Raw genomic sequence first — 72,089 nt, forward strand, 5'->3', positions numbered from 1 at the left:
AGGTTGGGTGAACGCGAGGATAAACGATCTAGTAAATAGAAAATAACTGAAAATTGTCGTTCATCATTTACCCTCTTTTCTCCCCTTTGAATCAACCGTTTTAAATTGACCCAATCAGTGTTTCACATTGGTCATAGTTGTCTTTGAAAATATTTGGAATCGTCCTTAAATGGGTCCAATCATTGTTTCAATCTAATCCGAGTTTCTTTAAAAGTGGTCCGAGTTTTCTTGGTCCGACTTGTCCCAATATCGATATTCAGTGTCTCGTTTTGACAAAACTTCCGCGTTGCTGCTATCGACAAACTGCCAATACATTCGTTTTAACCAAGAAGACGTCATTTCGAAGGCTTTTTAAGGGTAAGTTTTAAATATTTCTGTTATATCTGACTCATGTGAAGAAATGACATACTCATTTTAGGTCATTTTAAAAATATTTTTTACATTTTGACACAGCAACAGGTCGATGGACATATTTCCGGGTTTCCATATCTCTTCTTCTTCGCATTAAGACGAAATGTTCTGAACAAGTACAGAAGAAATGTTTAATTAATCATTTAACTAAGTGATTTTATGTTCTTCAAGGTAAAATTGTTTATGGAAACAAATTTGTAAGTTAAAAAGTGGATTTAAAAAGTGTAAGAGTTTTTAGACACCAGGCGGCGCTGAAGTTTGTCATGTGTTAACAAGTATTGTTTTTTTAAAAAGCTTGTATGAACCTTCATTTAGGGACGACATCAAAAGATCAATGAAGGATAAAAAACTTAATTCAAATAGTTTAGGGGTGGGGGTTAAACTTGCTGTTAGTTTTGTTTATCCTACATCGAATGTACATACATCTATATCGGGTCAATAAATTTTTCCAGAGTAAGTTAAGAGGGGGGTAGGGGGGTCATTAAAAAAACTATCTGAATTAAGTTTTTTATCCTACATTGAACTTTTGATGTCGTCCCTTACAGAGGCGGTTTTTGGGGGGGGGGGCAAGGAACCCGCCCCCCTCCTTTTTGGGAAAAAATTTGGTTGCTTATGTAGGGAATCACTGAAGCGCGACTAGAGCGGGCCTCCTCTTAGGTCAGTCAGTGGGCCCCCACTTATGAACATTTCTGGATCCGCCACTGATTTATAATGCGTATAGAATCAAAAGTGTGCATACAATATAAAATCTTTGTATTTGAAAATTAAAATAAAATTAAGAACTGATTATTAACATCAAGTTAGGTTCCTCATCCACAGGTATGAGACAATACACCTTATCGCTAATCCCGAATCTGTCCCGCTCGAACTATGAACGTCATACAACAATCTATGTATGTTACATGTTTCAAAGGAACAATATACATCATTAGTTTTGTTAAAATGTATACAAGTTCTATTGATATTGCTATTGTCTTTATGTACAGAACAAATTTATTCGTTCTTTGTGTAATCATACGTTTTTTGATTGAGTTAAGTCTGCTAATTGATATTTTATCGTATGTTTTTATATGTTGTGATGTTATGCTATTGTTTCAGAAAAAGGGAGAAGGTTTGGGCCCATTAAAACGTTTAATCCCGCTGCAAATGTTTGCACCTGTCCTAAGTCAGGAATCTGATGTACAGTAGTTGTCGTTTGTTTATGTAATATATACGTGTTTCTCGTTTCTCGTTTTGTTTATATAGATTAGACCGTTGGTTTTCCCGTTTGAATGGTTTTACACTAGTAATTTTGGGGCCCTTTATAGCTTGTTGTTCGGTGTGAGCCAAGGCTCCGTGTTGAAGGCCGTACTTTAACCTATAATGGTTTAATTTTTAAATTGTTATTTGGATGGAGAGTTGTCTCATTGGCACTCACACCACATCTTCCTATATCTATGTATACTCAACTATAGAAAGATATGCATTGATATAACAGTTCATAGTTTGCCAATCATGCATAGTACACCTATGTTATTACAGAAAAAGTACATGTATGTCTGTAATAACTAAAGGGTGGGGGGGGGGGGGGGGCAGATGAAGTGTGCCTCTGGGTGTGGAACTTTCTGGCTGTGTTGATGACCCATTGTTGGCCTTTGGCTGTTTTCTGCTCTCTGGTTTTGGTTGTTGTCTCTTTGACACATTCCTTGTTTCCATTCTCTCTTCTGTTTAATCTGTTTACATGTTTTAAATTTTAAAACTTTTTTTCAGATTTTGATTGACTGGTGGCAGAAGGGGTATGTTATATAAAGTGGCATTAAGACCTTGCAGACAGATCTAGACTTAACAATAACATGTTGAAGTTGCAATTACAGTTTGATGAAGGCCCACATGTAATCCCATATTGACGGTTGAAGAACTTGTACCAACAGATTTCACTTTGGGTATTTAATTGTATTGAAACTTAGTTATGGACTTCATTTTAACACGTTTCTTTCAAAATCATCCTTAGCCATTTTTCATTTTTTTTTATTAACAAGTTATGTTGAATTTGAGGATCTTTTCACAGATTGTTTGGAACTTTTACAATGTAATTTGTAATCAAAATTTTGAAGCGTGTATGGAAATTACAAGGAAAATAATAATGTCATACTAACTGTCCCATTAAATATATTATTCAACGTACAATCAGTGCAATAAGGAAAGATGTGAGATGAACATTATATACATATATCGATATATGTGTAAAGGTAGAGACAGGGGTGTCCTGCTTTCCATTGTATAAAGCACCCTATATTTTTAGATTTTAATCGTGTACAGTGAATCTTCAAATATATATTTGATAAGGCCCAGATACTTTTACCTTTTAATTGTGTACGGTGAATCTACAAATTTATTTTATAAATCCCCAAATATTTTTTTTCTCATCACTTGGCGTCTGTGGTCCGTTGTCGTCGTCCAATAACTTTTACCATTGTTTACAAAAATCTTCTCCTCTGAAACTACTGGGCCAAATTTAACCAACCTTGGCCACAATCATCACTAGGGTATCTAGTTTTAAAAATGTTGCCGATGACCCCGCCTGCCAACCAAGATTGCCGACATGGCTAACAATAGTACATAGGGGTAAAATGCAGTTTTTGGCTTATATCTCTGAAACTAAAGCATTTAGAGCTAATCTGACAGAGGTAAAAATGTTCATCAGGTTAAGATCTATCTGCCCTGAAATTTTCAGATGAATCAGACATCCCGCTTTTGGGTTGCTGCCCCTGAATTGGTAATTTTAAGGAAATTTTGCAGTTTTTGGTTATTATCTTGAATATTATTATAGATATAGATAAGGCCATAATAAATAATGGGTTTGTTTGCCCAAATGCTACCTGCCCAGAAAAAAGCTGCCTACTCAAATTCTTTTATTGTCCTGATTTGAAGAAGATTTTTTTTTAATCAAATGGGCATGAAGACTAATAAACATCGGATACTAAAATTTCTTCTTAAAAAAAAAAAAAATACCTACCTACCTACCCACTGTATCAACCTGTGCAAAAATGCTGTGGGTAGGGTTTGGGCAAACCAAAATATTTTTAAGTGTGGCCTAAACTGTTAACAGCAATATTTTTTTTACAAAAATCTTAATTACTGAGCCAAATAGAATTAAACTCAGCTACAATTTTAAATAGGGTATCTTGATTGAAAAATATATCCAACATGGCTAAAAATAGAGAATAGGGATTTACTTTACAAGTCTAGAGTGCGAAAACTAAAAGTATTCGGACGACGACACAGACAACGACGACGCCAACTTGATACCAATATACGACCCAAACATTTTTTTAATTCTTGCGGTCGTATAAAAACCCATACCGTATAGTCAGCTATAAAGGCCCCAACATGAAAAATATGAAACAATTCAATTGAGAAAACTTACGCCTAATTTATAACAATTTAACCAATTTACGAAAGACAATTATGACAGACAAGAACCAGTGATAGCCATTGAACTACAAGCTGCTGACTTGGGACAGACACATAAAGAATGAGGAGGGGTTACACATGTTTGTATCTCAATTTTATATTGTATACAGGAGTTGTAATTTTACGAGGAATATTTCAATTATTGTTGTAATCATGATGTCATATTTAGATTGCCCCAATACCTTTAAGTATTAATGTTGATAAAATCTGTATTTTATTCAAATTATGATTATCCTCTAACCTTGTCCTTTTATTACATTCCACCATATACAAGTAAATCAGATAAACTTTAAAACAAAATTACTCTTTTTTAAATAGATGCTGTAAAGATGATGTACAAATTTTGCTTACATTTTAATGTCATAGTTGAAATAATCAAGGGCCATAACTCCTGAACAGCATAAAAGAAAATTTGCACTATCACACTTAACTTCCATTTTGACATGAGAAACAACAAATATTAAAACTTTAAAAGGTTTGGTTAAATGTTTCACTAGTTATTACACAGAAATGTCAGAAACAGTGATTTTTCAATCAATCACAAGGACCATAGCACTTAATCCATAACATGAAAATGTAAAAGGGCTGGTAGTAAGCATTTGTCGAAATTGGGTTTGTCAGTCAGAAATGTGTTTTTCTTGTTTTTGTAAAAATACTGTTAAAAGTAAGAAGATGTGGTATGATTGCTAATGGGACGACTCATCACCAGAGAGCTTTCAACAATGAGCAAAATCTTAACCAAACAGCAATCTAAAAGTAAGCTCCAAAATGACAAATGTAAAGCACTTCAAACGAGAAAGGCCTGAGAACACACTTATTTCCTAGTGCATTTCTTTTAGACAATAAATTCAAATTAGAAAAATCGCATCTGCTGCATCTCAAAAAGTTTTTACAGTATAGTGCTACTTTTGGGACAAATACTATCAAAATTATAAACAAGTCTACCAGCTCCAACTTAATTCAATTTTTTTCATTTCAGATTTCATAAATTAAAAGAAAATTTCTTCAAACATTTTTAGAGAGGACTTATATTCAACAGCATATTGAATTGCTCAAAGGCAAAACAAAAAAATTAAGTTCATTAGAACACATTCATTCTGTGTCAGAAACCTATGCTGTGTCAACTATTTAATCACAATCCAAATTTAAAGTTGAATCCAGCTTGAATAGTGTGTTCATACTTGCCCCAACCGTTCAGGGTTCAACCTATGCGGTCGTATAAAGCTGCGCCCTGCGGAGCATTTGGTTCTCATTATTGAAGGCCTTACCGTTGCCTATAATTGCTTACATCCACTTTTTTTAAAACATAAGTGGATAGTTGTCTCATTGCACGCACTAGTAACCCGAATTTAGCTTGAACGGACAAAAACGTGTTAACGCTATTTAAATAAGATTAATTGTTATTTGATAAAGATTGACAAAAATTAAAAAATATTTTCAATTCATTTCAATTCATTTCAATTCATTTTAACGCCAGTCAAATAGATTTCTTTGCGGTGAATCAATTGAAATCAAGTTGCTGGTAATGTACGTCAAACTGTTAGGCCACGCCCCCGTTAAACTATTTCAAACAGGCATCAATTCGTTTTAAACATCGTTGAGACCCGAGCTTTGTACAGGTAAATCACTCAAGCAAGACAAACTTTATTTATTTATCGTTTTTTTTTTTCATCAAATTTTATCGAATTCAGTTAAATGTGTGTATTCTTAGTAAAGTCGCATGCTTCACAATTGTTAACAAATGAATGAACAATAGATGTGACATTTAAGAAATTTAAATAAAAACATTAAAATATTAATGCACGGTTTAAGAAATGTGAATCTGTTGAAAATAAAATAGTAAACTTGCAAACTTTCAATCCATTTGTTCTCATCGAGGTCCGCGTTCATGTTTCAATGCGATACGTAACATGAAAGTCCAATATGTTACAAATGTATAGACTCTACGATGTCCGAGTTCTGTCCGAAATAAATAATTGATAGCACTTATAAAACATAATGTTGGAATATTTGTCTTTTTTTGAAGTCGACACGTCTCCCTTTAGATGGCTTTCGGTTATTTCCGTAATTCGGTTGCTGTCTCATTGGCGTATATCTTACATCTTCTTTTTTTTCGTGCATCGCTTATTTATCATGTGCACTGATGGCTGAAAAAAATCTGATCATATACCTCGATTGCACTGCCTGTCACGTTTCTTTTGCATCAAATAGAGCGGCTTGATTTGGATTTGAATGGGTTTTACTAAACGTCTAGTGGCAAATATTGCACCCATAATACAGCCATTACGTCAGTGGCACATCTGACGAAAATTCAAACCACAGATTACAAATGGTGCTGCCTTATACTCTAATATCAGTTACCCATTCGTGAACGTAATGGACGTATGATGAATGAAGTTCCATGTTTTATCTTATATGTAAAATTTAAAAGGTTAAACCGGGTTGAATTATTACATTTACAAAAAAACACATTTTATTTTTTAAATAAATTCAACAACAATACAAGTATATTTTAAAAATTTAATTGACAGTTTATATATTGACCATTATATACATATAAAGACCGATGTCGATAACTCCATTGATCTTTTTTTATCGTTATATTTTTAGTACGAAATAAATACAGGAGTTAATCATATCATAGAAAAAATATCAAACAACGATAGTTAAGACACGATGGATAAAATCTCATGGTTTATATTTCAGTTTCGAATCAGATTTTTGAGGCACCAGTGTTACTACTCATTTTGATAAACAGTGAGACGCTTACTTGCAATTCGGAATTGACGAAATAACGTAGCGAAATGACCGTACTTATAGATTATACTTTTGTTTTCCCTCTTAATTGTATTGTCATTTTAGGGACCGTTATAGCTTGCTGTTCAATGAGGACCAAAGCTCCGTGTTGAGGCCGTACTTTTGACCTCTAATTAAATTATACCATGTGACTTGACGGAGAGTTGTTTCATTGGCACACATACCACATCTTCTTATTTATATCAAACGGGAGCAGTTTATTACATTTTCATGTAGACAAAAAAAAATATAAAAATTCAGTGAATCAAATGAATTTGTAGCATATTGTTACATTCAAAAGTATTTAATTTTGATTGATAGTATACATTATTTTAATTGCATAGGTCCACAAATAATGCCCAGTGTCAAATATTACACATCGATGACCACTTAGATTAGTTACTTTAATTAAACTCATTTCCTTGGCTGGTAGTACACGCTTGTATTTTGTCCTTTAAAGTTAGTCTGTCGGTTTATTCATGGAAGTAATATTAAATATTAATGAATCACAGTTTAGGGAGAACTCTTCGTCATTTGCAAATAGATAAACAAAAAAAAGGATGAAAATTTGCTTACGACTGAATTCAGGCCGAGAGAAATATGTTTTGTTTTATTTCAGATTACGATTGAATTCAGGCCGAGAGAAATATGTTTTGTTTTATTTCAGATTATTTAGAACATATACAAAAATATTCTTAATCTTTTACAATTTACAAATAAAATTTGATAGGGCTTTTTATGCACATGGTAGATGAAACCTGTATGATCTATTTTTTTCAGAGGTCTGTGAAATATTGAAAATAGTACATTCCGGAAAACACAATTCGCTATATAAAATGCTTGTAAAATTCCGTCACATGTGGTACGCTCATATTTAAATACCTTCCTATAAGAAAGTGAAAAAAACAGTTTTTGAAATTCACCTAAAAAGATTAAACGAATAGTTAAACTTATTTTTCAAATATCGAATACACAAATAAATCTCTAATTTATCCACGCTTGAAATTTGTTTTTACTGACAGGTGTCTGCTGGTATTCGATTGGACATCAGTATCAATGTAGGCGTAACAGCCTATCATATTTATCCAATCAGCTGTCTTGTATGCGATGACATACGGTCCACTTAGTTTAGTTTTCCTTGTAATGAATTATAAATTGATTGTAATAAAAATTAATCAATTCACTATAAAGCAAACAATGTCTAGCCCAAAAATGACTTACACGACGCTATACTATATATATATATATACATATTATACTTAATAATTATTTACAAATTAGGACAGCGTAAAAAATAAAATAATAACGTTAATAATAATTACTATTTAACGGTAGAGCTCTAGATTTAACGGGGTCTATTGTGCTATTAGTATGATAGTCCCAGCAATTTAAAAAAAAAAATGATCATAAAAAAAAACGGTTGTGCTATTGTGGGCAAGGGACTTGCCGGTACGTCTAAAACCCACCCAGGCCGCTTTGGTGCACTAAGCCCTAAGACATTTATGGAACACTACAGTGAACTTTCTAGACAAATTTGAAATTGTCAGATAAAAAATAGCCAACGCTTATATTGAAGAATAAACAAGTCATGAAAAGAAATATTACTATACATTGTACGGACATTTTGACTAATTCACTAGCTTTGATACAGCGGAAGCAAAAGCATCGAGCGTAGCCAAGATAAAAAAAAATAATAATGCTAAAATTATGTATTTTCAAATCAAAGGACAAAGCGTACGCAATGTCACCCGGAATCCGAATCTGACTGACTAGCAAATTACTACAAAATTAAACCAAAAAAAGGGACAACGTATGTGAGAATCACGAAAAAAATGGATTTAGATTAGATTTGAGGTCATTCGAATTTATTAAGACTTTTTAAAATATCTATTTCTAGGAACTTTTTTTTAGATCGAAATTAATAAAGTTCATATATAAGTATGTGGTACAGCTCACACCGATAAATATATTACGGCATATTCATATAGAATTGCAAATAAACCTTTCAATAATGAATTCTTATAAGCTGATTTTAAAGCTCATAATATAAGAGATATGGGATATAATTCAATTTGACGGCAACCAAACGACAAAAACACTATAGATAAATCAAGACCGCATGTTTAGTCTTCAACAAGAAACATGTGTCTACACGAAATGCCAACCTCTAAATCGTCATGAGTTTGTAGATACAATATTCAAAAAACAACAATATTAAAGTCTAAATAATATAAATATTCATTATTCACACATATTCTAGATTTTCTAAATCGTTTGAGACACGTATGCAAAGCCCATGTATTTTCCGTTCACATAATGTTTTGACGGTTTCCTTTTTTATTTATAACGTCCTACAAACATTGCTCAGACTAGACAGCATGCAAGACTAAAACACTTTTATAAGTCAGCGTATAGGTTTATTCCTTGAATGCCAACATCCTTTGGTCTACCGACAATTTACCTATAAATAATGTTGGCCTTCGAGAAATAGGTGCAAAAAGTTATCACAACACAAGAGCATGCTTATCAAAAATGGACATTTAGAGGTATAGGGGGGGGGGGTTGAGATCTCACAAACATGTTAAACCCCGCCGCATTTTTTCGCCTGTCCCAAGTCAGGAGCCTCTGGCCTTTTTAGTCTTGTATTATTTTAATTTTAGTTTCTTGTGTACAATTTGGAAATTAGTATGGCGTTCATTATCACTGAACTAGTATATATTTGTTTAGGAGCCAGCTGAAGGACGCCTCCGGGTGCGGGAATTTCTCGCTACATTGAAGACCTGTTGGTGACCTTTTGCTGTTGTTTTTTTATTTGGTCGGGTTGTTGTCTCTTTGACACATTCCCTATTTCCATTCTCATTTTATTTAATTCGAATGGAATTCGAATCGAATGCGAACCGAATTCGCTAATCGCGTACACACACTCTTCTTTTTTAATTCGAATTAAATGTCCGTGTGAACGAGGCATAATTAAACAGATAGTTAAAATCTAATTCATGTTTGTTACGTTGTTGAAATTTTTTTCTGATGATACTACTTGAACGAATATGGATTCTCTTAAAATGAAACTTTGAAAAGTGTTGCATCACATGTGCATATTGTGAGAAATTACAGTTTACACAAATGTGAAGCCTCTTTGGACTTTGAAGGTTTTTTCTATATTTCTATAGTTGTGTGTGCTGTAACATCCTACCATATTACTTGATTAAATTTCTTGAAACTTTGTATCACGTGTTAGAATACTATTGATGTATTATGTTCAGTTTGTTCAGGATATTTTTCTTGGTAATAATACTACACACTTTTTTGCAAGTGATTCATGAAATGATACTGGTAAGGGGTTTATCGTGTTCGCAAATCATCGGTGTTCTTATAAAACAAAGTAATGTAGTTTGATTGGAATTGAGACAAATTTCCACAAGAGACCAAATGACACAGAAATTCACAAGTATAGGCCACCGTACAGTCTTCAACTATGAGCAAAGCTCATACCACATAGTGGAACTAACTATACAAATCAGATGAAACCGGTTTAACTCATCAGATGTAAATAAATAGAAATACTACACAGAATAGACGCGGTCAGGTTCTTGTATATCCAAACAAACAAAAAACACTTGTAAAGTACATCCTCTGAGAAAACTTGCAGTTTACTGACAGCTAGTTCAAAGCCACAAACAACTAACAAAATCAATCCGCTATAGACTAAATTCTTGTTACCCTATTTTATGGTTAATTGTTTAATTAAAATATTCATATAATTCATGTATATATACTGAACAAATAAATATTTATGATAATATGGAACAAAATAAATCTCTAATATCCTCTTTTAGTTTGAAATAATTATATTTAACTAAATATAAATGTTAGATTTATATATATGTCTTATGTTAATAAAACTTGTTCATTCCCAAATTTATTTATTTTTTAATAAATAGTAACAAAAATCATTTTCTTTCTATCTTTATATTCATAATTATTTAACCCTTAAATTTTGCTACTTTTCTTATCAAAATGGGATAAAATGTTACAATTTCATCAAGTTCATTAAGTATTGTTTATAGTTTAATACTTATAAAAACAGAAATATTTTTGTTGGCATTCACGGAATAGGTAAGATATAAAATGTTGGCATTCGAGGAAGACACCAGTGTAAACATGGTGTTTTTTTTAATAAATCGATAATTTCTTTGCCCAGGGATATGAATTTGACATTAAAAGTCCCTCAAACCTTTACAATACTCGGCCGTGTCATTTCCGTTTTAGCAGATCGAGAACACGACCTTTTAGGATATGCATGAATTACCATACGTATGTCCGAGCATTTGTTATAATGTATTAACGTGTGACGTAATTTATTTTGAACTCTTTTTTGGGGCGCTTTTTTTACCAATCCACTTAACAAGAAACAATGCATGATGGGCTACAACATGTTTACAATCAAACGAAAAGAAGTGTTATTTACTGAAATACAACACATTTATTCATGCTTTGCGGTATTATCAATTTCGCTTAGATTTTTTTTTGATCCATATTTATAGCTTGTGATATGAAGTATTCTTTCAATAAAATAAAATTGAGAATGGAAATGGGGAATGTGTCAAAGAGACAACGCTCAGATTAACGAAAAATTATTTCTATGCAAAGAACAGAGTATTAAATAACCCGATATAAAGTCATTTCTGTATGATTGCTGCTTGGTGACACAGAGATTTCGGGTATTCGTCCGCAAGACAGCAACGTAACGACAGTTTTAACACAAAGCCAATTATCTTTAAGACAAACTTACTTGTGTAAAGGTAACAGTCGGTGCTAACTTTCATAAAGACAGTTAAAAAAATTAGGGATCCTTGAATTTTGTGCTCGTAAACACAGGAAAGATTAAGAGGGGTTCAAATTTATATTGGGGTCACTAAATTTTCATCGCTTTTCACAAAATTGATTTATGATATTTTACCCTTTTTTATGAAGTAAAAAATAATTTAAATCAATAATTTATTTCTCTATAGGAAACAACAACGTATAATCATCAAGCGGGACAATTTAAAGCCGATTATACGTTATGTTTTCTTCTCATTATTGAAGGCATTGCGGTTGCCTATCATTACTTACATCCATGCACTTCATTTGAAACTTTAAAAAAATTATTCACACAGAAATCACAGCTTATTAGTGTGGGTGTAAGGGCAGGGAAGTTATATAAAATACAAAACTATTGAACCGTTGTTTTTCCCGTTTGAATGGGTTTACACTAGTAATTATGGGGCCCTTTATAGCTTGTTGTTCGTTGCGAGCCAAGGCTCCGTGTTGAAGGCTGTACATAAGCCTACAATGGTTTACTTTCATTATTTGTAATTTGGATGGAAAATTGTCTCATTGGCACTCACACCACATCTTCCTATATCTATATTCTATACACCTTAAGGGCGTTAGCCTGAATGTTTGCGTCTTTCTTACGCCAAAATAATGCAGAACGACAAATTGAATTATTAAGGACAGGGATTGATTGAATGATTGATTGATTGTTTGTTGCTTAACGCCCAGTGGCAAATATTTCATGCATATTCAGGACGAGAACATTGTCAAGTTCACAATATATACACTAGGTATGTTGATACGATAGAGGCCATCTGGGATGATGGTCAGGGAAATTTGGACTGCCACTGGAAGATGAGGATACCTTGTATAGGGACAGACATTTTGCCTTGCAACAGGCCACCTACGGACCCCTTTAAAGAATTGTTGCAAGGATTCTTAACGTGCAAAGAGCAAAAAGCGTTGCAGTCTCTTTACACGAGGCATCAGATTTCACGTCCCCCTTCTGACCGGACGTGACTGCGAACTTGATACATCCCGCACAGCCAAACGGACGCCCCATTTCGGCAAGCGTTTTACTGCCGGTCGGGAGAAGACTGGCCAAGTGACCATATTTCTTACCCCATTCACCTAAAGGACAGGGGGTTTCAATACTAACGGATTCCCTGTTAAGAAAATGTAGGTGATCTTTCAGCAATTTGATAATATGCTATTGAAATGCATATCCAATTTATTTATCGACAACTTTATGTCAAAAAAGGTAAATCATTTTGACAGAAAACAAAGACACTTTTCCTTGCATAATTTAATCTTAAATATTTGAAAATTGTTATAATAAATGGGTATTTCTTTTTAACTTTTTGATCACAGCCAAATTTTGTACAGTGTGTAGAAATACCACAAAGGACTTATTAGTGCACTGAAGGACTATACAAATCATTGGTGCATTAAGAACAAAGTTTTTGCACTAAGGACATTAAAACGATGTTATTTGACCACAAACATGGATATGAGAAGATATAAGTATATAACTCATAAATATAAATTTGGGTATCAATATATATCATAATTTTGAAATTGACTTTCTTTTTTATCAGCGCATGCCATGTGACCGAAGGTTTATTGCAAAATCAATGTTCAGTCAACCTTATCCAATAAACAATTGTCATTTGATCGTTTCTAATTGATAAGTTTATGATAGTTGTAGAATAAACTTAATGATTTAGCGTAGTTTATTTTCAACTTGATGAAAGAATAATTTTATTTTATGTCCTTCTTAACAACACAGGAGTTTACATTTGTACATACTTTCATAAAAGATTGATAGACATTAAGATGGGAAAATGTGGCATTCGTGGGGATCTTAAAAACCCGATTACATCATTATTATATTGTGTGGGAACGGAACTGTACGGTTTCTACATTTTCGACATTCGAAAATATAACAAGTTGCAACATGGAAAGTTTTCCAATAGTGAAACAAATGATACAATATAACGTTTCTTCTAGACATTCAAAACATTCTATATGTATATATGAACCAATCAAATAATAAACGACGTATGCATACAAACGTTTTTCGTCGAATGGAGGAGCTTTTAATATATCGATCAGAACTGTCACATAACAGCGATAAAAATGTCAAGAATCATTGAAATACACATCGTTGAGTCCAGAAATTTTAAAAGTACTATTTTAGATGTATGGTCTTACCTGTATGAAAGTTTGAAAGCCATTGCATCAGTAGAGATTCACAAATTATAATGTTTTCAATATCGGATAAATTAATAGACTGTACAATCGCTCACGAGTTTACTGTACTATCACTTGGGCCTTTCCTGTACAATCGCTTGTCCAACTTATCAAAGCTTATTTTCAATAATGATGTGATATGATTTGCAATTATACAACTATCCATCAAATTAATTGGATGTACACATGTAAGCTATATTAGGCGACCATACCTTATAATCGGGTATATATATATATAAAAGGTCCCAACATAAAACAAATTTTGAACAATTAAATTCGAAAACTAACGGCATTATCTAGAAAAAACAACAATTTACAAAAACAAAAATAAAATAATATGCCAGACATGAACCAACGGCAACCACTGAACTACAAGCCACTTACTTGGGATTGACCCTGGATTTAAATTAGATCCGATCTCGCGTTTTTTGTCTTTTTTTCAAAATACATGTTTTAAATTGTGACTATCTTTAGTTCCGAATCTTTCTATCATTATAATTAATTTAGTTTGAATGAAAATAAAGAACTTGGAATTAATACACTGTTAAGGAGAAACTACATTTTCGGGTTATATTCACCTTAGTTCGTTTATTCAAGTTTGACATCTAACATCTTAATCCGTAATCCACATTTACCTGACAACCTTGTTTATTGTATTTTATCAATCGAATATCCTCACTCACGAGACTGAGACAAATATGTTATTTGTAACAGTATTTATCAAAACTAAATGATTGAAAATATCTTTGTAGAATATGAATATGCCTAATAAGCGAATAATTATAATACATAGATTTCAACATTGGAGAGATTACTGATAAGATGTCCAAAATATATTTTTTTTTTATGTACATGTATATTGCGATTAGTGCTTTATAGTATATCAATGATATTGAATGCCCGCTGACACTGCTGGTTTGAATTTTCTGACGCAAGTATAAATTTAAGAAAAGTTCATAGTTTCTGAATATTTTTAGATTCAATATTGTATTATTATTAACATTTTAAAGTCTCACCACTTACAAACATAAAATGAGAATCACAGAACTAAACAAAACATATAAACATTTGTATTGTATGCATCAATCTTTAAAAGATAACTGAGAGCCGTATAAGACACAATATATACATATATAATGCGGGAAAAGTTCTGTAATGTAGGAAAAGGGGGAAGAATCGCTGCACTGTCGGGTTGTCTCCCCTTTTCCTCGAAAACGTTAATAAACTTAAATGTCGGGGGACTATTCTCGCTTATATCGTATTCTCGGATAAGGAATCTAAATTAGCCTCAGACAATATCTTCGCTCTGTAATCTGGGGAATACTAGCTCGCTCATATTCAGGTCTATGTTATACCTTCTGCTGTCGTGTCCCTCATCTCGGACACTTTCTCCTTTCGAGGCCTGGCGCTGGTGAATAAAATACAATGATGTTTCAATTATTTATTCCAAACAGCTATCTACATTTAAGTGTGATATGTGATCAGTGATCTGTGATCTAAATAGTAAACTTTGTTTTAACTTATTTCTGTTAATGAAAATCTTTTATAAATTTAAGTTAAGTTTTAAATACGAAACTAAGTTATTAAATCAGAAGCTAAATTCTTACTTTTAAAATACAATTTGAAATGGTTTATACTTTAATAATTTACATACCTGGTGAATAAAATACAATGATGTTTCAATTATTTATTCCAAACAGCTATCTACATTTAAGTGTGATATGTGATGTTGGGAAGTTGCGGTCTTCCCTTTTTAACCCCAACATCACGTGCTGATTGGAATTATTTTATTCACCTATGAAATTTAAGCGTCAATTTTGAATTTTATAAAGTTACTTTTTATTGGTCAACTATTCTCTTTTTATGTTATAGATTTATATGATTAATATATATTTTATTTAGTTACATAAAAGCAATTAAAGGATTGTCAAAATCTTAACTTACTTTACAGAATTATTAAGTGGACAATAGAGACACTTTAAGGGTTATTTTCCTACGGCAAATTACAAACATTTTTATTCTTTTAAAAGATGACAGTTTATTTAATTTATTTCTCAACGTCAGATTAATAGCTTTGATCAAAAGAACTCTAGAAATGAGATTAACTATATTATTAAAAAAAAGACGAAACTATTTATAACTTAATCTTACGTCACATACTTTGCCTTGGGGCTTTAGCAATACGATTTAATTCAATTTTATTTATTTATTAGTTTATTTGTCTAAGTTTACTTTATTTTATTTTCCTTTTCCAACATACAATTTTCCATCATTATACATATACATTTTTTTTTACTCATTTACATTCAAAATTTAGAGTGTCCGTATACTAAATGAAATGAAACATCTTTTTTTCTTTAAGAACAAGTGAAATAAAATGCCGTTTCTTTTCAATTAAATATTGTTGATGTTTTTTGGCACCTATTGCAGCAACATTGTCGTTATTGAATAAGTATAAAAAAATCGCTATTTGACATTTATAAGATATAAATGTAAAGCTTAATGTATCATGATATGTCTATAATGATATGGGCATTTTAAAGGACAAGAATATAAAAGAGAAGATGAGGTATGATTAAAATACGAGTACAATAGTTAACTGTATAATTTGTGTATGTATTTGATCCTATGAGCTCGAAAAAGAGTAGGCTAATGCCGCTACAAGGCAGCACTCGCACCCTTAAAGTGGAAAGGGATTAATATAAGTTGCAAAACTTGTTTCCCAATCCACTATAAATAAATATGTTTAAACTAAAGATCAAGTGCATTTGAGCCAATTAATACCATGTTATACATCTAACTATTTTATTTTCAACAGATTCACAAGTTTTGCATTTTTAAACCGCGTGTGCATATATATTTTATTCATTCGTTTGTTTAAATTGTGGAGAATGTGACTTTACTAAGACTACCCATTTAAAGTTTGAAACACAAAACGATAGATACACCGAGGTCGTTTTGCTTGAGTGATTTACCTGTAAAAAGCCCGGGTCTCATACATGTTTAAAATTAATTAATGCATGTTTGAAATAGCTTAACAGGGGCGTAGCCTATTAGTTTGACGCAACTAACCACCAACTTGATTTCAATTGATTTACCGCAGAGAAATCTATTTAACGGGCGTTAAAATGAATTAATATGAATTGAAATGAATTAAATATAATTTTTAAATTTTGTCAATCTTTATCAAATAATGATCAATCTCATTTAAATAGCGTTAACACGTTTTTGTCCGTTCAAGCTAATTTCGGGTTACTAGTGTTGGTAATCATACTGTATCTCCTTATTGTTATAAAAATACAATGATTTCTCTTTCTTTTACAGGATATAATGGCAAGTTGGGATGAGGTAAGTTTTTCTTCTTAAAAGTCAGTGGTCATGTGACCTATGTTGTTTATTAAATTTACAGAAAGGTACAGGCGTCCAGTATACTTAGGGGGAGAACAGGAGAAATCAAAATGACTACAGTGAAAAGAATTTCAATATACAAAATTCCAGGACACAAACAAAGAGACACAAGATATCAAAGGACATTCACAACTCTTTTAAGTCGAAGAGAAACTGACGACGCCATGGCAAAAAATTAAGAGGCAATGCCAGAGAAAACCAGGCAGAACTTGGAAATTTTGTTCAACAGCCTTTTTGAGATAAATGTGTTTTTGTAATGTATCCACCTTGTTTTGTTGGGAAATGACATTTTAAAAAGTCATATTGGGTTATTATGTATAAAAAAATTAATTTGATTTTTCAGTAAATTTGACTGCTTATATAGGGAAATAAGGGTATTAATTTCCCAACAAAAACAGCCTACAATATAACAATTGATATATATTCTAAAAGATGACCATGAATACAACAGGAAATGATAATAACATCTTTGGTATCTGTTGATATGTAAATGTTCTAATGCAGTAAACTGTCAGGAAACAGCAGTTTATTTTCGTCTTTTTGGTGTTTAGACATACCAAAAGTGATGCTCTTCAATTTAAAAACCGATAAAGGTTGTAACCAGCTGGTAATATTTTGACAGAAAAATGAACTTCTGTTGTATATTTGTATACATAATTGAACATTTTGATAAGATTTAAGAAAAGTACATAACTTTGTGGTGTTGGGAAACTTATTTCCCTCACCAGGAGATTGTTGCATACATGTACGGGTGATCACTTCCAGACAGAGGTAGTTACAATACGTATCTGTACGGGAATGAGGATTATTTATAAGACTGAAATTATTGTATTATTTGCTGGAAATGTGGAATATGAGGAATTTAAAGCCATTCGTGAGTAGTTTTTGATGATTCAGCTGGAGAAATGCTGGAAATTATACAGTTTTCTCCCACCTCAAAACAGTACATGATATATCATGGACACCAAAAGCAAACTATAAAGATCTAAATGCCATAATTTTGTGCATCTTGAAAACTGGAAAGGCGGATCACTTTGAAGCAGATGATAGTGATAGTGTTTAAAAGAATTCTTTGTGACAGTTATACCAGTTGGAACAGGTAATAGTTTAAATTATGAAAGTTTAAAATTACTTCTCAGATAAATCATGTGGCCCGTTCAATAATTTTAATACATCCCCCCTTTCCCTCATATTTTTAGTTCATTTTATACATTAACCTGTCCATTTAAAAATAGAATTAATCATACAAAAAAGTCTTTTAACTTTGAATGTTTTAATGTAGTAAGATGCTAACAGCTCATTATATATTTTCCACTGGTTCTTAAGATAAGAAAATAACTAATTTGATTTTAAATACAATTTTCCAAATTCAATTCAAAGAATAATTGATCACCTTATAATCTTTTATTTCTTTAAACAGATAAAAGATACATCAGATGACAGACTTACATATAGAGGAGCCTATAATTAGGGAAATGGATCAACTTGATTTTGAAGCTAACCTACTGCATTAATATGAAAATTCATAAGTGAGTACCAGTATCTCTTAAACATTTGTTAAAGTACATTTTTTACATGTTTATCTATATTTTGATAAAGTACCATATGAGATAACGTATGTGAAATCTTAAATCCTGTAAATAAACTAGACATTACATCAGTACATAATGTAAATCAGAATAAGAAAGCATAACAAATGAATTGTTAAACATTTTAATATGACCAGTGTCAGCTTAATTTAAGAACAAATTAAAACACAGATGACACACACATAAAAATTAATGAGACCAAGTGTGTATTTTCCAGATATGCAAGAAGGGTTTTAATCTCTCACTACAAATGTATTTGAAGTCTTGAATGTGAAATCTTCTAAAAAATTATACTAAACTTCAAATATGTGTACTTGAATATATGTATATAATATTACAATTCATCTTATTTAATATAATTAATTTAAAACATTTTCAAGCAAAAATCTGATGTATAAATGTATAGCTTGACTATTCCTTCATTTGTTTTCAGGTGACTGAGCTTAAAGAAAATCACACATGAAACTGTAATGAGTTTGGGAGACTCATACAACAGAACATTTAAATACCTATTAATTTTTTTATGTATATGTTTGACTTTTGGTAATATTTTGGAAGTTACTTTAGTAATTGAGAGACTCAATGTTGAAAATGACAATTTTGATAGAGGACAATTTTAAGAATATCAACTTAGTTGTTTATGAATCTTTATTTTTTAAAATATTACTAGGTGTCTGACAGAATTTTTTAAAAATTTCTGAAACTATTTAGATATTTATCATGTTTCATGTGTTTATATAGGCAAATATTTATACATGTCATTTATGTTATGCAAGGGTTTATATGAATTTCTAAAAAGATGTATATATATGTGTTGATAAAATAAGTTCCAAATTATTACAGAGTAACAGAAAATGGGATCAATTTCTATTAAAACAAATCTGTTGAAAGGGAATGAAAAGTCAAAAATTGTATTTTTTTAAATAATTGTGTTAACATTTTTGTGCTATTTAGAAATATGTACACAAAAAAAATAAACTTTAATATAAGTATCAATGTAGTATGCCCTTGTTATTTTTTGTTTTGTGCAGTACATGCATTTGAATCTTGATCAAAATTTATGGATTGAATTACTAAACAGAATAAACTAATTGTTATGTTAACACTGTTGCTAAGTATATGTCACATTTAATGAGGCCAAGTTATCCGTCTTATTAACAAAGGAGGTTTGATATGATTGCCAATTTCAAGGCTGCATGTACCTATCACAGTTCTCTTTAGGCCATAATCATTGTGATGTATGGGAATAATTCTCTGTTGTCATATTCTGACTTTTATACAAACCAAGTGATGAAGATAAAGGGTGCTTCTATTTCCAAAGGTTTTGAAGAAACTGCTATGGAACACAATAAAAATCAGAAGATGTAGTATAACAGTGGCGGATCCAGAAATTTTCATAAGAGGGGGCACACTGACTGACCTAAGGGGGCCCCTCCAGTCACGCTTCAGTGATTCCCTAAATCCCCCCCCAAAAAAATAAAAAAAATAATTATAAATGGAAAAGATCCATGGTCATGATGGTCATGCCAGTTGGGAGTTCAGAATATATAAGGTTGAGAAATGAGGATCTAATCATTTATTATTCGACCGCAAACAATTTTTGGGAATGTATAATGGTATGATGTCGTCATTGTTGTTGTCTGAAGACACATTGGTTTCCGGACAATACCTTCAGTTTAAATTAATGGATATCTATGAAATTTTGTTATAAGGTTCAATTCCCCTAAAGGAAGGTTTGGATAAATTTGGGGATGATGGTCCTTGGAACACAACAGATTGTCTTGAGGAGCTGCACACATGTGCCAACTATCAAAAGATTTTGTCAAAGGGCAAACAGATAATGCTCCCGACACAAAATTATAAACAAAAGTCATCTTTTAACTTTGAGGTCAAAGGTCAAAGTACAGCAAAAAATTGTATTATAGGTATCTGTGGCATTGACTTATGATCTAGATGCCAATTCAGGGAGAATTTTCTTGCATCTTCCACCTAAGTACTTTCATGGTGAAAATTTGTACAAAAAAGGCCTACAGGAAATGAATAGTGTACATTGTATGCTTGCTATGGCAACCAAAGGAACAAAGTGGCGACAAGACTACAACTTTTTTTCTTTATTTTTTTTCATCAAAAACTCACTAAAACATGATAAATACAATAAAGATGCAAAAGTGTATGGTATTTTGCAACTTAATCCATGTAATACCATTTTGGTTTGCCAAAGCATAATTTTCTTAATATTACAATTTTCCTTATTTTTTGCATTTTTTTACTGATTGTTTTAAAAAGAGTAAAAAAGATACCAAAAATTGTACTTTCATTATTTTTATGCCCCACCTACGATAGTGCCTCCGTTCGTCTGTCCGTCCGTCTGTCCTGCTTCAGGTTAAAGTTTTTGGTCAAGGTAGTTTTTGATGAAGATGAAGTCCAATCAACTTGAAACTTAGTAACATGTGCCCTATGATAAGTTTTTTCTAATTTAAAAGCCAAATTAGAGTTTTGACCCCAACTTTACGGTTCACTGAACATAGAAAATGATAGTGCAAATTTCAGGTTAAATTTTTTGGTCAAGTTAGTTATTGATAAAGTAGAAGTTTAATCAACTTGAAACTTAGTGTACATGTTCCCTTTGATAACATCATTATAATTTTAATGCCGAATTAGAGAATTTATTCCAATTTCACGGTCCACTAAACATAGAAAATGATAGTGCGAGTGGGGCATCCGTGTACTGTGGACACATTATTGTTTTAAACCAACATAGTACTAGACTTCCATATCAGTAGTAAGTCATAAATGTTGTTTTCCTCTGGTGATGGATAATTGAAAACGGTTAGAAACTGGCTTTTCTTAAATTTTCTCAATTTTTCTTATTTTAGCATTTTTTTACCTAATTTTATTTTTTAAATCAAAAAGATACCAAAAATTTCATTTTCATCATTTTTCACACCAAAAATAGTACTAGACTTGCATATAGGTAGTTTAATCATTAGTGTTGTTTTCCTCTGGTGATGGATAATTGAAAACGGTCAGAAAACGGCTTTTCTCAAATTTTCTCAATTTTCCCTATTTTAGCATTTTTTTACCTTATTTCTTGAAAAAAATCAAAAAGATACCAAAATTTTATTCTCATTATTTTTTACACCAACATAGTACAAGACTTCCATACAGGTAGTTAAGTCATTAAGGCTGTTTTTCTCCCATGATTGATCATTGAAAACGGTTAGAAACTGGCATTTCTTAATTTTCCCTATTTTAGCATTTTTTTACCTCATTTTTTGAAAAAAATCAAAAAGATACCAAAAATTTTATTTCCATTATTTTTTACACCAACATAGTTCTAAACTTCCATATAGGTAGTTTAGTCATAAGGGCTGTTTTTCTCCAATGATGGTTCATTGAAAACGGTTAGAAACTGGCATTTCTCAATTTTCTCAATTTTCCTTATTTTAGCATTTTTTTACCTTATTTTTCGAAAAAAATCAAAAAGATACCAAAAATTTTATTTTCATTATTTTTTACACCAACATAGTACTAGACTTCCATATAGGTAGTTTTGTCCTAAGTATTGTTTTTCTCTGATGACGGATAATTGAAAACAGTAAGAAACTGGTTTTTTCCCCATACATTTCAATGGAAAATAGCGGTTTGAGCCCTTATATTGAATTTCATTAAAAAAAATGTCAAATTCACAAAAAATTGAAAAAAAAATTATATATTCCCAGTCAGTATGTTATACTGAAAGGGAAAAATATAAGTTTGACCAAATTAATTTTTTTTAGTTGAACAGTCCTGCCTGGTTTTCTCTGGCATTGCCTCTTAAAAACAATCAACATACAAACAACATTCCACAAAACATTACATAGAAAATTAAAGACCCTACAATATATATACTAACCCCAACAAAAACTGAGGCTCATCTCCAAACTGATGCATTAAACAATGTCTAAAGATTTTTCTAAAAAAAACACTCTGAAATTATAGACAATTTCATTCCCTCTTTATAGTCATTGTATTTAATATAAGCTATTGAAACTGTAAACATGTAGCTTATTAAATTCAATTATTACATTTATAATACATTTGTATATTTTAGAGGAAAATGTAAAAACTTTGTTTTGCTTACAGAAACTTCTGAAAGCTGCAAAGGAGGGAAATATAAAAGAGGTAGAATCATGTGTAAAGAACAGAGCTAATTTGGAATGTAGAACCAATGATGTGGTAAGTGAAGTAAAATGTGTTTATTATATACTTGATATATAGTACACACAATATGAATCAGTCAAACATTGCTCTTGTTAGTGTTCAGTGATTCAATGTTAATTTCTGGTTATTGCAAATAGTCTTCAAAATATTCATGATATTAAGAAACATTATTACACATCCCGAATGTATATAGAACTCTTGTATTCCACAAAAACAGTGCAAAACATAAGTTCATAACACCAATATATATAACTCCTGTATTCAACACAAACAGTGAGAAACATCAGTACACATCACCAATGTATACAACTCCTGTATTCAACATAAACAGTAAGAAACATCAGTACACACCACCAATGTATACAACTCCTGTATTCAACACCTATACCCAAGAAAAACAGCAGAAAAACACATTAAGTACATGAAGTAGAAGAAGAATGCCATGGCCAGACGAAAAGACAAACAACAGCCCCAAACAAACTTGAAATACTTCATTACACTGATGAATACCACTCCAGTTTGTTTGTCAAAGGGTTGCTGTCTAATACTTCGTAACTGTATACAACTGAAATATTGTGATTTACTTCATTACACTGATGAATACCACTCCAGTTTGTTTGTCAAAGGGTTGCTGTCTGATACTTCATAACTGTATACAACTGAAATATTGTGATTTATTTCATTACACTGATGAATACCACTCCAGTTTGTTTGTCAAAGGGTTGCTGTCTGATACTTCGTAACTGTATACAACTGAAATATTGTGATTTACTTCATTACACTGATGAATACCACTCCAGTTTGTATGTCAAAGGGTTGCTGTCTGATACTTCGTAACTGTATACAACTGAAATATTGTGATTTACTTCATTACACTGATGAATACCACTCCAGTTTGTTTGTCAAAGGGTTGCTGTCTGATACTTCATAACTGTATACAACTGAAATATTGTGATTTACTTCATTACACTGATGAATACCACTCCAGTTTGTATGTCAAAGGGTTGCTGTCTGATACTTCCTAACTGTATACAACTGCAATATTGTGATTTACTTCATTACACTGATGAATACCACTCCAGTGTGTTTGTCAAAAGGTTGCCGTCTGATACTTCGTAACTATACAACTGAAATATTGTGATTTATTCATTACACATGTTACACTGATGAATACCACTCTAGTTTGTAAGTCAAAGGGTTGCTGTCTGATACTTCTTAACTGTATACAACTGAAATATTGCGATTGACTTCATTACACTGATGAATACCACTCCAGTTTGTATGTCAAATGGTTGCTGTCTGATACTTCTTAACTGTATACAACTGAAATATTGTGATTGACTTCATTACACTGATGAATACAACTCCAGTTTGTTTGTCAAAGGGTTGCTGTCTGATACTTCCTAAGTGTATACAACTGAAGTATTTTGATTTACTTCATTACACTGATGAATACAGATGGGTGCGGTCCTAACCTTGACAAAAGTTAACTTAGAGTTAACTTGTTGACTGCTTTCTAAGTTAACTTGAGAATTTTTAAGCAGTCAAGCAAGTTAACTTAGTCGTCGGTGGACCAGACCTACGGTCTGCTTTTTTAGGACTGCTGCAGACCTATCGACAAGTCTGCTTCAGACCAGACCTGTGGACAAGTCTGCTTTTGACCAGTCCTGAGAACAGGTCTGCCCCAGACCAGACCTGTGGACAAGTCTGCTTTTGACCAGTCCTGATATTTATTTATTTTTTTGATATACATGTATTCTTATATAAATAAAAAATGGCTATACGATCACACAGAGTTTTTTTTTATTAGAAGGCGGATAGAAAGGTTATCCAACGCATCGGAACAATATTCTTATATCACGGGATATCGGCAACATTGTCTACGTTACTTCGTTCCCCGTTGTTTACCTGTCCCTTCCTAAATTTTACTTATGCATAAATTTATACTTGCATGGATATTTCATTATTCAACTTGTTTGCATTGGATTTACTATTCTATTTCCCGCAGAATATTCTAACAGAAATTGTACAGTGTCCGTAAGCATACGGTGTGGTAAAACTATCAACAATCTCGTCAAATTCGTCAGATTTATTGAGAGATTTGTCATTGCCGATATTTATACAGTTATATGGGACGTCCTAAAATTATACTCAATGCGCATTTGAATGAAATAGTTGCCACTTGACGTTTAACTATAAACAAAATCAATCAACCGACATAATAGATTCCAAGAAGAGAACCTCGTATACTTTTTTTATTAAATCATTGTAAATAGTACGAATGAATTCAGACATGTCAGTGTTGGTACGGATTCGTTGGTACTTTGATAATGTGGCATAATAGTTTTGTTTTACACGTACACCATCGTGAACTCCTATATATGATGTGACTGTTATTATGAATAAAGAGATGAAATTCTGACATTCTCAATTTTTTCAGAATATTTTTTGCATTAATAGTTTTCCAATATTATTGTTTACTTGTACATTTACGGTCCTACTAAAATGTGAACAGGAGCGCCAGGAGAAGACTTTAAGGCGCTCGGTACAATGGTATGCGGGAATATAGATTTGCACATATGATCAGTTTTGGTCAAATAGTTTTGTTTTCAAAGTCAGCATGAGGTATTAAAACTACTGAAATTTTGTTACGTATCAATATTTTGAATAAAAGGAGGACATGATGGCACCCTTAATTTAGGCGAACAAAAATTGTTGTTATTACATTGCAATATTGCTGTCCATTGTCATGATTGTATTATACATTGATTCCTGACATACAAATAATGCGGATTAATACTATGCCGGTACGTCATGGTGTATATAGATTTACAAATTAAAGTGCACAAATGGTCAGTTTTGGTAATGCGGTCAAATAATTTTGTTATACATGTCAGCCAGAGGTATCAAAACTACTTAAATTTTGTTACGTATCAATATTTTGAATAAAATGAGGACATGCTGGTATCCTAAATTTATGCGAACAAAAATTTGTTGTTATTATATTGCAATATTGCTGTCCATTGTCATGATTGTATCATACATTAAATCCTGACATAAAAAGAATGACTGATTTACTGTCTGGGTATATAGATTTTCAAATTAAAGTGCATATATGATCAGATTTGGTGGATGCGGTCAATTAATTTTGTTGTACAAGTCAACTGGAGGCATCAAAACTACTGAAATTTTGTTACGTATCAGTATTTTAAGTAAAATGAGGACATGCTGGCACCCTTAATTTAGGCGAACAAAAATTTGTTGTTATTATATTGCAATATTACTGTCCATTGTCATGATTGTATTATACATTGAATCCTGACATAAAAATATGGCTGATTTACTATGCAGGTATATAGATTTACAAATTAAAGTGCATATATGGTCAGTTTTGGTGGATGCGGTCAAATAATTTTGTTGTACAAGTCAACTGGAGGTATCAAAACTACTGAAATTTTGTTATGTATCAGTATTTTAAGTAAAATGAGGACATGCTGGTATCCTAAATTTATGCGAACAAAACTTTGTTGTTATTATATTGCAATATTGCTGTCCATTGTCATGATTGTATCATACATTAAATCCTGACATAAAAATATGGCTGATTTACTATGCAGGTATATAGATTTACAAATTAAAGTGCATATATGGTCAGTTTTGGTGGATGCGGTCAAATAATTTTGTTGTACAAGTCAACTGGAGGTATCAAAACTACTGAAATTTTGTTACGTATCAGTATTTTAAGTAAAATGAGGACATGCTGGTATCCTAAATTTATGCTAACAAAAATTTGTTGTTATTATAATGCAATATTGCTGTCCATTGTCATGATTGTATTATACATTGAATCCTGACATAAAAAATATGGCTGATTTACTATGCGGGTATATAGATTTACAAATTAAAGTGCACATATGGTCAGTTTTGGTGGATGCGGTCAAATGATTTTGTTGTACAAGTCAACTGGAGGTATCAAAACTACTGAAATTGTGTTACGTATCAATATTTTGAATAAAATGAGGACATGCTGGTATCCTAAATTTATGCGAACAAAAATTTGTTGTTATTATATTGCAATATTGCTGTCCATTGTCATGATTGTATTATACATTGAATCCTGAAATAAAAAATATGGCTGATTTACTATGCGGGTATATAGATTTACAAATTAAAGTGCACATATGGTCAGTTTTGGTGGATGCGGTCAAATAATTTTGTTGTACAAATCAACTGGAGGTATCAAAACTACTGAAATTTTGTTACGTATCAATATTTTGAATAAAATGAGGACATGCTGGTATCCTAACTTTATGCAAACAAAAAATTGTTGTTATTATATTGCAATATTACTGTCCATTGTCATGATTGTATTATACATTGAATCCTGACATAAAAATATGGCTGATTTACTATGCAGGTATATAGATTTACAAATTAAAGTGCATATATGGTCAGTTTTGGTGGATGCGGTCAAATAATTTTGTTGTACAAGTCAACTGGAGGTATCAAAACTACTGAAATTTTGTTACGTATCAATATTTTGAATAAAATGAGGACATGCTGGTATCCTAAATTTATGCGAACAAAAAATTGTTGTTATTATATTGCAATATTGTTGTTCATTGTCATGATTGTATTATACATTGATTCTGGCATAAAAAATATGGCTGATTAACTATGCGGGTATATAGATTTACAAATTAAAGTGCCCATATGGTCAGTTTTGGTGGATGTGGTCAAATAATTTTGTTGTACAAGTCAGCTGGAGGTATCAAAACTACTGAAATTTTCTTACGTATCAATATTTTGAATAAAATGAGGACATGCTGGTATCCTAAATTTATGCGAACAAAAATTTGTTGTTATTATATTGCAATATTACTGTCCATTGTCATGATTATATTATACATTGAATCCTGACATAAAAATATGGCTGATTTACTATGCAGGTATATAGATTTACTAATTAAAGTGCATATATGGTCAGTTTTGGTGGATGCGGTCAAATAATTTTGTTGTACAAGTCAACTGGAGGCATCAAAACTACTGATATTTTGTTACGTGTCAGTATTTTAAGTAAAAAAGAGGACGTGCCGGCACCCTTAATTTAGGCGAACAAAAATTTGTTGTTATTATATTGCAATATTGCTGTCCATTGTCATGATTGTATTATACATTGAATCCTGACATTAAAAATATGGCTGATTTACTATGCAGGTATATAGATTTACAAATTAAAGTGCACATATGGTCAGTTTTGGTGGATGTGGTCAAATAATTTTGTTGTACAAGTCAGCTGGAGGTATCAAAACTACTGAAATTTTCTTACGTATCAATATTTTGAATAAAATGAGGACATGCTGGTATCCTAAATTTATGCGAACAAAAATTTGTTGTTATTATATTGCAATATTACTGTCCATTGTCATGATTATATTATACATTGAATCCTGACATAAAAATATGGCTGATTTACTATGCAGGTATATAGATTTACAAATTAAAGTGCATATATGGTCAGTTTTGGTGGATGCGGTCAAATAATTTTGTTGTACAAGTCAACTGGAGGCATCAAAACTACTGATATTTTGTTACGTGTCAGTATTTTAAGTAAAAAAGAGGACATGCCGGCACCCTTAATTTAGGCGAACAAAAATTTGTTGTTATTATATTGCAATATTGCTGTCCATTGTCATGATTGTATTATACATTGAATCCTGACATTAAAAATAAGGCTGATTTACTTTGCTGGTATATAGATTTACAATTTAAAGTTCACATATGGTAAGTTTTGGTAATGCTGTCAAATAATTTTGTTGTGCACGTCAGCTGGAGGTATCAAAACTACTGAAATTTTGTTCCGTATCAATATTTTGAATAAAATGAGGACATGCTGGTATCCTAAATTTATGCGAACAAAACTTTTTTGTTATTATATTGCAATTTTGCTGTCCATTGTCATGATTGTATTATACATTGAATCCTGACATAAAAAAATATGGCTGATTTACTATGCAGGTATATAGATTTACAAATTAAAGTGCATATATGGTCAGTTTTGGTGGATGCGGTCAAATAATTTTGTTGTACAGGTCAACTTGATTCATCAAAACTACTGAAATTTTGTTACATATCAGTATTTTGAGTAAGAAGAGGACATGCTGGCACCCTTAATTTAGGCGAGCAAAAATTTGTAGTCATTATTTAAATGAATTAAACTATTGCTGATTGTGGCTGCATAGTTCAAGGATGTATAACTAACAAGGACGTATACACCTAACATCAAATACACTTCTTTTCAAAAATATACATAATATGATTGATTTTGATCTCGGAATATATATATATTCAGTGCCTGTCATCATTGTAACCGAGATCGTTTTTATAATAGATAGATTGTCAGATCACAGATAAATCTGTGTTACGTTCTGTGCGTACTTATTTTCAAATATTTGTATTTAATCCTGTTCATAAAACGGAAGTATTAATTTTCAAATTACTTTATTTTCGATGTTTATACAACGAAAAAAAGATATTATTTTTTTTTTAAATCAACGAAGAGCGGTCCTGGTTACAAGTTAACTTAGTGTAGAGCAGACCAGTCAAAAGTTAACTTGGGAACAGGTCTGGTTTTGATCGGATTTGTCCAAGCAGAAGTTAACTTTGTGGCAGGACCGGTTTCCAAGTTAACTTATGTTAACTTTATGACAGGACTGGTTCCGAAGTTAACTTATGTTAACTTATGACAGGACTGGTTCGAAGTTAACTTATATCAATAGCGGACCTGTTTCCAAGTTAACTTTTTGGCAGACATAAAAACAGTCCTAGGACCATGTCCGCTTTTCAAGTTAACTAGATTTTGGTCCTAGGACTGGTCAGAGCAGTCCTATATTCGGTCACAGGTTAACTTTTACCAGTCCAAATGACTGGTTATCAAGTTAACTTGCTGTACAGGTTAGGAGCGCACCCATCTGTACCACTCCAGTTTGTATGTCAAAGGGTTGCTGTCTGAAACTTCTTAACTTTATACAACTGAAATATTGTGATTGACTTCATAACACTGATGAATACCAATCAAGTTTGTATGTCAAAGGGTTGCTGTCTGATTCTTCTTAACTGTATACAACTGAAATATTTCGATTTACTTCATTACACTGATGAATACCACTCCAGTTTGTATGTCAAAGGGTTGCTGTCTAATACTTCTTAACTGTATACAACTGAAATATTGTGATTTACTTCATTACACTGATGAATACCACTTCAGTTTGTTTGTCAAAGGGTTGCTGTCTGATACTTCGTAACTGTATACAACTGAAACATTGTGATTTATTTATTACACATGTTACACTGATGAATACCACTCTAGTTTGTATGTCAAAGGGTTGCCGTCTGATACTTCTTAACTGCATACAACTGAAATATTGTGATTTATTTTATTATACTTTATGAACCTTAACATACACTTTCATGGTATTCTATAAAAAAAATCCTTTGGTTTTACATAAATCTTGCATCATCATGACACAAGACATGCCACATGATCATACAACATTCATTTACCACTCCTGTACTGAACATGACATGTGACACCTGATCATACAACATTCATTCACCACTCCTGTTCTGAACATGACATGTGACACCTGATCATATAACATTCATTCACCACTCCTGTACTGAACATGACATGCGACACCTGATCATACAACATTCATTACCACTCATGTACTGAACATGACATGTGACACCTGATCATACAACATTCATTAACCACTCCTGTACTAAACATGACATGTGACACCTGATCATACAACATTCATCCACCACTCCTGTACTGAACATGACATGTGACACCTGATCATACAATACGCATTAACCACTCCTGTTCTGAACATGACATGTGACACCTGATCATACAACATTCATCCACCACTCCTGTACTGAACATGACATGTGACACCTGATCATACAACATTCATCCACCACTCCTCTACTGAACATGACATGTGACACCACTTCATACAACATTCATTAACCACTCCTATACTGAACATGACATGTGACACCTGATCATACAACATTCATTACCACTCCTATACTGAACATGACATGTGACACCTGATCATACAACATTCATCCACCACTCCTGTACTGAACATGACCTGTGACACCTGATCATACAACATTCATCTACCACTCCTGTACTGAACAGGACATGTGACACCTGTTCATACAACATTCATCTACCACTCCTGTACTGAACATGACATGTGACACCTCATCATACAACATTCATTAACCACTCCTGTACTGAACATGACATTTGACACCTGATCATACAACATTCATCCACCACTCCTGTACTGAACATGACATGTGACACCTGATCATACAATATTCACTAACCACTCCTGTACTTAACATGACATGTGACACCTGATCATACAACATTCATCCACTACTCCTGTACTGAACATGACATGTGACACCTGATCATACAACATTCATCCACCACTCCTCTACTGAACATGACATATGACACCACATCATACAACATTCATTAACCACTCCTGTACTGAACATGACATGTGACACCCGATCATACAACATTCATCCACCAATCCTGTACTGAACATGACATGTGACACCTGATTATACAACATTCATTCACCACTCCTGTTCTGAACATGACATGTGACACCTGATCATAAAACATTCATTCACCACTCCTGTACTGAACATGACATGCGACACCCGATCACACAACATTCATTACTACTCCTGTACTGAACATGACATGTGACACCTGATCATACAACATTCATTCACCACTCTTTTACTGAACATGACATGTGACACCCGATCATACAACATTCATTCACAACTCTTGTACTGAACATGACATGTGACACCTGATCATACAACATTCATTTACAACTCCTGTACTGAACATGACATGTGACACCTGATTATACAACATTCATTCACCACTCTTGTATTGAACATGACACGTGACACCTGATCATACAACATTCATTCACCACTCCTGTACTGAACATGACATGTGACACCTGATCATACAAAATTCATCCACCACTCCTGTACTGAACATGAAATGTGACACCTGATCATACAACATTCATCAATTCCTCTACTGAACATGACTAGCGACACCTAATCATACAACATTCATTTACCACTCCTTTACTGAACATGACATGTGACACCTGATCATACAACGTTCATCCACCACTCCTGTAATGAACATGACATGTGACACCAGATCATACAACATTCATCCACCACTCCTTTACTGAACATGACATGTGACACCTGATCATATAACATTCATTCACCACTCCTGTTCTGAACATGACATACGACACCTGATCATACAACATTCGTTACCAATCCTGTACTGAACATGACATGTGACACCTGCTCATACAACATTCATCCACTCCTTTACTGAACATGACATGCGACACCTAATCATACAACATTCATTTACCACTCCTGTAATGAACATGACATGTGACACCTGATCATACAATATTCATTTACCACTCCTCTACTGAACATGACATGTAACACCACATCATATAACATTCATTCACCACTCCTGTACTGAACATGACATGTGACACCTGCTCATACAACATTCATCCACTCCTTCACTGAACATGACATGCGACTCCTAATCATACAACATTCATCCACCAATCCTGTACTGAACCGGACATGTAACACCTGATCATACAACATTCATCCACCACTCCTGTACTGAACATGACATGTGAGACCTGATCATACAACATTCATTCACCACTTTTGTTTTGAACATGACATGTGACGCCTGATCATATAACATTCATTCACCACTCCTGTACTGAACATGACATGTGACACCCGATCATACAACATTCATCCACCACTCCTGTACTGAACATGACATGTGACACCCGATCATACAACATTCATCCACCACTCCTCTTCTGAACATGACATGTGACACCTGATCATACATCATTCATCCACCACTCCTGTACTGAACATGACATGCGACACCTGATCATACAACATTCGTTACCACTGCTGTACTGAACATAACATGTGCCTCCCGATCATACAACATTCATCCACCACTCCTTTAATGAACATGACATGTCACACCTGATCATACAACATTCATTAACCACTCCTGTACTGAACATAACATGTGACAACTGATCATACAACATTCATTAACCACTCCTGTCCTGAACATGACATGTGACACGTGATCATACAACATTCATCCACCACTCCTGTAATGAACATGACATGTGACACCTGATCATACAACATTCATCCACCATTCCTGTACTGAACATGACATGTGACACCCGATCATACAACATTCATCCACCACTCCTGTAATGAACATGACATGTGACACCTGATCATACAATATTCATTTAACACTCCTCTACTGAACATGACATGTAACACCACATCATACAACATTCATTTACCACTCCTGTACTGAACATGACATGCGACACCTGACCATACAACATTCATCCACCACTCTTCTTCTGAACATGACATGTGACACCTGATCATACATCATTCATCCACCACTCCTGTAATGAACATGACATGTGACACCTGATCATACAATATTCATTTACCACTCCTCTACTGAACATGACATGTAACACCACATCATACAACATTCATCCACCACTCCTGTAATGAACATAACATGTAACACCTGATCATACAACATTCATTAACCACTCCTGTACTGAACATGACATGTGACACCTGATCATACAACATTCATCCACCACTCCTGTACTGAACATGACATGTGACACCCGATCATACAACATTCATCCACCACTCCTGTAATGAACATGACATGTGACACCTGATCATACAATATTTATTTACCATTCCTCTACTGGACATGACATGTAACACCACATCATACAACATTCATTCACCACTCCTGTACTGAACATGACATGCGATACCTGATCATACAACATTCGTTACCACTGCTGTACTGAACATAACATGTGCCACCCGATCATACAACATTCATCCACCACTCCTTTAATGAACATGACATGTCACACCTGATCATACAACATTCATTAACCACTCCTGTACTGAACATAACATGTAACACCTGATCATACAACATTCATCCACCACTCCTGTAATGAACATGACATGTGACACCTGATCATACAATATTCATTTACCATTCCTCTACTGGACATGACATGTAACACCACATCATACAACATTCATTCACCACTCCTGTACTGAACATGAAATGCGATACCTGATCATACAACATTCGTTACCACTGCTGTACTGAACATAACGTGTGCCACCCGATCATACAACATTCATCCACCACTCCTTTAATGAACATGACATGTGACACCTGATCATACAACATTCATCCACCACTCCTGTACTGAACATGACATGTGACACCCGATCATACAACATTCATCCACCACTCCTGTAATGAACATGACATGTGACACCCGATCATACAACATTCATCCACCACTCATGTTCTGAACATGACATGTGACACCTGATCATACTACATTTATTTACCACTTCTGCACTTAACATGACATGTGACACCTGATCATATAACATTCATTCACCACTCCTGTACTGAACATGAAATACGACACCTACTCATACAACATACGTTACCACTCCTGTACTGAACATGACATGTGACACCTGATCATACAACATTCATCCACCACTCCTCTACTGAACATGACATGTGACACCCCATCATACAACATTCATTGACCACTCCTGTACTGAACATTACATAACACACCTGATCATACAACATTCATCCACTCCTCTACTGAACATGACATGCGACACCTGATCATACAACATTCATTCACCACTCCTGTACTGAACATGACAAGTGACACCTGATCATACAACATTCATTCACCACTCTTGTACTGAACATGACATGTGACACCTGATCATACAACATTCATCCATCACACCTGTAATGAACATAACATGTGACACCTTATCATACAACATTGATTCACCACTCTTGTACTGAAAATGACATATGACACCTGATCATACAACATTCATTCACCACTATTGTACTGAACATGACATGTGACACCTGATCATACAACATTCATTCACCACTCCTGTACTGAACATGACATGTGACACCAGATCATACAACATTCATCCACCACTCCTGTACTGAACATGACATGTGACACCTGATCATACAACATTCATCCACCACACCTATACTGAACATGACATGTCACACCTGATTATACAACATTCATTCACCATTCTTGTACTGAACATGGCATGTGACACCTGATCATATAATATTCATTCACCACTCTTGTACTGAATATGATATGTGACACCTGATCATACAACATTCATTTACCTCTTTATGTACTGAACATGACATCCGACACCTGATCATACAACATTCAACCACCACTCCTGTAATGAACATGACATGTGACACCTGATCATACAATATGCATTTACCACTCCTCTACTGAACATGACATGTAACACCACATCATACAACATTCATCAACCACTCCTGTAATGAACATAACATGTAACACCTGATCATACAACATTCATTAACCACTCCTGTACTGAACATGACATGTGACACCTGATCATACAACATTCATCCACCACTCCTGTACTGAACATGACATGTGACACCCGATCATACAACATTCATCCATCACTCCTGTACTGAACATCACATGCGACACCTGATCATACAACATTCGTTACCACTGCTGTACTGAACATAACATGTGCCACCCGATCATACAACATTCATCCACCACTCCTGTAATGAACATGACATGTCACACCTGATCATACAACATTCATCCACCACTCCTGTACTGAACATGACATGTGACACCCGATCATACAACATTCATCCATCACTCCTGTACTGAACATCACATGCGACACCTGATCATACAACATTCGTTACCACTGCTGTACTGAACATAACATGTGCCACCCGATCATACAACATTCATCCACCACTCCTGTAATGAACATGACATGTCACACCTGATCATACAACATTCATCCACCACTCCTGTACTGAACATGACATGTGACACCCGATCATACAACATTCATCCACCACTCCTGTAATGAACATGACATGTGACACCTGATCATACAATATTCATTTAACACTTCTCTACTGAACATGACATGTAACACCACATCATACAACATTCATTTACCACTCCTGTACTGAACATGACATGCGACACCTGACCATACAACATTCATCCACCACTCCTCTTCTGAACATGACATGTGACACCTGATCATACATCATTCATCCACCACTCCTGTAATGAACATGACATGTGACACCTGAATATACAATATTCATTGTCCACTCCTCTACTGAACATGACATGTAACACCACATCATACAACATTCATTAACCACTCCTGTACTGAACATGACATGTGACACCTGATCATACAATATTCATTAACCACTCCTGTACTGAATATGACATGTGACACCTGATCATACAACATTCATCCACCACTCCTCTTCTGAACATGACATGTGACACCACATCATACAACATTCATTAACCACTCCTGTACTGAACATGACATGTGACACCTGATCATACAATATTCATTAACCACTCCTGTACTGAGTATGACATGTGACACCTGATCATACAACATTCATTCACCACTCCTGTACTGAACATGGCATGTGACACCTCATCATACAACATTCATTAACCACTCCTGTACTGAACATGACATGTGACACCTGATCATACAACATTCATCTATCACTCCTGTTCTGAACATGACATGTGACACCTGATCATACTACATTTATTTACCACTTCTGCACTTAACATGACATGTGACACCTGATCATACAACATTCATCCACCACTCCTCTACTGAACATGACATGTGACACCCCATCATACAACATTCATTGACCACTCCTGTACTGAACATGACATGTGACACCTGATCATACAACATTCATCCACTCCTCTACTGAACATGACATGCGACACCTGATCATACAACATTCATTCACCACTCCTGTACTGAACATGACAAGTGACACCTGATCATACAACATTCATTCACCACTCTTGTACTGAACATGACATGTGACACCTGATCATACAACATTCATCCATCACACCTGTAATGAACATGACATGTGACACCCGATCATACAACATTCATCCACCACTCCTGTCCTGAACAAGACATGTGACACCTCATCATACAACATTGATTCACCACTCTTTTACTGAAAATGACATATGACACCTGACCATACAACATTCATTCACCACTCTTGTACTGAACATGACATGTGACACCTGATCATACAACATTCATTCACCACTCCTGTACTGAACATGACATGTGACACCAGATCATACAACATTCATCCACCACTCCTGTACTGAACATGACAAGTGACACCTGATCATACAACATTCATCCACCACACCTATACTGAACATGACATGTCACACCTGATCATACAACATTCATTCACCATTCGTGTACTGAACATGGCATGTGACACCTGATCATACAACATTCATCCACCACTCCTCTTCTGAACATGACATGTGACACCACATCATACAACATTCATTAACCACTCCTGTACTGAACATGACATGTGACACCTGATCATACAATATTCATTAACCACTCCTGTACTGAGCATGACATGTGACACCTGATCATACAACATTCATTCACCACTCCTGTACTGAACATGGCATGTGACACCTCATCATACAACATTCATTAACCACTCCTGTACTGAACATGACATGTGACACCTGATCATACAACATTCATCCATCACTCCTGTTCTGAACATGACATGTGACACCTGATCATACAACATTCATCCATCACTCCTGTTCTGAACATGACATGTGACACCTGATCATATAACATTCATTCACCACTCCTGTACTGAACATGAAATACGACACCTGATCATACAACATACGTTACCACTCCTGTACTGAACATGACATGTCACACCTGATCATACAACATTCATCCACCACTCCTGTACTGAACATGACATGTGACACCCGATCATACAACATTCATCCACCACTCCTGTAATGAACATGACATGTGACACCTGATCATACAATATTCATTTAACACTTCTCTACTGAACATGACATGTAACACCACATCATACAACATTCATTTACCACTCCTGTACTGAACATGACATGCGACACCTGACCATACAACATTCATCCACCACTCCTCTTCTGAACATGACATGTGACACCTGATCATACATCATTCATCCACCACTCCTGTAATGAACATGACATGTGACACCTGAATATACAATATTCATTGTCCACTCCTCTACTGAACATGACATGTAACACCACATCATACAACATTCATTAACCACTCCTGTACTGAACATGACATGTGACACCTGATCATACAATATTCATTAACCACTCCTGTACTGAATATGACATGTGACACCTGATCATACAACATTCATCCACCACTCCTCTTCTGAACATGACATGTGACACCACATCATACAACATTCATTAACCACTCCTGTACTGAACATGACATGTGACACCTGATCATACAATATTCATTAACCACTCCTGTAATGAACATGACATGTGACACCTGATCATACAATATTCATTAACCACTCCTGTAATGAACATGACATGTGACACCTGATCATACAATATTCATTTACCACTCCTTTACTGAACATGACATGCGACACCTAATCATACAACATTCATTTACCACTCCTGTAATGAACATGACATGTGACACCTGATCATACAATATTCATTTACCACTCCTCTACTGAACATGACATGTAACACCACATCATATAACATTCATTCACCACTCCTGTACTGAACATGACATGTGACACCTGCTCATACAACATTCATCCACTCCTTCACTGAACATGACATGCGACTCCTAATCATACAACATTCATCCACCAATCCTGTACTGAACCGGACATGTAACACCTGATCATACAACATTCATCCACCACTCCTGTACTGAACATGACATGTGAGACCTGATCATACAACATTCATTCACCACTTTTGTTTTGAACATGACATGTGACGCCTGATCATATAACATTCATTCACCACTCCTGTACTGAACATGACATGTGACACCCGATCATACAACATTCATCCACCACTCCTGTACTGAACATGACATGTGACACCCGATCATACAACATTCATCCACCACTCCTCTTCTGAACATGACATGTGACACCTGATCATACATCATTCATCCACCACTCCTGTACTGAACATGACATGCGACACCTGATCATACAACATTCGTTACCACTGCTGTACTGAACATAACATGTGCCTCCCGATCATACAACATTCATCCACCACTCCTTTAATGAACATGACATGTCACACCTGATCATACAACATTCATTAACCACTCCTGTACTGAACATAACATGTGACAACTGATCATACAACATTCATTAACCACTCCTGTCCTGAACATGACATGTGACACGTGATCATACAACATTCATCCACCACTCCTGTAATGAACATGACATGTGACACCTGATCATACAACATTCATCCACCATTCCTGTACTGAACATGACATGTGACACCCGATCATACAACATTCATCCACCACTCCTGTAATGAACATGACATGTGACACCTGATCATACAATATTCATTTAACACTCCTCTACTGAACATGACATGTAACACCACATCATACAACATTCATTTACCACTCCTGTACTGAACATGACATGCGACACCTGACCATACAACATTCATCCACCACTCTTCTTCTGAACATGACATGTGACACCTGATCATACATCATTCATCCACCACTCCTGTAATGAACATGACATGTGACACCTGAATATACAATATTCATTGTCCACTCCTCTACTGAACATGACATGTAACACCACATCATACAACATTCATTAACCACTCCTGTACTGAACATGACATGTGACACCTGATCATACAACATTCATCCACCACTCCTGTACTGAACATGACATGTGACACCTGATCATACAACATTCATCCACCACTCCTGTTCTGAACATGACATGTGACACCTGATCATACAATATTCATTTACCACTCCTCTACTGAACATGACATGTAACACCACATCATACAACATTCATCCACCACTCCTGTAATGAACATAACATGTAACACCTGATCATACAACATTCATTAACCACTCCTGTACTGAACATGACATGTGACACCTGATCATACAACATTCATCCACCACTCCTGTACTGAACATGACATGTGACACCCGATCATACAACATTCATCCACCACTCCTGTAATGAACATGACATGTGACACCTGATCATACAATATTTATTTACCATTCCTCTACTGGACATGACATGTAACACCACATCATACAACATTCATTCACCACTCCTGTACTGAACATGACATGCGATACCTGATCATACAACATTCGTTACCACTGCTGTACTGAACATAACATGTGCCACCCGATCATACAACATTCATCCACCACTCCTTTAATGAACATGACATGTCACACCTGATCATACAACATTCATTTACCATTCCTCTACTGGACATGACATGTAACACCACATCATACAACATTCATTCACCACTCCTGTACTGAACATGAAATGCGATACCTGATCATACAACATTCGTTACCACTGCTGTACTGAACATAACGTGTGCCACCCGATCATACAACATTCATCCACCACTCCTTTAATGAACATGACATGTGACACCTGATCATACAACATTCATCCACCACTCCTGTACTGAACATGACATGTGACACCCGATCATACAACATTCATCCACCACTCCTGTAATGAACATGACATGTGACACCTGAATATACAATATTCATTGTCCACTCCTCTACTGAACATGACATGTAACACCACATCATACAACATTCATTAACCACTCCTGTACTGAACATGACATGTGACACCTGATCATACAATATTCATTAACCACTCCTGTACTGAATATGACATGTGACACCTGATCATACAACATTCATCCACCACTCCTCTTCTGAACATGACATGTGACACCACATCATACAACATTCATTAACCACTCCTGTACTGAACATGACATGTGACACCTGATCATACAATATTCATTAACCACTCCTGTACTGAGTATGACATGTGACACCTGATCATACAACATTCATTCACCACTCCTGTACTGAACATGGCATGTGACACCTCATCATACAATATTCATTAACCACTCCTGTACTGAGTATGACATGTGACACCTGATCATACAACATTCATTCACCACTCCTGTACTGAACATGGCATGTGACACCTCATCATACAACATTCATTAACCACTCCTGTACTGAACATGACATGTGACACCTGATCATACAACATTCATCTATCACTCCTGTTCTGAACATGACATGTGACACCTGATCATACTACATTTATTTACCACTTCTGCACTTAACATGACATGTGACACCTGATCATATAACATTCATCCACCACTCCTCTACTGAACATGACATGTGACACCCCATCATACAACATTCATTGACCACTCCTGTACTGAACATGACATGTGACACCTGATCATACAACATTCATCCACTCCTCTACTGAACATGACATGCGACACCTGATCATACAACATTCATTCACCACTCCTGTACTGAACATGACAAGTGACACCTGATCATACAACATTCATTCACCACTCTTGTACTGAACATGACATGTGACACCTGATCATACAACATTCATCCATCACACCTGTAATGAACATGACATGTGACACCCGATCATACAACATTCATCCACCACTCCTGTCCTGAACAAGACATGTGACACCTCATCATACAACATTGATTCACCACTCTTTTACTGAAAATGACATATGACACCTGACCATACAACATTCATTCACCACTCTTGTACTGAACATGACATGTGACACCAGATCATACAACATTCATCCACCACTCCTGTACTGAACATGACATGTGACACCTGATCATACAACATTCATCCACCACACCTATACTGAACATGACATGTCACACCTGATCATACAACATTCATTCACCATTCTTGTACTGAACATGGCATGTGACACCTGATCATATAATAGTCATTCACCACTCTTGTACTGAATATGATATGTGACACCTGATCATACAACATTCATTTACCACTTTATGTACTGAACATGACATATGACACCTGATCATACAACATTCAACCACCACTCCTGTAATGAACATGACATGTGACACCTGATCATACAATATTCATTTACCACTCCTCTACTGAACATGACATGTAACACCACATCATACAACATTCATCAACCACTCCTGTAATGAACATAACATGTAACACCTGATCATACAACATTCATTCACCACTCTTGTACTGAACATGACATGTGACACCTGATCATACAACATTCATCCATCACACCTGTAATGAACATGACATGTGACACCACATCATACAACATTCATCCACCACTCCTGTCCTGAACAAGACATGTGACACCTTATCATACAACATTGATTCACCACTCTTTTACTGAAAATGACATATGACACCTGACCATACAACATTCATTCACCACTCTTGTACTGAACATGACATGTGACACCTGATCATACAACATTCATTCACCACTCCTGTACTGAACATGACATGTGACACCAGATCATACAACATTCATCCACAACTCCTGTACTGAACATGACAAGTGACACCTGATCATACAACCTTCATCCACCACACCTATACTGAACATGACATGTCACACCTGATCATACAACATTCATTCACCATTCTTGTACTGAACATGGCATGTGACACCTGATCATACAACATTCATCCACCACTCCTCTTCTGAACATGACATGTGACACCACATCATACAACATTCATTAACCACTCCTGTACTGAACATGACATGTGACACCTGATCATACAATATTCATTAACCACTCCTGTACTGAGCATGACATGTGACACCTGATCATACAACATTCATTCACCACTCCTGTACTGAACATGGCATGTGACACCTCATCATACAACATTCATTAACCACTCCTGTACTGAACATGACATGTGAAACCTGATCATACAACATTCATCCATCACTCCTGTTCTGAACATGACATGTGACACCTGATCATACAACATTCATCCATCACTCCTGTTCTGAACATGACATGTGACACCTGATCATATAACATTCATTCACCACTCCTGTACTGAACATGAAATACAACACCTGATCATACAACATACGTTACCACTCCTGTACTGAACATGACATGTCACACCTGATCATACAACATTCATCCACCACTCCTCTACTGAACATGACATGTGACACCCCATCATACAACATTCATTGACCACTCCTGTACTGAACATGACATGTGACACCTGATCATACAACATTCATCCACTCCTCTACTGAACATGACATGCAACACCTGATCATACAACATTCATTCACCACTCCTGTACTGAACATGACAAGTGACACATGATCATACAACATTCATTCACCACTCTTGTACTGAACATGACATGTGACACCTGATCATACAACATTCATCCATCACACCTGTAATGAAAATGACATGTGACACCCGATCATACAACATTCATCCACCACTCCTGTCCTGAACAAGACATGTGACACCTTATCATACAACATTGATTCACCACTCTTGTACTGAAAATGACATATGACACCTGACCATACAACATTCATTCACCACTCTTGTACTGAACATGACATGTGACACCAGATCATACAACATTCATCCACCACACCTGTACTGAACATGACATGTGACACCTGATCATACAACATTCATCCACCACACCTATACTGAACATGACATGTCACACCTGCACCTGATCATACAACATTCATTCACCATTCTTGTACTGAACATGGCATGTGACACCTGATCATATAATATTCATTCACCACTCTTGTACTGAATATGATATGTGACACCTGATCATACAACATTCATTTACCACTTTATGTACTGAACATGACATCCGACACCTGATCATACAACATTCAACCACCACTCCTGTAATGAACATGACATGTGACACCTGATCATACAATATTCATTTACCACTCCTCTACTGAACATGACATGTAACACCACATCATACAACATTCATCAACCACTCCTGTAATGAACATAACATGTAACACCTGATCATACAACATTCATTAACCACTCCTGTACTGAACATGACATGTGACACCTGATCATACAACATTCATCCACCACTCCTGTACTGAACATGACATGTGACACCCGATCATACAACATTCATCCATCACTCCTGTAATGAACATGACATGTGACACCTGATCATACAATATTCATTTACCACTCCTCTACTGAACATGACATGTAACACCACATCATACAACATCCATCAACCACTCCTGTAATGAACATAACATGTAACACCTGATCATACAACATTCATTCACCACTCTTGTACTGAACATGACATGTGACACCTGATCATACAACATTCATCCATCACACCTGTAATGAACATGACATGTGACACCACATCATACAACATTCATCCACCACTCCTGTCCTGAACAAGACATGTGACACCTTATCATACAACATTGATTCACCACTCTTTTACTGAAAATGACATATGACACCTGACCATACAACATTCATTCACCACTCTTGTACTGAACATGACATGTGACACCTGATCATACAACATTCATTCACCACTCCTGTACTGAACATGACATGTGACACCAGATCATACAACATTCATCCACCACTCCTGTACTGAACATGACAAGTGACACCTGATCATACAACCTTCATCCACCACACCTATACTGAACATGACATGTCACACCTGATCATACAACATTCATTCACCATTCTTGTACTGAACATGGCATGTGACACCTGATCATACAACATTCATCCACCACTCCTCTTCTGAACATGACATGTGACACCACATCATATAACATTCATTAACCACTCCTGTACTGAACATGACATGTGACACCTGATCATACAATATTCATTAACCACTCCTGTACTGAGCATGACATGTGACACCTGATCATACAACATTCATTCACCACTCCTGTACTGAACATGGCATGTGACACCTCATCATACAACATTCATTAACCACTCCTGTACTGAACATGACATGTGACACCTGATCATACAACATTCATCCATCACTCCTGTTCTGAACATGACATGTGACACCTGATCATACAACATTCATCCACCACTCCTCTTCTGAACATGACATGTGACACCACATCATACAACATTCATTAACCACTCCTGTACTGAACATGACATGTGACACCTGATCATACAATATTCATTAACCACTCCTGTACTGAGCATGACATGTGACACCTGATCATACAACATTCATTCACCACTCCTGTACTGAACATGGCATGTGACACCTCATCATACAACATTCATTAACCACTCATGTACTGACCATGACATGTGACACCTGATCATACAACATTCATCCACTCCTCTGCTGAACATGACATGCGACACCTGATCATACAACATTCATTCACCACTCCTGTACTGAACATGACAAGTGACACCTGATCATACAACATTCATTCACCACTCTTGTACTGAACATGACATGTGACACCTGATCATACAACATTCATCCATCACACCTGTAATGAACATGACATGTGACACCCGATCATACAACATTCATCCACCACTCCTGTCCTGAACAAGACATGTGACACCTTATCATACAACATTGATTCACCACTCTTTTACTGAAAATGACATATGACACCTGACCATACAACATTCATTCACCACTCTTGTACTGAACATGACATGTGACACCTGATCATACAACATTCATTCACCACTCCTGTACTGAACATGACATGTGACACCAGATCATACAACATTCATCCACCACTCCTGTACTGAACATGACAAGTGACACCTGATCATACAACATTCATCCACCACACCTATACTGAACATGACATGTCACACCTGATCATACAACATTCATCCACCACTCCTCTTCTGAACATGACATGTGACACCACATCATACAACATTCATTAACCACTCCTGTACTGAACATGACATGTGACACCTGATCATACAACATTCATCCACTCCTCTACTGAACATGACATGCGACACCTGATCATACAACATTCATTCACCACTCCTGTACTGAACATGACAAGTGACACCTGATCATACAACATTCATTCACCACTCTTGTACTGAACATGACATGTGACACCTGATCATACAACATTCATCCATCACACCTGTAATGAACATGACATGTGACACCCGATCATACAACATTCATCCACCACTCCTGTCCTGAACAAGACATGTGACACCTCATCATACAACATTGATTCACCACTCTTTTACTGAAAATGACATATGACACCTGACCATACAACATTCATTCACCACTCTTGTACTGAACATGACATGTGACACCAGATCATACAACATTCATCCACCACTCCTGTACTGAACATGACATGTGACACCTGATCATACAACATTCATCCACCACACCTATACTGAACATGACATGTCACACCTGATCATACAACATTCATTCACCATTCTTGTACTGAACATGGCATGTGACACCTGATCATATAATAGTCATTCACCACTCTTGTACTGAATATGATATGTGACACCTGATCATACAACATTCATTTACCACTTTATGTACTGAACATGACATATGACACCTGATCATACAACATTCAACCACCACTCCTGTAATGAACATGACATGTGACACCTGATCATACAATATTCATTTACCACTCCTCTACTGAACATGACATGTAACACCACATCATACAACATTCATCAACCACTCCTGTAATGAACATAACATGTAACACCTGATCATACAACATTCATTCACCACTCTTGTACTGAACATGACATGTGACACCTGATCATACAACATTCATCCATCACACCTGTAATGAACATGACATGTGACACCACATCATACAACATTCATCCACCACTCCTGTCCTGAACAAGACATGTGACACCTTATCATACAACATTGATTCACCACTCTTTTACTGAAAATGACATATGACACCTGACCATACAACATTCATTCACCACTCTTGTACTGAACATGACATGTGACACCTGATCATACAACATTCATTCACCACTCCTGTACTGAACATGACATGTGACACCAGATCATACAACATTCATCCACAACTCCTGTACTGAACATGACAAGTGACACCTGATCATACAACCTTCATCCACCACACCTATACTGAACATGACATGTCACACCTGATCATACAACATTCATTCACCATTCTTGTACTGAACATGGCATGTGACACCTGATCATACAACATTCATCCACCACTCCTCTTCTGAACATGACATGTGACACCACATCATACAACATTCATTAACCACTCCTGTACTGAACATGACATGTGACACCTGATCATACAATATTCATTAACCACTCCTGTACTGAGCATGACATGTGACACCTGATCATACAACATTCATTCACCACTCCTGTACTGAACATGGCATGTGACACCTGATCATACAACATTCATTCACCACTCCTGTACTGAACATGGCATGTGACACCTCATCATACAACATTCATTAACCACTCCTGTACTGAACATGACATGTGACACCTGATCATACAACATTCATCCATCACTCCTGTTCTGAACATGACATGTGACACCTGATCATACAACATTCATCCATCACTCCTGTTCTGAACATGACATGTGACACCTGATCATATAACATTCATTCACCACTCCTGTACTGAACATGAAATACAACACCTGATCATACAACATACGTTACCACTCCTGTACTGAACATGACATGTCACACCTGATCATACAACATTCATCCACCACTCCTCTACTGAACATGACATGTGACACCCCATCATACAACATTCATTGACCACTCCTGTACTGAACATGACATGTGACACCTGATCATACAACATTCATCCACTCCTCTACTGAACATGACATGCAACACCTGATCATACAACATTCATTCACCACTCCTGTACTGAACATGACAAGTGACACATGATCATACAACATTCATTCACCACTCTTGTACTGAACATGACATGTGACACCTGATCATACAACATTCATCCATCACACCTGTAATGAAAATGACATGTGACACCCGATCATACAACATTCATCCACCACTCCTGTCCTGAACAAGACATGTGACACCTTATCATACAACATTGATTCACCACTTTTGTACTGAAAATGACATATGACACCTGACCATACAACATTCATTCACCACTCTTGTACTGAACATGACATGTGACACCAGATCATACAACATTCATCCACCACTCCTGTACTGAACATGACATGTGACACCTGATCATACAACATTCATCCACCACACCTATACTGAACATGACATGTCACACCTGCACCTGATCATACAACATTCATTCACCATTCTTGTACTGAACATGGCATGTGACACCTGATCATATAATATTCATTCACCACTCTTGTACTGAATATGATATGTGACACCTGATCATACAACATTCATTTACCACTTTATGTACTGAACATGACATCCGACACCTGATCATACAACATTCAACCACCACTCCTGTAATGAACATGACATGTGACACCTGATCATACAATATTCATTTACCACTCCTCTACTGAACATGACATGTAACACCACATCATACAACATTCATCAACCACTCCTGTAATGAACATAACATGTAACACCTGATCATACAACATTCATTAACCACTCCTGTACTGAACATGACATGTGACACCTGATCATACAACATTCATCCACCACTCCTGTACTGAACATGACATGTGACACCCGATCATACAACATTCATCCATCACTCCTGTAATGAACATGACATGTGACACCTGATCATACAATATTCATTTACCACTCCTCTACTGAACATGACATGTAACACCACATCATACAACATTCATCAACCACTCCTGTAATGAACATAACATGTAACACCTGATCATACAACATTCATTCACCACTCTTGTACTGAACATGACATGTGACACCTGATCATACAACATTCATCCATCACACCTGTAATGAACATGACATGTGACACCACATCATACAACATTCATCCACCACTCCTGTCCTGAACAAGACATGTGACACCTTATCATACAACATTGATTCACCACTCTTTTACTGAAAATGACATATGACACCTGACCATACAACATTCATTCACCACTCTTGTACTGAACATGACATGTGACACCTGATCATACAACATTCATCCACCACTCCTGTACTGAACATGACATGTGACACCAGATCATACAACATTCATCCACCACTCCTGTACTGAACATGACAAGTGACACCTGATCATACAACCTTCATCCACCACACCTATACTGAACATGACATGTCACACCTGATCATACAACATTCATTCACCATTCTTGTACTGAACATGGCATGTGACACCTGATCATACAACATTCATCCACCACTCCTCTTCTGAACATGACATGTGACACCACATCATACAACATTCATTAACCACTCCTGTACTGAACATGACATGTGACACCTGATCATACAATATTCATTAACCACTCCTGTACTGAGCATGACATGTGACACCTGATCATACAACATTCATTCACCACTCCTGTACTGAACATGGCATGTGACACCTCATCATACAACATTCATTAACCACTCCTGTACTGAACATGACATGTGACACCTGATCATACAACATTCATCCATCACTCCTGTTCTGAACATGACATGTGACACCTGATCATACAACATTCATCCATCACTCCTGTTCTGAACATGACATGTGACACCTGATCATATAACATTCATTCACCACTCCTGTACTGAACATGAAATACAACACCTGATCATACAACATACGTTACCACTCCTGTACTGAACATGACATGTCACACCTGATCATACAACATTCATCCACCACTCCTCTACTGAACATGACATGTGACACCCCATCATACAACATTCATTGACCACTCCTGTACTGAACATGACATGTGACACCTGATCATACAACATTCATCCACTCCTCTACTGAACATGACATGCAACACCTGATCATACAACATTCATTCACCACTCCTGTACTGAACATGACAAGTGACACATGATCATACAACATTCATTCACCACTCTTGTACTGAACATGACATGTGACACCTGATCATACAACATTCATCCATCACACCTGTAATGAAAATGACATGTGACACCCGATCATACAACATTCATCCACCACTCCTGTCCTGAACAAGACATGTGACACCTTATCATACAACATTGATTCACCACTCTTGTACTGAAAATGACATATGACACCTGACCATACAACATTCATTCACCACTCTTGTACTGAACATGACATGTGACACCAGATCATACAACATTCATCCACCACTCCTGTACTGAACATGACATGTGACACCTGATCATACAACATTCATCCACCACACCTATACTGAACATGACATGTCACACCTGCACCTGATCATACAACATTCATTCACCATTCTTGTACTGAACATGGCATGTGACACCTGATCATATAATATTCATTCACCACTCTTGTACTGAATATGATATGTGACACCTGATCATACAACATTCATTTACCACTTTATGTACTGAACATGACATCCGACACCTGATCATACAACATTCAACCACCACTCCTGTAATGAACATGACATGTGACACCTGATCATACAATATTCATTTACCACTCCTCTACTGAACATGACATGTAACACCACATCATACAACATTCATCAACCACTCCTGTAATGAACATAACATGTAACACCTGATCATACAACATTCATTAACCACTCCTGTACTGAACATGACATGTGACACCTGATCATACAACATTCATCCACCACTCCTGTACTGAACATGACATGTGACACCCGATCATACAACATTCATCCATCACTCCTGTAATGAACATGACATGTGACACCTGATCATACAATATTCATTTACCACTCCTCTACTGAACATGACATGTAACACCACATCATACAACATTCCTTCACCACTCCTGTACTGAACATCACATGCGACACCTGATCATACAACATTCGTTACCACTGCTGTACTGAACATAACATGTGCCACCCGATCATACAACATTCATCCACCACTCCTGTAATGAACATGACATGTCACACCTGATCATACAACATTCATTAACCACTCCTGTACTGAACATAACATGTGACACCTGATCATACAACATTCATTAACCACTCCTGTACTGAACATGACATGTGACACCTGATCATACAACATTCATCCACCACTCCTGTAATGAACATGACATGTGACACCTGATCATACAACATTCATCCACCACTCCTGTACTGAACATGACATGTGACACCCGATCATACAACATTCATCCACCACTCCTGTAATGAACATGACATGTGACACCTGATCATACAATATTCATTTAACACTTCTCTACTGAACATGACATGTAACGCCACATCATACAACATTCATTTACCACTCCTGTACTGAACAAGACATGCGACACCTGACCATACAACATTCATCCACCACTCCTCTTCTGAACATGACATGTGACACCTGATCATACATCATTCATCCACCACTCCTGTAATGAACATGACATGTGACACCTGAATATACAATATTCATTGTCCACTCCTCTACTGAACATGACATGTAACACCACATCATACAACATTCATTAACCACTCCTGTACTGAACATGACATGTGACACCTGATCATACAATATTCATTAACCACTCCTGTACTGAATATGACATGTGACACCTGATCATACAACATTCATCCACCACTCCTCTTCTGAACATGACATGTGACACCACATCATACAACATTCATTAACCACTCCTGTACTGAACATGACATGTGACACCTGATCATACAATATTCATTAACCACTCCTGTACTGAGCATGACATGTGACACCTGATCATACAACATTCATTCACCACTCCTGTACTGAACATGGCATGTGACACCTCATCATACAACATTCATTAACCACTCATGTACTGAACATGACATGTGACACCTGATCATACAACATTCATCCACTCCTCTGCTGAACATGACATGCGACACCTGATCATACAACATTCATTCACCACTCCTGTACTGAACATGACAAGTGACACCTGATCATACAACATTCATTCACCACTCTTGTACTGAACATGACATGTGACACCTGATCATACAACATTCATCCATCACACCTGTAATGAACATGACATGTGACACCCGATCATACAACATTCATCCACCACTCCTGTCCTGAACAAGACATGTGACACCTTATCATACAACATTGATTCACCACTCTTTTACTGAAAATGACATATGACACCTGACCATACAACATTCATTCACCACTCTTGTACTGAACATGACATGTGACACCTGATCATACAACATTCATTCACCACTCCTGTACTGAACATGACATGTGACACCAGATCATACAACATTCATCCACCACTCCTGTACTGAACATGACAAGTGACACCTGATCATACAACATTCATCCACCACACCTATACTGAACATGACATGTCACACCTGATCATACAACATTCATCCACCACTCCTCTTCTGAACATGACATGTGACACCACATCATACAACATTCATTAACCACTCCTGTACTGAACATGACATGTGACACCTGATCATACAATATTCATTAACCACTCCTGTACTGAGCATGACATGTGACACCTGATCATACAACATTCATTCACCACTCCTGTACTGAACATGGCATGTGACACCTCATCATACAACATTCATTAACCACTCCTGTACTGAACATGACATGTGACACCTGATCATACAACATTCATCCATCACTCCTGTTCTGAACATGACATGTGACACCTGATCATACTACATTTATTTACCACTTCTGCACTTAACATGACATGTGACACCTGATCATATAACATTCATTCACCACTCCTGTACTGAACATGAAATACGACACCTGATCATACAACATACGTTACCACTCCTGTACTGAACATGACATGTCACACCTGATCATACAACATTCATCCACCACTCCTCTACTGAACATGACATGTGACACCCCATCATACAACATTCATTGACCACTCCTGTACTGAACATGACATGTGGCACCTGATCATACAACATTCATCCACTCCTCTACTGAACATGACATGCAACACCTGATCATACAACATTCATTCACCACTCCTGTACTGAACATGACAAGTGACACCTGATCATACATCATTCATTCACCACTCTTGTACTGAACATGACATGTGACACCTGATCATACAACATTCATCCATCACACCTGTAATGAAAATGACATGTGACACCCGATCATACAACATGCATCCACCACTCCTGTCCTGAACAAGACATGTGACACCTTATCATACAACATTGATTCACCACTCTTGTACTGAAAATGACATATGACACCTGACCATACAACATTCATTCACCACTCTTGTACTGAACATGACATGTGACACCTGATCATACAACATTCATTCACCACTCCTGTACTGAACATGACATGTGACACCAGATCATACAACAATCATCCACCACTCCTGTACTGAACATGACAAGTGACACCTGATCATACAACATTCATCCACCACACCTATACTGAACATGACATGTCACACCTGATCATACAACATTCATTCACCATTATTGTACTGAACATGGCATGTGACACCTGATCATACAACATTCATTCACCACTCTTGTACTGAATATGATATGTGACACCTGGTCATACAACATTCATTTACCACTTTATGTACTGAACATCAAATCCGACACCTGATCATACAACATTCATTCACCACTCTTGTACTGAACATGACATGTGACACCTGATCATACAACATTCATCCACCACTCCTGAACTGAACATGACATGTGACACCCGATCATACAACATTCATCCACCACTCCTCTTCTGAACATGACATGTGACACCACATCATACAACATTCATCCACCACTCATATACTAAACATGACATGGATAACCTGCTAACATGTGACATAGTAATGACATACTTACACCAACATGTGACATTGCAAAAACACTCTTATACTCAATACCAACCTGACATAGCAATAACACTCTTATACTCAACTCCAACATGTGACATAGCAATGACACTCTTTCACTCAACACCAACATGGGACATAATCATGACATGCTTATCCTCAGCACCAACATCTGCATAGCACTGACACTGTTTTACTAAACATCATCATTTGACCTAGCCATGACACTATTTTTCTTAACACCAACATGTGACATATCACTGACAGTCTTATACTCAACACCAACATTTGACATATCACTGACACTCTAAACTCAACACTTATATGTGACATAGCAATGACACTCTTATACTCAGCTCCAACATGTGACATAGCAATAACACTCTTATACCCAACACCAACATGTGACATAGCAATGACACTCTTATACTCAGCTCCAACATGTGACATAGCAATAACACTCTTATACCCAACACCAACATGTGACATAGCAATGACACTCTTATACTCAGCACCAACATGTGACATAGCAATGACACTATTATACTCTACACCAACATATACCATACAAATGACACTCTTATACTCAACACCAACATGTGACATAGCAATGACACTCTTATACTCTACACCATAATGTAACCATACCATTCTTATATTTAACAGAAACATGTGACAGCACATTGTAGCAATGACACACTTATACTCAGCTCCAACATGTGACATAGCAATAACACTCTTATACTCAGCTCCAACATGTGACATATCAATGACACTCTTATACTAAGCACCAACATGTGACATAGCAATAACACTCTTATACTCAACTCCAATATGTGACTTACCAATGAAACTTATACTCAACCCCAATATGTGACATATCACTGACACTCATACTCAGCATCAACATGTGATATAGCAATGACACTCTTATACTCAACACCAATAAGTGACATAGCAATGACACTCTTATACTGCTCACAAACATGTGACATATCACATTTATAGGCAATGCAAACAAAAAGTAAAAACACGGCTTATTGAAGTTCTTCACTTATACTCCACACAAACATTTTACATGGAAATACCACTGAATACTTTTTAAGCTTTTATTCTGAATCAACACAAAATACTGTTAATGGACAGGTGTCATGGACATTAAATACTTGTTAGAATTATATAAAGAGGGGTCTTATTTTTCCTGTCTCATTAATCTGACTTAATATAACTCTTATATTATATTTTTCTTGAAATGATTTTTTTAAAATTTTGCTCATTCATCATTGTTAATCAGACAGATTTAATAACAAATATTTGATAGAATTATATAAAGTGGGGTCTCATTTTATTCGTAACATAGAACTGAATCAGAAAATAAAGGTTTTATTTTGTTTCCCAACGAAAAATTATTTTGTAAACATCTGATTTTAATGAGAAGTTGGTGAGAACAAGTTATGTTAACATCTTTAGTTAGATAATGTTAATTCTACAGATCTAATGTAAAACATCTTTTAAAAATAACAAATACTTGACAGAATTATATAAAGTGGGGTCTTATTTTTCTTGTATCTTCGTACTGAATCAGAAAATATAACTCGTTTTAATGTTTCTTGAAAAAAGTTTTTTTTTCAACTTTGATCATTCTACTTAATCATTGTTAATCAGACAGATTTAATGGACAACACATATTTGACATACTTATATAAAGTGGGGTCTCATTTTAATTGTCTTGTCCAGCTGAGTCAATTGATATAAATATTGTTTACGTTTCTAGAAAAAACGTTTTTTTTTTAACCTGACAGTTCTGATGGAAGTTCTGACATCTCACAATAAAACATGTTGTTTATTTGTTGTTTATGTAGAATATAAATACAAGTGTGACTGGTCATTTTATTCATTTTTGACCACTGATTCATGTGATATATATTTTGTTTATATTTATTACACAACATTGTCCAGTTTATGACACAAGTTTTGATGTCTGTTATATGTTGATATTACAGTATGGAAGGACACCATTAATGTTGGCCGCTGAGGGAGGACACCTGGAGGTGGTGATGTACCTCGTCACTCACGGCAGTCAGTTAGAGGCCACAGACCGCTTGGTAATGATAGATATAATCACCTTACTCTGACTAAACATCACTTTATACAGAATCTTCACAAAATCATGTTGTTAATCAGACAGGTTTAATGGACAACAAATATTTGTTAGAATTATATTAAGTGGGGTCTCATTTTATTCGTAACACAGAACTGAATCAGATAGTAAAGGTTTTATTTTGTTTGCTGACAAAAAATTATTTTGTAAACATTTGATTTTAATGAGAAGTTGATGAGAACAAGTTGTGCTAACATCTTTAGTCAGATAATATTAATTCTACAGATTTAATGTTAAACATCTTTTAAAAATAACAAATACTTGACAGAATTATATAAAGTGGGGTCTTATTTTTCTCGTCTCTTCGTACTGAATCAGAAAATATAACTTGTTTCTATGTTTCTTGAAAAAAATATTTGTTTTTAACTTTGATCATTCTTCTTAACATGCTTAATCATTGTTAATCCGACAGATTTAATGGACAACAAATATTTGACAGAATTATATAAAGTGGGTTCTCATTTTAATTGTCTTGTCCAGCTGAGTCCATTGATATAAATATTGTTTATGTTTCTAGAAAAAAAGTTGTCTTTTTAACCTGACAGTTCTTATGGAAGTTCTGACATCTCACAATAAAACATGTTGTTTATTTGTTGTTCAAGTAGAATATAAATACAAGTGTGACTGGTCATTTTATTCATTTTTGACCACTGATTCATGTGATATATATTTTGTTTATATTTATGACACAACATTCTCCAGTTTATGACACAAGTTTTGATGTCTGTTATATGTTGATATTACAGTTGGGAATGACACCATTAATGTGGGCCGCTGAGGGAGGACACCTGGAGGTGGTGACTTACCTCGTCACTCACGGCAGTCAGTTAGAGGCCACATCCACCTGGGTAATGATAGATATAATCACCTTACTCTGACCAAACACCATTGTATACAGAATCTACACAAAATCATGTTGTTAATCAGACAGATTTAATGGACAACAAATATTTGTTAGAATTATATAAAGTGGGGTCTCATTTTATTCGTAACACAGAACTGAATCAGATAGTAAAGCTTTCATTTTGTTTCTTGACAAAAAATTATTTTGTAAACATTTGATTTTAATGAGAAGTTGATAAGAACAAGTTGTGTTAACATCTTTAGTCAGATAATGTTAATTCTACAGATCTAATGTAAAACATCTTTTAAAAATAACAAATATTTGACAGAATTATATAAAGTGGGGTCTTGTTTTTCTTGTCTCTTCGTACTGAATCAGAAAATATAACTTGTTTTAATGTTTCTTTAAAAAAAGTATTTTTTTAACTTTGATCATTCTACTGAATCATTAATTGTTAATCAGACAGATTTAATGGACAACAAATATTTGATATAATTATATAAAGTGAGGTCTCATTGTAATTGTCTTGTCCAGCTGAGTCCATTGATATAAATATTGTTTATGTTTCTTGAAAACAAGTTTTTTTTTTTAACCTGACAGTTCTGATGGAAGTTCTGACATCTCACAATAAAACATGTTGTTTATTTGTTGTTTATGTAGAATATGAATACAAGTGTGACTGGTCATTTTATTGAGTTTTGACCACTGATTCATGTGATATATATTTTGTTTATATTTATTACACACCATTGTTCAGTTTATGACACAAGTTTTGATGTCTGTTATATGTTGATATTACAGGTTGGAAGGACACCATTAATGTGGGCCGCTCGGAAAGGACACCCGGAGGTGGTGACTTACCTCGTCAGTGAGGGCAGTCAGTTAGAGGCCACAAACCATGTAATGATAGATATAATCACCTTACTCTGACCAAACACAACTTTATACAGAATCTACACAAAATCATGTTATTAATCAGACAGGTTTAATGGACAATAAATAATTGTTAGAATTATATAAAGTGGGGTCTCATTTTATTCGTAACACAGAACTGAATCAGATAGTAAAGGTTTTATTTTGTTTCCTGACGAAAAGTTATTTTGTAAACATCTGATTTTAATGAGAAGTTGATGAGAACAAGTTGTGTTAACATCTTTAGTTAGATAATGTTAATTCTACAGATTTAATGTGAAACATCTTTTAAAAATAACAAATACTTGACAGAATTATATAAAGTGGGGTCTTATTTTTCTTGTCTCTTCGTACTGAATCAGAAAATATAACTTGTTTCTATGTTTCTTGAAAAAAGTTTTTTTTTCAGCTTTGATCTTTCTACTGAATTATTGTTAACACTTTCCTTATTGAATTGTTTTTTTCCGCGACGTTGTGTGACCTGATCAAATTTCCGCGTGCAGTTTGCCTGGCCTGAATTAATTTGACATGTGAATGGGAAAAAAATGACGTTTTAATAAAAACGTGTGTATCTTTGTTGTTTCTCATCAAATCGGTTTCAAATTCGATATTGTTACACTTAAGTATGAAAGGAGTGTTGCAAAATAAATAAATTTACATGACAATACCTACTTTTGATTTTTTTTAACCTTTTGTGGAAAGAAAATGACGTTTGATTTGAGAAATCTATTTTTTTTTGTGACCGGTTTATATTTTTGCCTCCCATCTTCTAAATTAACAATACAAACGGTAATTAACAATTTCGAGTGTTCCTTTATCGTAGTTTTATAGAAAAAATAACTCCAGAGTCAAAATTCTAGCTTATTAGTCAGAATAATTACGAATAAAAATGATTTGACAAATTCCGCTGCGGCCATTTTTTTACCTGTACAATGCAATCACCAGATAGGAAGTTGTGTCCCTGGATAAGTTGGAGTTGTCTTTCTTAGTCCGATGTTTTACTTGAATTTTTGCATGACTATTGATCTAAATTGACTATTGGGATCTTTTGTGGAATTTTTAATATTTTAATGGAGATATCTAATGATATTTTTTTCTGGTAAAATCAAAACTTTTGAGATTAATATGTGCTTTTTTTTAATGTGCAAATATTTTTTTCTGTTTTTTTTTGTATCAAACCACTGACTGCATGGAAATATAAATTAAATGTAAGATGACCTGACACACTTATCCATGTACATTTAACACTTTAATAATGTGTTGATAAATTAAGTGAGACATAATTAAATGTTGAAAGACAATCATGAACTTTTAAAAATAAAATTACTTTGAAAAAGTCAATGATTTATTTTTAAAATTATTTATTATAAGTGTCCTGACTCCATGGGATGCTAGAATTTCCACTGTCTTTGGTTTTGTATTGTTCAATGATGAAGATAATTTAATGTTCCTTATTAAAAAAAATAAAATGAAAATGTCAACTGTAACAGCAAATATAAATTATGAATATCCTTTCAACAACTTATCTGTGAAAACCTTTTCAACAAATTATGTATATATAATATCCTTTCAACTTAAAAATTGTAACAAAGTAACTGTTAATTCAAGAAGTTTAATTTTTTACTGAGTGGGAGACAGTGAAGCAATGGGGTAAGCAAAGGGGTTTTCTACATTCAACACAACCATATTTTCAAACCTTTTTTCCTGTGTACCTTTAATAGCTACCCTAGCCCAGCATATGTGACACCTTATCTTGTTTCACAAAGTCTACTGGCAAACAGAGTTAACCTACATGTGTTTGATCTGTCTTGACATGGTAGATTTCACAATATGACATACACCGTGTCTGACACTACCAAAACACAAAGTTTGATGGCCCATTTCTTTGTTTTAGAAGGCATGAATTGCTTGAATGCATCCCTCCCTTTGTAAGGTATCATGAATCGTCACCTATTGTTTTAGGGACATGTTGGTCTCTCGTTTTTGTCTGTTAAGGGGGTCTTTAATTTCTGAGTTTGTAAGATACATCATTATTAGCCTCCCATCTTTGCTCACCTCGCTGGTGTGTATCAGTGAAGTGAAGATACCTTATTATCTGCATAATTTCATCCATTTCTTTGAAAAATTAGAGACCATGACTTATATTTTTAATAACTATAAACATGATAAAGCCTTCAAGTGTTGGGATTAATAAATTTCGGGATAAAAACAATATATGTACATTGTCAGAAAATATAACATTTTTGTTCTAAATTCTAAAGCTCATACAATTATATTTTATTTTCCGTCAATGTACATATATATTGAATATGTGCAAAATTGCCTGTTAAAATAAAAACATAATTGTTATGGCTTTTTTACTCTAATATATGTGTGTGGCTCTGATCTGGCTGCGGTTTAACATCTTAAAATTGAGATGATTATATTCATATTTATATATGATTTATAAAAACATTACAGGTTGTATGTTAATTATCAAATCATTGCAATATTACTTTGCTCTCCATGGGCCCTTTAATTAGAATAAAAATATCTTATCTCTGGAATCAAAATATCCTATCTTTGGAATAAAATGTCTTATATTATCTAATTATAACTATCAATTATTTGCTTGTCAGATAGAAACATCTGGAAAAAATATCCTTCTTTGGGTCTCATATGTTTTGTGGACCAGTTACTTTTGGGATAAATGGGGAAGACCTCTTTCAAATTTCAATATATAAAATTCTTGGTGCCATCAGTCATTGTTGGGGGACATCGGGGGCATTATTTACACCTGTCAGCTGTCATTATTTTCCTCTGAAAGTTCGCTGACCCCTTCTCTTTCAACATCACTTCAGGAGTGATCATGAAATCATCACCGATGTCATTTTAAGGTCAATGCATTTCATACCGTTGACCAAGAAGATCTACTTCTCCCACCAAAAATCCCTCAAACTCGTTTTCAAAACTATCGGACATTTTTATGTCTCAGAATGTTACAGACACGATACAGACCATGAAACGACATTTTACTTATATTTACTATAATTTTGCGTCCATGACATCGGCAAGTGAGAGAGGAATGTGATTGGATTGTTTTATTTAGAACTTCCATAAAAGGAGTGCGACTTTTTGCACTCGTGGGAAAAATCCAATTACCGCGCCGATGGAAGTCGGATTATTAATTGATTTTATTCTCCGTGCAATCGTTAAGATCGTTTTTCGTAATTTGTATCATAATGTTAAACAAAATATTCATGAAATTAATTTTACTTTCCTTCCAAATAACCTTTTCTCGACGAAAAAAGTCACATGTTCGCATCACATGTTTTTGTACAAAATGGCGGCGGCTTATTTTGTTTGTTGACGCTACCGATCTTTCATTGTATTGAAGTATATATAAGGTATCAAATTCAGTCAGAATTGGTATTCTTTAACTGTGATATACAAGCTTCCTGAAAACCTATATATGTATAGGTTAAACATAGCTTTACGGGGGGAAATGAGTTAAAAGACCAAAAAAAATATGATTATCACGTGATTGTATATGCCTGAAAGCATTGTTCGGCCTGGCTACGGGAATCCCTCAACACATTGTTCGGCCTGGCTAAGGGGATGCCTCAACGCATTGTTCGCCTTGAATCAGACGGGTTAAATGGAGACCTAATACTTGACAGAACTATATAAAGTGGGGTCTTATTTTTCTTGTGTCTTTGTACTGAATCAGAAATTATAACTTGTTTTAATGTTTCTTGCAAAAAAGTTTTTTTTTCAACTTTGATTATCATACAGAATCAACATAAAATCATCTTGTTAATCAGACATGTTAAGGCGAAGTGTACGTAATATTACTACTCAATGGATTTTTTTTTAATTTTAGATGTGGATTCTGCTAGTAAAAATACATCAGAATATAGAATATAAAAAGGGGGTAACCGTTTTCGTTTTCCAGATACAAGCTGTTGAAACTAACAGCATTATAAGCCAGAAATACAAAGGCTGTATATAGTAGAAATCATAAAAAACGACAGATATTTTTACTTAAAATGATTTTCTAATTCGTTGGTCAATAGAATTTTTTTAAATTCGAAGTACGATTCAAAAATAAACGACGAATCCATTGGTGCAAAGAAAGTCCTTAGCAACCGTGCTGCTTTTCAAGCTATATTCTCTTGAAGTTTGATTTTAAGCGGAGAATTATGAAATATTCGGCGACGTTATTGATGTCTACTGTAACGTCACCACAAATTCTACTCTAGAACGCTATTATACCCGTTGTACCGTACAGTATTGTCATACAAATCGTGACTGTGGTTAACACATTTTCATAAGTATTGGAGATACTAAAAAGATAAAAGCATTATAGGTTGACATGGTTGATAATGATACAAACTGAAAAATGTTTATGAAGAATATTTCTGATGCCAAAATAATGCAAATTGGTAAATAAATATACTGTAAGTGAAAGAAAGTTACTGTATAGACTTTAACTCCATCTTTTCTTGATTAGACAGGGTTCCACATCTTTTTTAAAATATTTGTATTGGTCTAATAATTATTAATCAAATATAGAGTTGTCCAGATTAGTACAGAACAATTCTATACATATTTGAAAAAAATCATTATAAAATTGGGATCGCTTCTTTTCATTCTCACCATTTCCGGCGCTATTCGAGGTATTGTGTACCAAGAGCGATGTAATAAGAATATATGCATCCATGATGCTAAAAATGTTTCGTAAAAAATACTATTTGTTTTACAAATGGTTTACAAAGTATCATTCAATATGTATATAACAAAATACCTACAACTTGAAATTTAAAGATTGAACTATCAATATATTTTGTTCAAGAAAATTAGGCCCGTGACCCTCTATTTTCTTATATATATATATTTCCAGAAGTATTAGTAAACGAAATTAGCCCGTCAAATCTTAGACAAATCTATCGTTAAATGTTTCTTTATAAATAAAATGAATACCCTAAATGTGGTTAATTACAATGTATTGTTACGAAAAAACAAGGCCCGCGATCCCCATTTTTTTATATTGAAATTTGAAATTTCTTTGACCGAAAAGTCTTTTACAGAAGCTTACGAAACATTTATCGCCGAAAATTTTGACACCACAGCCACCTTATCGAATGAAGTGAATATAAGCAATTATAATAAGCAACCATAAGGCCATCAACCATGAGAAAAATCCCTAACGTTTCGTCGGTTATTAAAGGCTCCGACATAGTAACATTATTTTCTTCACCCTCTCTCTTCTTCCCTTTACCTTATACTCTATAATTCTATAATACTAGTAATCTTCAATATTGAGACTTGAGAAGAAAAAATACTTCAGAATTGTATTTTCTACTTCTGAATGATAAACAAAAGAACAACACAAGAATGCACATTTCGCTGTCCTTTAAAAATTGGAATTTGATCAAGAAAAAACTGCCTATTCTATTTTCATCATACATGTGTAGTTTCAGTTTCAACCATTGTTCTAAATATAGATTTTACTTTCCAAAAAATTGCGGACAGAATAGAAGACACCTGTTTATTTTCTGCTCAGTGAGAACTGAGATTTGGATGAGATAGATGATTAATTTTACTTATTCTGGATAAATGTCACAGTGTTAATACCTTAGTTTCTGTGTAATGTTTTGTAGACGCAATCTGATTATTTTGTTCGTTTTTTTCTCTGTAAGTTTTGTCCTGCCACTTATACTTGTTAAAATTGTTTTCCTTGAGGCCTATCGTTTAAACTTTTCACACAAAAATAAATTATCCTAAAATTTTCAATTGCATAAAAAACGGGACATGCCCACGCCTTTTTAGTTCAACACACATTTACTGTAATTATTCGTTACCTTCAAGATTGCGCTACAACAATTCATTCAAATAATATATTGTGGGGTCAATTCTGGTTTGATTTTAACAAGTATGATACGACTAGAAGCAGAATTGTCACTAGTTTATTTGTTTATTTTTAATTTCTGTTGAAATAAATACAAGCAAAAGTATGTACCCGGCCGCTCCTGTATGAGGCTAAAACAAAAACAGTTACAGACTAACACACAATACTAAAATTTCGGATTGGAGTCTGATAATTTCTTTTGAAATTTTGAGATAGCACAGGCATACTCACTTGGGTTCATGATAGACCGCAAAAAGTCAATGAAATGGTGATTTCTCTTTCATGTGCCCATTTCCCGTACTTAGAGTAAGGGAGATAACTTGTGTAACTAACGACGCACGTTTTGTATCCCGTTTTCCGCTAGAGGCGTGCAATTACGTATACTTTGCCTTAAATGGACAACAAATACTTGTTAGACTTATATTACTAAATGGGGTTTGCTATCATTTTTTCCTGTTTTGTAGAACTGAATCAGAAAATATATCTTTAGTTTATATATCTTAATCAACCATTTATCAGTTTATACACAAGTATAATTGTTTATTATCCTACCCAATGTTATATTTCTTACATTTTGATAAATTATTTGACTCCTCTCTTGATTTATTATCACACTCCATTAACATGTTTATATTTTATATTGTAATAGGATGGAGAAACAGCGTTACATTGTGCTGCTCAGAATGGACGGATTGATACAACACAATGGTTAATAGATCAAGGATGCAGTCCTTGGGTGAAATCAAAAAAGGTAACATTCAGTGTTCATTCTTATTTGGTATCTTTATTAACAAAAAATGTATACATTTTAAATTGATATATAGAACAAAATTCACTTGTTATTATGTGAACCAAGTATTTAACATGGAGCAGTCATCTGATTTACCATTAATCAAACCAGCCCACAATCCACACTTAAAATGATGTCAAAATACTGATCACCAATCAAATGTTATCACACGGACAAATAATCAAATGTTAACACACTGACAACCAATCAAAGTATTTAACATGGTGCAGTCACTTGATTTACAAACATTAATCATACCAACACACAAACCACACTTCATATGATGTCAACACACTGATCACCAATCAAATGTTAACACAATGACATCCAATCAAATGTTAACACATGGTGCAGTCACTTGATTAACAATTATTAACATGAGTCATAAAAACTGAAATACCATAATTAAAACAATGTCAACTAAGGGATAACCAATCAAAGCATGTTAATACAATGATCACCAATCATACACTACAAACACAACTTCCACCAATCATACATTACAAACACAACTTTCCATCAATCATACATTACAAACACAACTTCCACCAATCATGCATTACAAACAAATCTTCCACCAAACACACATTACAAACACACCTTCAACTAATCATACACTACCAACATACCTTCCACCAATCATACACTACCAACATACCTTCCACCAATCATACATTACAAATACACCTTCCACCAATCATACATTACAAACACACCTTCCACCAATCATACATTACAAACACAACTTCCACCAATCATACATTACAAACAAATCTTCCACCAATCATACATTACAAACATATCTTCAACCAATCATACATTACAAATACACCTTCCACCAATCATACATTACAAACACAACTTCCACCAATCATACATTACAAACAAATCTTTCACCAATCATACATTACAAACAAATCTTCCACCAAACACACATTACAAACACACCTTCAACTAATCATACAATACCAACATACCTTCCACCAATCATACATTACAAACACACCTTCCACCAATCATACATTACAAACACAACTTCCACCAATCATACATAACAAACAAATCTTCCACCAATCATACATTACAAACATATCTTCAACCAATCATACATTACAAATACACCTTCCACCAATCATACATTACAAACACAACTTCCACCAATCATACATTACAAACAAATCTTCCACCAATCATACATTACAAACAAATCTTCCACCAATCATACATTACAAACACACCTTCCACCAATCATACACTACTAACACACCTTCCACCAATCATACACTGCCAACATACCTTCCACCAATCATACACTACCAACATACCTTCCACCAATCATACATTACAAACACAACTTCCACCAATCATGCATTACAAACAAATCTTCCACCAAACACACATTACAAACACACCTTCAACTAATCATACACTACCAACATACCTTCCACCAATCATACATTACAAACACACCTTCCACCAATCAAACATTACAAACACAACTTCCACCAATCATACATTACAAACAAATCTTCAACCAATCATACATTACAAATACACCTTCCACCAATCATACATTACAAACACAACTTCCACCAATCATACATTACAAACACAACTTCCACCAATCATACATTACAAACACAACTTCCACCAATCATACATTACAAACACAACTTCCACCAATCATACATTTATTCTTACATACTTTTGATTTTTTAACCCTGTCTGCGCTCATTGCCTATGTAAAATTTAAAAGTGTTTATAATCCAGGTACTTTTGATAACTATTGTATGCACATTGAACGACAAATTTATGTGACGTATATAATTTTTCTAACGTCAGACACTCAAATCAATCCATGTGTTCGTAGATAGTAGATGTTGTTGTGTCTTGTTAAATTATTATACGATGATGACTGATGTTCCCATATTTTGCCTATTTTATTGATTGTGACTGTTTATTTAACGCATCATGTAAATGTAACGGAATTTGATGAGACTGTTATTAAAGTGAGAGGGTTAGCGCTATAGAACCAGGTTTAATCCACCATTTTCTACATTTGAAAATGCCTGTACCAAGTCAGGAATATGACAGTTCTTGTCCATTCGTTTTTGATGCGTTTTGTTTTTTGATTTTGCCATGTGATTATGGACTTTCCAAATTGATTTTCCTCTGAGTTCAGTATTTTTGTGATTTTACTTTTTACAAACAAATCTTCCACCAATCATACATTAGAAACACACCTTCCACCAATCATACACTACTCACACACCTTCAACCAATCATACACTTCCAACATACCTTCCACCAATCATACACTACCAACATACCTTCCACCAATCATACATTACAAACACAACTTCCACCAATCATGCATTACAAACAAATCTTCCACCAAACACACATTACAAACACACCTTCAACTAATCATACACTTCCAACATACCTTCCACCAATCATACATTACAAACACACCTTCCACCAATCATACATTACAAACACAACTTCCACCAATCATACATTACAAACAAATCTTCCACCAATCATACATTACAAACATATCTTCAACCAATCATACATTACAAATACCCCTTCCACCAATCATACATTACAAACACAACTTCCACCAATCATACATTACAAACAAATCTTCAACCAATCATACATTACAAATACACCTTCCACCAATCATACATTACAAACACAACTTCCACCAATCATACATTACAAACACAACTTCCACCAATCATACATTACAAACAAATCTTCCACCAATCATACATTACAAACACACCTTCCACCAATCATACACTGCCAACATACCTTCCACCAATCATACACTTCCAACATACCTTCCACCAATCATACATTACAAACACAACTTCAACCAATCATACATTACAAACAAATCTACCACCAATCATACATTCCAAACACATCTTCAACCAATCATACATTACAAACACATCTTCCATCAATTATACACTACCAACATACCTTCCACCAATCATACACTACCAACATACCTTCCACCAATCATACATTACAAATACACCTTCCATAAATCATACATTACAAACACAACTTCCACTAATCATACATTACAAACAAATCTTCCACCAATCATACATTACAAATACACCTTCCACCAATCATACATTACAAACACATCTTCCATCAATTATACACTACCAACATACCTTCCACCAATCATACACTACAACGCAACCTCCACCAATCATACACTACCAACATACCTTCCACCAATCATATACTACACACACACCTTCCATCAATCATACACTAACAACATACCTCCATCAATCATACACTACCAACATACCTTCCACCAATCATACACTACAACGCAACCTCCACCAATTATACACTACAACGCAACCTCCACCAATCATACACTACCAACATACCTTCCACCAATCATATACTACACACACACCTTCCATCAATCATACACTAACAACATACCTCCATCAATCATACACTACCAACATACCTCCATCAATCATACACTACCAACATACCTTCCACCGATCATACACTACCAACATACCTTTCACCAATCATACATTACAAACACACCTTCAACCAATCATACACTACCAACATACCTTTCACCAATCATACATTACAAACACACCTTCCATCAATCATACACTACAAACGCAACCTCCACCAATCATACACTACCTACATACCTTCCACCAATCATACACTACAAACGCAACTTCCACCAATCATACACTACCAACAATCATATGCTACAACATACCTTCCACCAATCATACACTACCATCATACTTTCAAACAATCATACACTACCAACATACCTTCCACAAATCATACACTACCAACATACTTTCCATCAATCATACATTACCAACATACTTTTCACCGATCATACACTACCAACATAACTTCCATCAATCATACATTACCAACATACCTTCCATCAATCATACACTACCTACATACCTTCCTGCAAATCATTCACTTCAAACATACCTTCCATCAATCATACACTCCCAACATACCTTCCACCAATCATACACTACAAACACACCTTCTACCTATCATACACTACCAAAATACCTTCCACCATTTATACACTGCCAACACACCTTCCATTAATCATACACTACCAACGCCACCGTCTACCAATCATACAATACTGACACACCTTCCACCAATCATACACTACCAACATACCTTCCACCAATCATACACTGCCAACACACCTTCCACCATTCATACACTACAAACATACCTTCCACCAATCATACACTGCCAACACACCTTCCACCAATCATACACTACCAACATACCTTCCACCAATCATACACTGCCATCACACCTTCCACCAATCATACACTACCAACATACCTTCCACCAATCATACACTACCAACACACCTTCCACCAATCATACACTACAGACATACCTTCCACCAATCATACACTACAGACACACCTTCCACCAATCATACACTACCAACATACCTTCCACCAATCATACACTACCAACACACCTTCCACCAATCATACACTACAGACATACCTTCCACCAATCATACACTACCAACACACCTTCCACAAATCATACACTACAGACACACCTTCCACTAATCATACACTACCAACACAACAACAATATAATCATACTTCAACTAACACACGTAACATCAACATGCCGTAAATCAATATCACAATGAAGAACACAACATACCTTCCACTAATCATACACTACCAACACACCTTCCACCAATCATACACTACAGACACACCTTCCACCAATCATACACTGCCAACACACCTTCCACCAATCATACACTACCAACATACCTTCCACCAATCATACACTACAGACACACCTTCCACCAATCATACACTACCAACACACCTTCCACCAATCATACACTACAGACACACCTTCCACCAATCATACACTGCCAACACACCTTCCACCAATCATACACTACCAACATACCTTCCACCAATCATACACTACCAACACTCCTTCCACCAATCATACACTACAGACACACCTTCCACCAATCATACACTGCCAACACACCTTCCACCAATCATACACTACCAACATACCTTCCACCAATCATACACTGCCAACACACCTTCCACCAATGAAGAACACAACTAAAATCTAATCATACTCCACCATAACACCGTTCACCAATCATACACTGTCAACACACCTTAAACCAATCATATAATGTAATCATACTTTACCCACACACCTACCATCTTATCTTACTTTACCCACAAAAATACCATCTTATCTTACTTTACCCACACAACAACCATCTTATCATACTTTACCCAAACACTTACCATCTTGTCTTACTTTACCAACACACCTACCATCTTATCTTACTTTTCCCACACAACTACCATCTTATCACACTTCACCCACACAACTACCATCTTATCACACTTTACCCACACATCTACCATCTTATCATACATTACCCACAATCCTTCTATCTTATCATACTTTACCCACACACCTACCATCTTATCTTACTTTACCCACAAAACTACCATCTTATCTTACTTTACCCACACAACTACCATCTTATCTTACTTTACCCACACATCTACCATCTTATAATACTTTACCCACACAACTACCATCTTATCATACTTTACCAACACACCTATCATCTTATCATACATTACCCACACTCCTACTATCTTATCATACTTTACCCACACTCCTACTATCTTATCATACTTTACCAACACACCTACCATCTTATCATACATTACCCACACTCCTACTATCTTATCATACTTTACCCACACATCTTCCATCTTATCATACTTTACCCACAAAACTACCATCTTATCATACTTTACCAACACACCTACCATCTTATCATACTTTACCCAGACACCTACCATATCATCATACTTTACCCACACAACTACCATCTTATCATACTTTACCCACACACCTACCATCTTATCTTACTTTACCCACAAAACTACCATCTTATCTTACTTTACCCACACAACTACCATCGTATCTTACTTTACCCACATACCTACCATCTTATCATAGTTTACCCACACACCTACAATCTTCTCATACTTTACCAACACACCTACCATCTTATCTTACTATTATTTATCGTTTTATATTGTATAGGTAAAATTATTGCAACAATTACCTATTATTTATTGTTTTACATTGTATAGGTAAAATTATTGCAACAATTACCTATTATTTATCATTTTACATTGGATATGTAAAAGGAGTGTGTTCGATAAGGTCCTTAAATGGCCCACTTTTTTAGCCTAAATTTCAAATTCGGATTTATCGCCCAATATCACGATATATTATAGCTAATACATTGACTAGCTAGGAAATAAATCATTTTGTTGAAAATGTTACGTTTCAGCGTTTCATTATGACGTCACAAGTTGTTCTCATATTGATTTTTCACGAAAAAATCAATGAAAATAGGTGAATTTCCATAGATTATTGGACAGGAAACATAGAGCGCATACATCGACAACAGAGATTTTTTAAAATAATGTTTGTGAAGACATTTCACGTCTTTTTTGAATCTTAAGCTTGTCGACGCCTGCGCTCTATGTTTCCTGGTCCTTTATTTGGTTGAAATCTAGATGATTTTGTCAAATTTCACCAAAATCCCTTATCTTGACCTTTTTTGGATGTAAAAATCAACATGTTAGAATTAAACTTTTGACAAAAACAGTTCTGTTTAACCTTCTAACATGTCTTTAAGGCAACTTAAAATATGTATTGTCTTGTAACTATGAACTTTATAATTGAGGTCAAATATGGCCCTTACCGAACTTACTCCTTTATTCCACAATTACCTATTATTTATTGTTTTACATTATATAGGTAAAATTAATGCAACAGTTACTTATTATTTATCGTTTTACAGTTTATGAAATAAAAGAAGATGTATATGTGTATGATTGATGAAAGATTATTTGATTGTATTTCAGGGTGA

The 72,089-nt window shown here is 35.0% G+C and overlaps 2 long non-coding RNA genes across 2 annotated transcripts; both read left to right on the forward strand.

Annotated features, from left to right (window-relative positions):
- Window positions 1-257: 257 nt before the first annotated feature.
- On the forward strand, window positions 258-56,567 carry LOC134683429 (uncharacterized). Its single transcript, XR_010101020.1, has 5 exons — window positions 258-357; window positions 2,161-2,333; window positions 17,056-17,079; window positions 22,854-22,946; window positions 56,472-56,567. It is a non-coding gene; the product is annotated as an uncharacterized LOC134683429 (long non-coding RNA).
- On the forward strand, window positions 17,327-20,189 carry LOC134683426 (uncharacterized). The gene is made up of 3 exons (XR_010101017.1): window positions 17,327-18,238; window positions 18,560-18,668; window positions 19,162-20,189. It is a non-coding gene; the product is annotated as an uncharacterized LOC134683426 (long non-coding RNA).
- Window positions 56,568-72,089: the final 15,522 nt, after the last annotated feature.

This window comes from Mytilus trossulus, chromosome 9 (genome assembly GCF_036588685.1).
Source record: "Mytilus trossulus isolate FHL-02 chromosome 9, PNRI_Mtr1.1.1.hap1, whole genome shotgun sequence".
NCBI classification, from domain to species: domain Eukaryota; kingdom Metazoa; phylum Mollusca; class Bivalvia; order Mytilida; family Mytilidae; genus Mytilus; species Mytilus trossulus.